This window comes from Crocodylus siamensis, chromosome 5, assembly GCF_052110815.1.
Source record: "Crocodylus siamensis isolate JL-2025a chromosome 5, ASM5211081v1, whole genome shotgun sequence".
In the NCBI taxonomy this organism is placed as follows: domain Eukaryota; kingdom Metazoa; phylum Chordata; order Crocodylia; family Crocodylidae; genus Crocodylus; species Crocodylus siamensis.
The window spans coordinates 153,786,583-153,842,480 of record NC_143399.1 but is presented as its reverse complement, the minus strand read 5'-3'; the positions used below and the strand labels follow the sequence as shown (position 1 = coordinate 153,842,480).

General features: G+C 43.0%; 2 protein-coding genes across 3 annotated transcripts; both read left to right on the top strand.

Annotated features, from left to right (window-relative positions):
- Positions 1 to 296: 296 nt before the first annotated feature.
- KLHL7 (kelch like family member 7) lies at positions 297 to 37,755 on the top strand. Of its 2 annotated transcripts, XM_090046774.1 has the most exons (12): positions 297 to 582; positions 747 to 932; positions 10,751 to 10,853; positions 12,359 to 12,452; positions 13,147 to 13,271; positions 15,346 to 15,521; positions 17,571 to 17,745; positions 19,397 to 19,539; positions 22,792 to 23,032; positions 27,963 to 28,164; positions 28,494 to 28,591; positions 35,120 to 37,755. In XM_090046774.1, exons 2-12 carry the CDS (start codon positions 813 to 815, stop codon positions 35,401 to 35,403), a joined length of 1,761 nt encoding a protein of 586 aa, XP_089902900.1. In that variant the 5' UTR covers positions 297 to 582; positions 747 to 812; the 3' UTR covers positions 35,404 to 37,755. The 2 variants fall into 2 exon arrangements, with proteins under 2 accessions (XP_089902900.1, XP_089902901.1); XM_090046775.1 differs by lacking the exons at positions 297 to 582; positions 747 to 932 and adding an exon at positions 6,569 to 6,702.
- A 1,498-nt stretch (positions 37,756 to 39,253) lies between these two features.
- Positions 39,254 to 54,741, top strand: NUP42 (nucleoporin 42). The gene is made up of 7 exons (XM_090046776.1): positions 39,254 to 39,425; positions 39,571 to 39,787; positions 43,157 to 43,251; positions 45,787 to 45,863; positions 47,615 to 47,701; positions 50,016 to 50,100; positions 50,230 to 54,741. The coding sequence occupies exons 1-7, from the start codon at positions 39,314 to 39,316 to the stop codon at positions 50,796 to 50,798; spliced, it is 1,242 nt and encodes a 413-aa protein (XP_089902902.1). The 5' UTR covers positions 39,254 to 39,313; the 3' UTR covers positions 50,799 to 54,741.
- Positions 54,742 to 55,898: the final 1,157 nt, after the last annotated feature.

The following is a 55,898-nucleotide window of genomic DNA, read 5'->3' as shown; positions in this document are numbered from 1 at the left end:
TGCAGCCCAGGCCACTGAATGGAAGCACGAGTGGGGGGAACTGTGACAAGTCTCCAGGCTCTGTTCTGCCAGCTCTTGGGGGTCAGGGGTGCTGCCGGTGTATCCTTGACCTCCAAGAGCTCGCAGATTTACCAGAGGGCTGCAGCTGCAAGAGGAAAGCACTGTCCCGCCTGGCGGCTCAACCCGCAGCCAGCCCGCCCCCGCCCCCAGGTCTGCGCTTGCACGCTCGAAACACCTCCCCCAGTCGCTGCAGACCGCGGTCACGTGACCCACGGCAGGCCCTCCCCGTTCTTTGTTTGTCTCGCGCTGGGCCGGTGGGAGGGGGAGCGTGGATGGAGCGCGCCGGGCAGTGACGTCAGTGTGCGCCCAGCGGCTCCCCGGTCCGCCTCGGGGCCTCGGAACGCTGCGGAGGAGCCACGTTCTATTGGCAGACCGTTGGCGATTGATACGTCCCGAGTGTCCCGCGCCAGGGCGCTGCGGCCGCGGCCCCCTCTCCCCCGCCGGGACAGGCTGCGTTCCCCGGCCTCTGCCGTAGGTGCCTGCAAGGCCCAGCTCTTCCTGGATCCCGGGCTTTCGCAGCAGGTGATTGCTCAGCCTCTTCCCCTTCCAGGAGACAGCTGGTTCTGCCCTGGCGGATTGCTCAGCCCCGCAGCTGCCCGGGGTGGGGGTGGGGCGAGGATTGTCCAGCTTTTCCGGCTGCCTTCCTGTTTGCAGCAGTTCGGTGTGTTGTAACTGGTGTTTTCCAGCCGCAGTGCATGTGCCTGTGCGGGTCTGGCCAGCCCTTGTTTTCCTGGTGGTGAGACGAGAGGAGCATGGCAGCCTCTGGGTCAGAAAAAAGCAACAAGAAGAAAACAGAGAAGAAACTCGCTGCCCGAGAAGAAGCTAAGCTTTTGGCAAGCTTTATGGGAGTCATGAATACCATGCGCAAACAGGTAAGGTAGGGAATTCAAAAAGACTGGAACTCCCTATTTCCCCTTCTTAATTGTAGTAAAATAAATTCCCTGTTCTGAGGTTCTGCATCCAGTAGCTTGTAGCCAGTTGTACCACCTCCTGGCTCAGAGTAACTCGATTTATGTTATCCTCCATTTCCTAACCATTCTATCTTGACTAAAGATGGCCCATGCCGTTTGGGGTGCGTGTGTGAACTTCTGCTGACTTTGCTTTTAGCTTTGTATATGCACTTCAGATCATGATTGATATGAAGATAATGATTGACTAAGCCACCCGAGGCTTGCATCCTTGGTCCCATTTTACAGAAACACCAGGAGTTTAAATAACTTCCTTGAGACCACACAGCTCGTCATTGGCAGAGGTGTGGGTAGAATCCCAAGAATCCTGATTTCTGCTGTCTTGCCTATAGTTGTTGGACCTTTCTTTGACCTTTTAAAGACACCACCATTTACAAATGATATTTTACTCCCTCCTTTAGAGGAGTTGGTTGTTCAGCTTTTGGTGTCACTGTTCCTAACCAGTGATGCTATTAAATATTTAATGGGAACAGTTCATCAATTAAATTCTAGCCCTGGCAGAGCTAGTTTCTCCACTAAACTTCAGTGTCTTTCTTTTATAAACATAATAACTTAGAACCTGTGTAGAGTTTCTCAAAATCTAGGGATTGATCAAAAAAAAAAAAGTCAACTCGATACTTTGCACTTGTTGGGCCTGGGGAGGAAGGTGTCACAAAACAGCTTGTTTGAAATGGTAAGCACCCAGCGTGGTTTGAGTGGTGAAAGGAAGCAACAGATAACTGGTGAAATATTTGTATGCTGTGGTATACAAACATCTTTTTGTGTTGGAAGCTTGATTATTGTTTTGCAATAGATGGTTGAAACCTCTTCCTCATTTGAGGTTGTCTGCACTAGTCAAAAAAGGAAGTTTAAAATGAGTGTCAAGTAACTGCCGATTTGAAATGGTACATGCCATACAAGTCTCCCTCAAACACTGCTGCAAGTGAGATGGACATTTCCTATCTAGTCTTAATGCTCAGCATAAAATTTTTCCTTATAACAAGTTCACTGGTATGTTGAAGGCAGAGCAGGCATGGAGTGCAAGAGACAAAGCACTATCTCAGTGTTTAACCAGAAAGTCAATACTTGTCCAGCTGTAAATACAAGTGGGATTATCCAGTTCTTTTAGACTGTTGGAACGCTGATGTGAGTGTGGCTTTTGGGTTAAGCAGCCTCTTAGACCAATAGCCCAGTTATTCTCCAGGATGACTGTCACATGGTGCTGAAAACTGCTCCACTATCCAGTCTTGATTCCACGAGAGGATTTTGGATAAAGTGACTGAATTGCAAGTGGCATCAGTTGCTGCTTGAAGAAGATGAAGTTGTTGCAGATTTGGCATGAGTGTTGGGATAATCACTGTGACTCCAGGCTGTGGCTGAAGATCTCTTCCTGTGAAGAAAATAGACTCAACTGTAGCATCAAAGTGATCTCAAAGTTCCCTTGAGATCAGGAATATGGAGCCAGAGGCAGAGTTAGTTCCACAAAAAAGGATGTTGACTGGGACAATTAGTGGGTGAGCAGTTCTTTGTATGTGGTGTAATGAATTATTATGTTTATATCATGTTATTTATATTAATACATTTTGTGTCCATATTGACCCACATAAGGGTTCTGCCCAACCCTAACTAATTTATACAGATGCTGGTAAATTGGGCATGATAAAGGACATCAGCTTAGTTTACCTAGTCTTCTCTTATTACTCTCATATTTCTCACTGGCTTACTATTATCCATACAGTACTGTACCATGTCACTTAAGGGTTCATCCTGTACACTTCTTTCTTTCTTGTTCAAATTACTTATGATCAGGCATCCTGGCTTGCTTTCTTTAAAAATTGCAACTTCTCTGATTTAAAAATTTTGCAAATTCTCTAATTTTAAAAACACCAAAATCTGCACTTTTCCAGGATTAAAATGAAACACCACTATTATATATGTACCAGTTGAACCTGATATTGATATATTTACAATTTTAAGCAATCTGGAAGGCTACCGGTGTCTTGATTTCTTGATAAAATAAATTATAAATACCCATAAATTTTAGCATTTGATTTTTGGGTTTTTTATCATGGAAAATCAGAGTTCCCCCTGCCTTCTTCACTCACCAGGATGCAGGTCCAGGTGCAGCTGTCCCTCTCCCATTGCTTTGTGGTGCTGAGCAGCCCTGATTATGCTGGTACCCTGCCCGTGCCATCACCCCTCCCTCACGATGCACAGCCCAGCTGGGTGCCCCATAGTTCCCAACCACAGCAAGACCTGGCTGCTGCATGTAGGAGGTGGCAGCTGCTGCGGTGGAGCACAGAGCCCATTCCCCCTCTCCCTTAGGTGGCACAGCCGGAGCGGAAGCAGGGGCCGGGGCAGGGGAAATAGACGCGAGCTGCCTGCTGCAGGCTTGGGCTCCCCACCCTGCTGCCCTTCCCCAGGGCCTCTGCAGCCCAGCAGGCAGCATGGCTGGGTGGGGAAGTTCATTGCCACTGGGAGCTCCACGCTGCCATGGTAAGGAGACCCCTACCTGGCTGACAGCAGAGGTGGATACTACTCCACACGGCCATCTCTGCTGCTGCTCGGTGAACAGGGGGCACCTCACCATGGTGGTGCAGGGCTCACAACAGTGGCACTAGGCTTCTCTACCCTGCTGTGCCAAGTCTCACCTGCTGGGCTGCGGAGGCCCTGGGGGAGGGCAGCAGGGTGGGGAGCCTGAGCTGGCAGTGGACAGCCTGCCCCTGTCCTGTGCACAAATCTGGGGGCATGTTCACCCCCATGCTCCCACACAGGAGTGCATGCAATGGTCAGGAGCCAGCCCTGCTTCCTGGAACTCTGCCACCCTGCAAGAGCAAACCTACCTTTTCCCTCATTTTTCTCTGTTAAAGGAGAAAATCCAGGTTTTACCACATTTTTCTGTGGCAAACGGAAAACCCAGATTGCTGCTTATGATAAATATGTGTTACCTGGAAGAAAAGCTTGCTTAGGTATAGCCCAGGCAATATATTTGAGCCATTGTACAGGCTCGCCATGGCTGAACACGGAATACTTACAGGAGGGGAGGAGTCCACTCCTTGACTTCTCTCACCGTGTCTTTGCAGGCCCACAGCTAAAGGTTTAATACTGTCACAGCCAAAAGCTGCTGTTAATTCATCTTATGCAGAGCTTAAAAAGAGTTTTTTGAGGGGGGGGTCTTCCTGCCTTACAGTCCCTGCCCCTTAATCAAATGGAGGATCCCCTGTGAGTACAGATTTGAAAACCAACATGTTGCAAATATATACCTACCTTGTGATATAGTGAAAAGTAAAGGGCACATTTAGTATGTAGCAGTGGACATGTCTAGTACACAACAGTGATTCTTATTTGAAGGGATAAAAGGATAGAAAGTTTTTGGCTGTAGAACAAGAGGAGCAGTGGAACAAATATTCAGTCTGCATATGCTATTTGATAGAATGATGGAGCTTGATGAGTTGGTGAATGACTTTGTGGATTATAATGAAGCATTCCCGCATTGATGAATACCACCTTGGGAAATCATGAAGCAGGCTGGAAATAGTGAACATGTTTTAATGCTTGGATTATCTTTTAAATGTAATAAAGCTAATACAGTTTTTACAGAAGTACAACTGTTGAGCACTTGTTAGAACATGAAAGTCATTGGTTTGACTTGTATAGGTGTCGAACAACACTGCATACTATCATTGATCCTCAACAAGTATAATCATGAAGGAATTTTAAGGCACACACAGAAACCTTCAGGAGGGGGAAAATAGTGGTGGACAGAAAAATAATATTTTGCTGACTTGTTGCTAGAAGTTGAAATGTTCTTAAATAAAGTTACGTAGAAGTAAGGAGGCTAAGTCTACACAAAAAGCTGTGGTAATTATGAGTCTTTTGAAACATCAGAGATATTCCTGTACAAATTCAGAGAGATGTCAGAGTGCATTGAACCCTGCATGTACTTGGCATTATGCTAACATCACCTGAAAATCCAAAATGGAGTTGGCATCATGACTTTTGATCAGGCAAACCTCAGACGCTCTGAAGTGTGTAATGCTCTCTCTTGTTCAACGTCTTGCTGTATTGCAATATACGCCTTATACAGCTGAGAGCAGTAATCACCCAGGCTTTCAGCAGAGTTGGAGTAGTACTCTGTCATCCAGGTCATCAAGAAAGCTCAGGCTTTTGGGATGTATGGGGTGGATGAAGGCAGGTCTTGCATGGAGTGGTGCCAAGAATAGGGGACACCTGTGGTGAGTGTGGCTTGATGGTGTAAATAAATGGCTAGGATGTGGTGTGGTATGTTTCCAAGGATGTGTGGTGACTGAACTAGAGAAGAAAGTTGCTAGCTTATACGTCTTATTTTAAGTGTGACAGAAGTCACAGTGTTAACTGCTCAATGTGATGCACTTCTGTTGCCCTTTGAATGGTAAGAATAGATTGGCTCACAAGTATTAATGCTGGAGGAGGGGGTTGAAGACATCTGCTGAGATGAGCTGTTTGCCTACCTTAGACTGAATGTGCCATGCTGCACTCATTTTAATGGGATGGTGTTGTTCAGCTGAGAACCATCTCAGTTGAGATGAATGGGTGGCTTTGAGGCTGTATGCTACAGATGACTGTATAGAGCTCTTTCCTCATTCACTAGTCCCAGACTTACTATGGGAACTCTGTATCTCCTTTTCTGTCCCTTCTGCCAGTACACAAACTTCCCACAGACCTTCCCTCCAATTTTCCTACTTCCCCATAGCTTCCACCTGCCTCTTTCAAACTGGCAAAGTAAGGAGGCTACAGATTGTGCATAGGAAGTGGCACAGCATAACAGGAGGGATTAAAGCAGTGGTACAATGGTGGGAATATTGAAGTCATATAAAGGGGGGGAGTACATCTGAACAGCTGAATGGCCTTGGAATTGTGCAGAGAAAGGTGGAGTGGACCAAAAGGCATCGGAGAGCATACAATGGAAGTGAAAAAAACCTTTCTCATCCACTGGTGAATGACAGGAATTGATCTGCCTTGAATTACTACAGAGTTCAGGACTTTCACAGTCTTCAGTGTATTTATCCACAGCATGTAAGGGGGCACAACTTGATCTTTATTGAAGGTTACATGCAAGGTGTACTGTTGGAGAGGCAACTCCTAGAGGCATCTACTCTGATTGGGTGTAAGCCTTTAGCATGTTTAAAAGTGAGAAATTGGATGGCCTATGTGCAGATTAACAAATCGCCCTGCAATGAAAGTACAGAACTCACTTATGTTTTTCAAATAGTTTTTAATAGAATAAGGTGATTTTAATAATTATGGTCCGTCATTATGTGTCCCTGAGAAATAGGAAAATCTGGTTATTTCTACTTTTTCGGGTGAGAAACTCGTCCATGGAGGTGCTAAGGCTTGTCGGTGGTAATGCTTGAAGTCTAAGGTAGAATGAGGAATTGACCCAGTGTCTTCTAAGTCTCTGGTGCTAATCTCCTTTGCCTTGCTAGCCAATGTTTCTCTCCCCCTTAAAAAAAAAAAATAACAACGATGTTCTTGAGACTGGTGCCTATGCCATTTCTGTATCCTCCCCCAGGTGCCATGCTGACACCTACCTCTGTGCAGAGGTGAACTGAGGAGAGAGGGGAAGACAATGTAGAAAAGACCAGTGTGCACCCAGTATGTTCTGTGGCAAGGAGCCAGAAATAGTGAAGAAAAAGAACTGGTCTGTGGTACATGGGTAAGTGGGAGTGCTAGGGATTTTTCTAACCTAGGAAATCAAGTGCATAAAAACTCAGTTAAGGCAGAGATCAGCTAGCCTAGATATGACTCGTGCCCTTCCAAAACGGGAAGAGTAATTTAAAACCCTTAAAAATCAGAAAATGCAAAGTGTAGGTGTGTGCCACTTCTGTAGTGCAACCCCAACTTTTGTGCTCAGGAATATCTCAGCACACTAATAATGTATATTAGCATTCTGCCTCACAGGTGCTACTGAGCACTGGGAACTGATCATGTGAGCACTTCATAATAAGGTCTAATGCATTCTGCTTGCTAAAGCAAAACTTTGGTTTAATTCTAGCATTGCAGGCAGATTCTACACACAAAAACAGCATATCTCATACAAAGCCATGTGACATATGCTAAATGCTATAAGACCTTCCTGTGTTCTGAGGTTGTTTTGCTATACCATAGAGACTGCTGCTGCTGCACTGTTGGTGTGATCCCTTGTACATCTTTATTGATATAACCTACAATTTTCAGTACTAAAATGAAGTATACTTGATCTTTCCGATGTGCCAAATCTGCTAACCTGCTCCAAATAATACCCCTTGCTCATACAATATAGCTGTACCTAATGTAACAAATAGCTGGATTGTATGCAGATAAATAGCACATTCTTTTAGTCTTTCTTAATCTCTCTTTTAATAGATGCATCCATTAGATCATCCCATTTGACCTTTTGTATAACAGAGACCACTGAGTATCATTCAGTGACTATTGTATTCATGCTGATACCATGCATTTGGCTAAAGAGTCTTCTGAAAAAGAATCCAGTCTCAACTTCAAGGAACCAAGAAAACACCACTTCCCTTAGTAGTTTGTTAATCTTTGTTACCTCCTTCAGAGTCTGATTTCCAGTGGCTATTACTAGCAGCAGTGGTGGAGGTCAGAGTTACGGTTGGATCATGTTTCCTGGCATTTGGAGTCACTCTTCACATTCTGGAATAGTTCCAATGGGTAACTTTAATCTTGCTACAGTAGGTTTTGGACATGTCCCATTCAAGTAAAGTGAAACACCACTGTTCTATTTGGAATGGAGCAATAGTACTAAATCTAGTGTCAGCATGGTTGTGCTGTGAAGAGGTCCACTAGTTAATTTTCTAGAGGTATATCTATTTTTTGTTCTTTTGTTATTGTGAGAATGGTTTCATCAACAGAGCACAATGCTACTGTGTAGGTCTGGAGATTTTCTGTTAGGGGATTCTAAATTCAGCTTTACAGAGATGTTATCCTGTGCATGCAAAACATGTGGAGTCCTAGGGATTAACTCAGTGCTGCTGTGTAAGAAAAATTTAACATGCCCTGAGGGATCATTAAAATTATTGCAAATGGTTTTTGTTACTAAGAGAGAGTGTTGGCATTGAAACTCAAGACCTTGGAAAACTTCGTTCCCAGTTTATGTTGTGAATTAGAAGAAGACAAAGCATCTTTTACAGTAAAAACAAAATCTGGAAGTTTCTGTAAGTTCCTTTTTCTGAAGGAACTTGCAGGATAAATGCAGGTGATGCTGTTAATTTCTATGCAGAACCTAGCACAACACAGCCACAATCTTTATTTGGGATTGTAGGCATTGGTGTCATAACTGTGTGTTTGTTTATACTTACGTCATGCATATAATATTTTAATTTACTATTATGAATATAGTTAAATTGTTAGACTGTTAAAAAGAAAAGAACAAATTCAACCATTCTGAACTCTTATGGTTTAATTTATGGTCTTGAAAATAAACATTTGGTCAAGTGAATGGCTCCAGTGAATCAGTGGAACTCACATGAGTGAAGTTACCTGCTTAATTTACAAAGCGGTGTGACTGGGTCTGTCTACACATGCGCTTTAATATGCATTAGGTTATTTTAACGCACATTAAAATGTCACTAAAAAACTGTGCTGTTTAGTTAATATGCATTAAGTCAGGCTAATGTGCATGTTCCTAGTACCTCGCAATGGAGGTACTAGATTTAATGCGCATTAATGCATGCATAGATATGCCCACTGTCATCTAACACTCTCTAGATTTTGAAGTAGAAATTCATTAGAGGGATTCCCCCTTACACCTCCCTACAAAATTACTGCTTTTAATTAAAAAAGGACCACATGGATTGGGAGACTTCCTACTTAGACCATGTTAAAAACCCTTTGACAATGGGGGGCGGTGCATGTACGTGTGCTTTAGGGCATGGATGTCAAATTCACCTGGGACCCTGGGCTGGATCTGGACTGCTGGACTCGGCACAAGGTGGTAAGGGGTCTAACTGTAGCAGCAGCAAGTTTGGGGGAGCAATTCCGTGGGTGGTGGCTGAGAGGGCCATGTCCCACAGGCCAAAGAGCCCCCAAGTTCTGCAGCAGTCTATGTCTTCCAACTTCTGGTGCCCACTCGTAGCTTGGCTGGATGGATTGAAAGGCTCCACTGGTTGGATCCAGCCTATGGGCCATATGTTTTGATACTTCTGTGATACAGGGGAAGAAAAGCTGTGAATGCAAACTTGATTTCAGCTTCAAGCTCGTAGGAGTTTATTTGTTTTTTCTGTCACAAACCAAACAGTGAAGAGAAACCGTTTAAAAAAGATACTGGTCAGTTGTTTTCTGTTGGAGCAGAAAAATCCTAAGAAACAGAATCCTTGTTTCTATAGCATCCCTGTCCTCTCTAGGTGGTGTATGTGTTTGTTAAATGTCAGTGTGCTCGCCCTTCTTAGGAAGGTAGAGCTCAAGTCCAGCTTCTAGAGTGTTGATAGTATTTATATCTTCATTCCAGATGTTGGCCTTGGTCCTTATGCCGTTCTGCCCTACAAGCTAAATATAGAATATTAAAAACACACTTGTGATGATGAACAGTATTTTTTGAGCCAGATGTATTCAAGAATTTATTATCCTATAAAATAACAAGTTTGTCTACAGGTCTCAAGTTTTCAACACTTAAGAAAACAATTGGTCTTAAGTGATTTTTAAGTTACTGATGTGTAAAAAAAAAAAAAAAAATTACAAAAATTGAAAAATAAAAAAGGGGGGAGGGATTTTTTTCCCTGGTGTTTGCCAGTTATTTCCAGTGTCATTTTCTGAGTGAACAAAAACTATTTTAAGGAAAGAGCATTAAGCGTGAAACTCGGATCTTGGCCTATTTAAACTACTATTCTATCTTTCCCTTCAGTAGTGTTAAACAGCTAATTTCATACAGAGCGTATGTTCGCACATGGGTCTCATCACATGCATTTCTTTCTGATAACAGTAATGTTCTCTTTTGTGGGTTTTGTATAGGTTGGGATGTGTTAGGGTTTTTTGCAAATAGAATGAATATGCTAATGATAAATGAGAATCTAATGCTGTATGTCTTTAGTGCTCATTAAAGTCTGTCATAAGCCATTATGCACATTCTCAAGAAGTCAGTCTTAAAGACAATGCAAGCCTGACACCTGTTCAGTTAAAATATTCCCATCCTCAGACACTGCCTTTGCCCCAATGTCTTCCTGACAACCTTTATTTTAGTCGCTTACTTTCTGTTGTTGGTATGTGAAAGAACTGTCAGGAAAAGCCACCTGGCTTTACACACGCAGGGTTGTCAAAATCCTCAAGGAAAACGAACCAAGTTAACAGAAATATTTTTATGATAAGTTAGTCATCTTGCCTATTAATTTTGCAGTGACAAGTCATATGTTTCCAGCTGGAAATGATTTCTAAGCTCACTGCACATTTAAAACATTTACATACTAACATGGCATTTCAAAGTCTTACTTGCCTCAACTGTGTGAGGTGCATTACATCTTGCTAAACAGAGTAAGTTGAGCTTGCTGGATCAGCCATAACCTTTGTTCTCCTGGGTTTGTGTAGCCTAGCTCAACTACTGATAATTTTCATATTTAAGGTAGTTTTGTGTGTTTGGTTTGGTTTGGTTTTTAATAATTATAAGGTGTATTGGTAACCTGGGAGCAGAAAACATAACCATTTTTTGCATACTTCTTGGAAAGAAAACATTATACATATTTTTAATAATGTCAATCTTTACTTTTTATTAGAAAACTCTCTGTGATGTCGTTCTCATGGTTCAGGAAAGAAAGATCCCAGCCCACCGAGTTGTGCTTGCTTCAGCCAGTCACTTTTTTAACTTGATGTTTACTAGTAAGTCTTTTCAAAATTGGTTTATTTTAACTTTTTCAATCTATGAAAATCAGCCTCTCTTAATTTCTCCCAAGGCTTATGTCTGGAGGTGGCTTGGCTTTTTTTGTTTAATCATAACAAAAATGAATTTTACACCCCTGACTTGGATGGTGTGTAAAAAGCACCCGGTTCAAATTCACAGACACAACACTAAGATGTGGGGACAAGTGGGCATGCTAGAAGAGGGGAATAGGTTGCAATGAGACCTAGACAGGTTACAGGGGTGGGCAGATGAGAACAGGATAGGTTTCAACACTGACAAGTGCAAGGTACTGCACCTGAGGAGGAAGAACCAGCAGCATATCTACAGGCTGGGGAACTCCCTTCTCATCAGTGCAGAGGCAGAAAAGGATCTTGGTATCATTATTGATGCCAAAATGAACATGGGCCAACAGTGTAGGGAAGTGGTCAGGAAGGCCAACCGTACCTTGTCAGGCATCCACAGCTGCATCTCAAGCAGGTCCAAGGAGGTGATCCTCCCCCTCTATGCAGCACTGGTCAGGCTGCAGTTGGAGTACTGCGTCCAGTTCTGGGGGCCGCACTTCAGGAGGGATGTGGACAACATGGAGAGGGTCCAGAGGAGGGCCACTCGCATGATCAGGGGGCAGCAGGGCAGGCCCTATGAGGAGAGGCTACGGGACCTAAACCTGTTCAGCCTCCACAAGAGAAGGCTGAGGGGGAATCTAGTGGCCTGTTACAAACTAGTCAGGGGGGACCAGCGGGCATTGGGAGAGTCCCTGTTTCCCCGAGCACTACCAGGAGTGACAAGAAATAATGGTCACAAGCTGGCAGAGGGTAGATTCAGACTAGACATCAGGAGGCACTACTTCACTGTCAGGACGGCTAGGATCTGGAACCAACTTCCAAGAGAAGTGGTGCTGGCTCCTACCCTGGGGGTCTTTAAGAGGAAGCTGGATGAACGCCTCACCGGGGTCGTTTGACCCCAGTACTCTTTCCTGCCATGGCAGGGGGTCAGACTTGATGATATGTTCAGGTCCCTTCACACCCTAGAAACTATGAATGCATCCTATCCCTCGCTGATTTATCTTCTTCCTTCATTCAGCTCTGCTTTTTAATGGGGTCTCATCCATGTTCTTAAATGCCTGTTAGTAATGAGGAGCTCAGATGATTTTTTTTGTCTTACTAATCACATCACAAAATATATTAATTTTTCCTACCACTGGGCACATACAGGCAGCTTTCCAGAAATGATAGTCTTTTTTATTTGCATTATTTTTACAAGTTTAGTAATATAATATCCACATCCCAAGTCTGGACAAGACATAGTAAAAGTATAACTACCAGTGTTTTGAAAAGTTCCTCTATGAGTTTGTTTGGGCTGTTCAGCTTTATAAAAGTCTTTCCCTTTCTTGTAATTGTCTTACCAGAGATGTTCCATGAGTTGCAAAATGACAGCTATGCTGACGGGGATATGCTGATTTAGTTCTCTTTTTCTTGACTTGCAGCAAATATGCTTGAATCGAAGTCCTTTGAAGTGGAGCTAAAGGATGCAGAGCCTGACATTATTGAACAGCTTGTGGAATTTGCTTATACTGCAAGGTAGCTTGTTTAAAACGGTCTTTTTTTTCTGGGAAGCTGAACACCTTCATTTCCCACAGTACCTATATTACATTCTAAAATCTCAGCAACTTGCTACAGTTACAGAATTCTACTTCAGTCCATGTGCACAGAGGTTGGTGTAGGCCTTTGTTGAAGTCAGTAGAATTCTGTGTGGGCCCATGCAGAGATTTTTAGGCCAGCTAAACAGGTAATGGTGCTATAAACTTCATAGTACTATTCCTCTTGTATTTTTAAACACTCCTTTTCTTTTCCGTAAAGTGTATAATAAAACTATTTTGGCTACTAGGGGTATCAGGATGACTTTAGAAAGAGAAATGCTGTCCCATCAATCCATTTCTCTTTGTGACAGTAATGGATTGACGGGACACAAGTCAGAATTGCAAAATCAGGCATGGACTGACTACAGTTGTCCAAAGTTTAAGGTTCATCTTTCAGAATTAAGGGCCAGGTAGTTCCAACTTACTTTCATGTTTTGCTGTATTTACTTATATGCAGTTGTGTAGAATGGGGGGAGGGCAGAAGAGAACCTGGCAAGAAGAACATGCTTTGTAGGTAAGATGTTCTTGTCGGTATAGTAGAGGGGGAATCCTTTTGCTCTTTGTGTAACTTTCTTTTAATGTTTCAGTCATGGAGTGGTTTTAGTTGTGCTAATTTTGCATAATATGTTTTGCAGGATTTCTGTTAACAGCAATAATGTCCAGTCTTTACTAGATGCTGCAAACCAGTATCAAATTGAACCTGTGAAAAAAATGTGTGTGGATTTTTTGAAAGAGCAAGTTGATGCTTCAAATTGTCTTGGTAAGAAAGATGTGTTATGTTAAAGACACTGTTTAAAAGTGTGGTTGTGCTTTAAAAGTGTCAAATAATATTTATGGTTGTAGTCTTCCCCTGCCCCCCTCTTTAAAAGACAGAACATTTGCACAGATTCAGGTATGTGTCATTGCATGTGCCACTGAACTTTTGAGACTTTATTTGAAAGCTTATAAACCAAAAATATTGCTAAAAATTATCTAGCATGAGTGATCATGTGAAAGTTTCAGAGTGACTTCTACTAGTAATTGTTCTATAAATGTTTACAAGAGCTTGGTGAATTTGAAGTATAGGATCCTCTTCTTCAGAAATAGATCGAAGTCTCATATCCGTGATGCTTTTTAAGGAACTGTTGTCATTTTCATTACAAACAGGAGGCCCAGTCCTGCAACTAGCTCTGCCTGTGTGGAGGCCCACTAACTCCACTGGGGCTCTGTGGAGGCATGGATCCACCAGTACGGAGCCCGCTGCTGGATTGAAGGCCTCAGTTTTTCAGTAACTTGGAACGTTCAGTCTTGTTGGCTGGACTTTGAGGTACAAGTTGGCTCAGATGTAATTTTATTTTTCCAAAATGAGCTTAAATAAGCTTTAGCTTTTTATTACTTTAAAAAAGTATCAAATTATTTTTGTTCTTGGCTGTTGCTCATTCCAACTGAGAGAGTAGTGTCTCAAAAATAAACTCAACAGGCATTTGATATGTAACATGGACTGTTTGCTTTTCTCCATTTAAAAAAAAAACACAACCAAATTCCCACAAGCAAAACTAAGTGCTTGTTCATAAATCTTATGGACAGTACCAGTATTTCAAATGTTTGTTCTAATTTAAACTTTTTAGCCAAACCTGTTGCATTATAGAACCCTGTTGACATTTGACTGACCAATTCTGTGTTTAAAATAACAAAAAAAATGACATTACCTGCTTCAAAGAAAGTGTAACCCTATCTGATGTCAACAGAAATGTCATGACTTGTCTGAATTCTAATGATTCAGTTGACCTTTCTTTCATTTGAGCACAGCTGTAGAATTAATACATTGTTAATGAAAGATGATAGCTTTTGATGAATATGTCTTGCTTTAAAGACGCATGAAAACCTCTTGTACTGTTTTTTCTTTAGTAGAAAATCATGCCTGGTAAAAACCAGGCTCTAAGGCTAATTTATCCCACAAAGAGGAAAGCAAGGCCAAATCAATATTTTGGTTTTTTTGCGAACTGAAGTACTTGATATTTCCACTGACAGAAGAATATAAACAACCCTGTGCTCCATAAACCCAGCGTTGCACTCTGACTTAGAGAGAGGAAGAAAAGAATGGTTGCCCTTACTTTAGATTTCCTTGTGTCAGTAGGCATAGATCATTGTGTTACTTGCACTAGATCTGAGCATTGTAGTTTTACTTTGTTTTTAAATGGAAGATACACCTGTGAAAATTACTAGATTGATACTTCATACCTCTATGCATGCTATAAAATACTTAAATCAACAGAAAAATCATAAGATGCATTAAAAGAAGGAATGGGAACTCCATTTTAGTGTCGTGTTACTTAAAATCTGACTTCAAATGCCATTTTATATTTGTTTCCTCTCTGGAGTTGGGGAATAAATGTGTTTGGTTCTTCGTGTAGTTTGAATTTCATTGTATTATGTCCATGCTCTTCACCCTGCCCCATAACAGCATGGCTCAGGCAGAATTAAAGTACTGTTGTTGCTTCCATTGCTATTTAGAGAGCACATATGTTGAGGATATGGTGCCAGAGAGAATGATAACCTGTTGAGCAATGTAAAGCCTGACTCTAATTACAAGCTACAGGGCTGAGAGCTAAAGGAATAATGGCATGACATGGAGATAGTATTACATCCTTGCCATTCTGCCAGTTTAATCAAAACCAGAAGTTTGTGCTTTGCAAAGGAGTGCATTTAGCTTTTTATTTAAAGTTACAGATGAATTATGAAAACCTTTAAAAAAAATTTTGGGTGCTCTGTAAGTTTAATTTATTTGTGTATATGATAAATTCCTTAACCTACAAACTTTGGAAATGTCTATATTTTTCCCATTCTCTATGCAGGTATAAGTGTGTTAGCAGAATGCCTAGACTGTCCAGAACTGAAAGCCACAGCAGATGACTTCATCCATCAGCACTTCACTGAAGTTTACAAAACAGATGAGTTCCTACAGCTTGATGTTAAGCGTGTTACACATCTTCTGAACCAGGACACCCTGACTGTGCGGGCAGAAGATCAGGTGAGATCCCATTTTCTTAGTCAAATATGCCTTCTACCAGATAAATGCAGCAATTGAAATGGTGTGGTGAAGTTTAAGAGCAGGTGTAAATTGTGTGATTCTTGCTATTTTGAGAGTGCCGTACATGTACATGACATGTGGCTGATAAGATATAAATTAGTGTAGTACATGCAAGTAAGTGCTTGCATATGCAGCAGCATAAATTTGGAAGACTTTGGCAAGGACTAACAATGCAGCTTTGTTTTGTATTAGTCTGGGAGTTTTTTCAGCATCGTTTGGCAAAGGCACAAGAATTGACTAGCTGCAAATTATGGAAAAGAGTGTCAGTTCGTGTTTCAGTTCAGAGATATAGCTGTATACATACAGGAAAGCATTGAGGCCCCAAAGCAACACCTTAGAAAGTAGTTAATTCCAAGTAAAGTAAATTGCAAGCTTTACTAAGCAATACAGCTGGCCTCAGACTGAAAGGGTGTGTTCTAATTCAGTTGAAATTGCAAAAGGATTTTGTATAGGTAGAATTTGGTATCCTAAAAAGCCTTTAGGAAAATGGGTGTGTAGACTCTTATGCTGCATAAATCCTCCTGTGATGCTGGAGGGAGTTTACATGTAAGCAGGATGTCATGCAAATGAAGTAAGGGTGGAAGCGTGATTACTACATTCAGATAATCTTTGTACACTCTGTAATGTAAGTAAATCACTGCCTTAGCACACTGCCATTAAACCACTGCCTTAGCCCGTGGTGTTGAGCTAGGTTTATTTCTAATGGTTAACTCCTTCCTGTGTGACTTCTTATTCATAGAGATTTGGCAAGTAATGTAGTTTAATCAGGAAGACCACCCTTCGCTTTGAGTAACTCAGGCGCTTCTACGCGTGCACTTTAATGTTTAATAGCCTATTCTACTGTACAGTAAAGTGTCAGGAAAAACTGTGCTAATATGCTAATGTGAAGTAGAATTAGTCTACTGCCCATTAAGCATCGCTAAAAAGGCATTTGCTTTTGCTACTGCACATTAGGGCAGCTCAGTGCGCCTTTATGTAGTACCTCATATTAGAGGTACTAACTTAATATGCAGTAACAATAGCATATTAATGAATGTGTAGATGCGCCCACTGTGTAGCAAATGATTTGATGGCAAAATAGCTACTATTTCAAACAAACTCCAATCATTCACTTGTTCTGATCAGTTTCAGTTAAAAGAAATGGATTTTTGTGACATCATAATCAGCTGTAATTATACTATAGTGACTCCGAAGTGAGTCCTGTAGATGAAGATTTTTCCCTATATACATTTGGCAGTTGTGCAATCCAGTATTTTAGCCTGTAAACCAAGGCTGTGCTCCCCCTACTACTTTCCTACCACACCCCACTCCCCCAAAAAGAAGCAAAGGGGGAACAGAAGAAATGCTTATGTAGTACATCTCAACATACTTGGATTCTCTGCCTGTAGTAAGTAAATAAGATTCAAGGAAAATATAGCAGCTAATTTATCCTTAATGTTACATTTTCAATAATCTGCTGTCATTTTATTAAAACCTCATTTAATGTGAACTTCCTCCAAGTAAGTGTGATGTTTGGATTTTTTATTTCACTTTACCATACATGTTCTAAGACGCATAATAACGCATAATACTAGTGTGATTGAAAAACTTCCCATGCAGCAGGTTATAAACATCAGATCAAATGCATCAGATACAGGGAATGGTGTAATTATTGTGTTGTAATACAACATCTTCATTGTTGGCTATAATTTCACCAGTACTTCTGTACATGAAAAGCCTTGTCATTTAGGACTATACAATACTTGCAACAATTTACCTTTGGAAATGTATGTGATCTCTATAAAAGTGTCATTATACAAGGAGTTTATAAGTTGCTTTTTTCCCAGAAGCATGTATTAATTTTGTTTAACATAATGACTGACTTTGTGGAATCACCTTATTCTTGGATCATAAATTTATATAGATCTCCAACTACTCAATTGCTTTGCCACTTTGGAGACTTTATCAAGTGTTTTATTGCTTGTGTGTATGTCTCCCTCTCTTTCTCAGGTTTATGATGCAGCAGTCAGGTGGCTGAAATATGATGAACCTAATCGCCAGCCATACATGGTTGACATTCTTGCTAAAGTCAGATTTCCTCTCATATCGAAAAATTTCTTAAGTAAAACTGTTCAGGCGGAACCACTTATTCAGGATAACCCTGAGTGCCTTAAAATGGTGATCAGTAAGTTGCTTCCTAGTTGAATATTTTAGTAGTCTTTATGATTAGATTATTTGTTGTTGTTGTTTGACAATTGCTCACTAAAGTGAAAATATTTTTATTGCATTTTTAGTTTTAATTTGGCATTAGCTTTATTCATTCTAGGACATGTCATTTAGTTGAAGCTGATAAGCAGCTTGTTATATAAATAGCACCTGTTAGAGTTTAGCAGTTTTAATGAGAAAAGAAATGAAAGTCCCTGGTAAGTGATTCCAACTTAATGCTGAGTAACAGAATGTGGCTTCCTTGTTAGGATTTATTAGGGGTAATTGGAAGGGTTAACGCACCTTTGAGAGTAGCTGATAACTTTAATATTACTCCAGTTTATATTACAGTCCATCAAAAATGTTTATGTCAAAATGTCTGAGACTCAAAAGTCTCCCAAGGCAACTTAAGGACCTTTAACTTATCGTCTACCATTTCCACCTTTAATGCAGACTGACAGTTAGGGCTACAGATGTTATACTCTAAAAATGTTGAATTAAATGTCTCATCATTATGTGCATTTATTTTAAAGGAAAATGGAGACAAAATTGTCCTCTCTTCAGACATGGGCAACTAATGTGATTCTTAATTTCATCAGATGCCCAAGAACAGTCTATATATTAATAAACTTTATTCGTGGTTTTGGAAATAAAATTGAACTGTATTCCTGTGCTAGTTGAATGGCAGGAAATAATTTAGTTCAGCCTTGCCTTAAAAGCAACGTTAATTTAATTTTTTTTCCTTCTCACCTTTCCTTTTATATTGAAAGCTTTATCCCGCATGAGTGTTAAACTCTCAGTTAAACTAACTGGAATTTAGAACTTTCAGCACAGTGCAGAATTGGGCACAAGGGGGCACTTTTATATGTACTCCAGGGGTGAATGGACAGAGCTTTAATTTAGAGTGGCTCCAAGAGCAATTTAAATTAAAGGGCTGAAGCATCTCGTGTATCAGCATACCTACACTTCAAAATGGCAGCAGGGGCACTTGAACAAAAGCTCATTCAAGCTTTCATTCAAGTACTTCTGCCGCCATTTTGAAGCATGGGGACACTGATACGGGAGAGGCTACTGGAGTGCAGTAATTGCCATGTTCCAGCAGACTCAATCAAGTCTCTTCCAACATGCTGTAAGTACAGCATGCCGGAGCAGCCTCCGCGTTCGTGTACAGGAACCCAGGGTTTAGGAGACATATTAGAGCACTTCTAAGTTTTCTGCTTAGTTTGTTTTCCTAGGATTTTCCTTTTTTTTTTTTGTCTTTTTCTGTGCATCTTTCCTTCTACTTGGTTTAACCTGGCAACTTCTGGTTAAGTAGGCTAAATCAAACTAAACAGGTAGATCTTTAAATTGACATTTAGCACAAGGTCAACTTTAACTTTATTCTGACATTGTTGGACCTGTCTGAGATGATCTAAAGCTGAGTACCACTATTGTGTCCTATGATGTCCATTTCGTAAATGGAGAAAAACTCAGATTTTATTTTCATAAGTAAAAGTAGATTTAAGAAAGATGCCAGTTATTTAGAATGTGTCACTTTGTTTTTTCTGAAAATTACAAGTCCCTGCTCTAGTAAATAAGTCCCTCTTTGTGTTCAAGCCACATGGAATTGATAGTTGTTGCTTTTCTTTTAGGTGGAATGAGATATCACCTTCTTTCTCCAGAGGACAGAGAAGAGCTAGTAGAGGGTACAAGACCACGAAGGAAAAAACATGATTATCGCATTGCTTTGTTTGGAGGCTCACAGCCACAGTCCTGCAGATACTTTAATCCAAAGGTAACCTCAGAATACATTTAAGATTTTTCATTTGCATTTGGTGATGGCATAAAGTTAGCACTGATGGTACACTTGGCAGTGTTCAGAAAGGTAGAAGAGAAAAGTGTGTCCCATGCTGTAAGGCAGGGGTGGGCAAAATCTGGCCTATGGGCCGAATCCAGCTTGCCAGGCCATTCTATTCAGCTGTGGGGCCCCTAAAACATTTAGAAAATGTTTATCTGCTCCTGGCTGCCTGTCAAAGATGACAAGAGCCAGGGGCAGTAGGACCCAGGAGGAGCTGCCAGCAGAATGCAGCAACCCAGCCCCGCCATACCCTCAGCCATTTACCTGCCTTCCTGCCCCTGCACTGCTCCAGCACCATGTGGCTCCTGGCTACATCACCGGACCATGGGAGCATGGGTCCCATGACCCCAGGGCTGGGGGGGAGGGGGTGTAGGGAGGGACTGTGTGTGTGTGTGTTCGTAGGGTAAGTCCCAAATATACACCCCACCATGCACATATACCCACATACCCCCCCACCACACAGCCATGCACGTAGACTCCCACACCCACACCCCCTCACACACCCCAGCCACCCTCCCCCCCCACACACACACAGAGGCCCCCCCAAACCCTGTACCCACACATGCCCACATGCTCCCTCACTCTACACCCCCTGCACCTATCCACCCCCACAGACACACCTACACCCTCCCCCACACCCCACATACACACAGCCCTTCACAAACCTATACCCCCCACACAATACATAAGAGTAAGACTTCATTTTAAGCTATTATATACAATCACTTCTATGTATACTACACAAGCATATGTAAACCAGGACAAAAATATTTTTTTGAAATCAAATTAATGAATGTTTTAGATGTTTGCTTTTTAGAATATAATTTGGTAGTTTTCTGGTTCTGAGATGGCAAACCCCCTTGCTGAAAGGAGTACTTCCGGCGGCAAGGGAAGGGACATTGGTGGCAAAGGTCAGGGGTTAGGGGGCAGGACTTTGACACAAGGTGGCAACCAGGGGGCAGGGCACCTGTGAAAGGGGCATGGCTACCCATGCATCCCTTGACAGGTTGCCAAAACTCAGTAAGTGGCCTTCAGCCTGAAAGAATTGCTTGCTCCTGCTGTAAGGGCTTACAGTTTAAAAAGTATAGTTAACTGATATTCTCAAAACTACCTATGTATATACAGTACTTAATCTTGGTAGTACTAATGAAATGACTTATCTTTATTACTTGCAATAAAATTGATTTTAGTATACCTTTTTGTTCAAGAGGTGGTGAAAACTTGCATCCATTGGCTGAAAAGAGCTGTCAGGCAATATTAGCATCAAACAATTCAGTAGAAATACATGACAATCAATATACTTGCATGCAGGAACGTGCTTTTCAGAAGAAGGCTACCAAGGGGCATTGTCAAGCTCAAAATGCATCTTAGTTCCTTTTTTTTTTTAATTGATTACGCTTCAAGTTTGTGCTTCCCAGCCAGTACTGAACTCGGATTAGTTGTACCTAGTCAAATTTGCTGCACCACCTCTAATACAAAAACATTGAGAAACAACTCAAGAGGAAGAAAGTTGTTCGTAGTGTAAATTTTCATACAAGAAAACCTCTTAATCCAGAATGATGCACAAGAATGCAGCTTTTTGGTACATCATCCTAATTTTGGAGGCTTTCACTCTGCAAAAAGACAATTATAGTTGATGTGTGCATGTTGCCTGTTTTGACCAGGGTTATAAGTATGGGTCTAAAGGAGAAAAGAAGTTGGTTCTGTAGTGAAAACCCTAGAAATAACCAAGTTTGGAGAGAATACTTGGGTTGAAATTTCTGTCTTGGTTTGTATTTCTGTTACTGATCAAGCCAAACCACAGGAAGGAAGGAAGTTTGGACTGCGTGCAAGGTATCCGCACTGTGGAAACTTCAGCTGCTTACAGAAGTATTACCTCTATTTGCCAGACTTACACCAAACATGAGACTGGTGGAACATGTTGCTATTTGCTACTTATGTTTTAAATATTAATTAGGGCTATATGGTATTTGCTATAAAAATATGGCACAGGGGTATTGTTAAGACTTTTTTCCCTACATGGTTGTATCAGATATATGTTATACTTTTTCAGATGATATTATGGTGTTTGTATTGGGTATACTTTGAGGATTAAGGCCCTACAACTTTTAAGGTAGAGTGAAGGAATCCATGAGTAAAATATTGGGTCCATTTGAAATGAATACTAAATTCTTACTGATTTAAGCAGGATTAGGATTTTACTACAGGTATCTTATTTCAGGAATACAAATAATCTGTCTCTGTCTAGGTCCAGAAAATAACCAGCTTAGCTTTCTATTGCCTTGAGATATTATTCAAGTCTCCAGAGACTTGGTTTTCTTTTCATTGTTGAGTGCAATTCATGCTATTGGTGTAAATTATATAAAACTCAGAAAGACCACAGATGTAGTTAGTCATGGTAAAGCTGCACCATCAAATATGGAGTTAGCTTCTTGGTTGGTCATTTCCAGAATTTGGCCAGTGATAGTCTCTTCTTCCTGTTACCCTTGTACCTTGGTACTTGCTATACTTTTGTCAGCCAGTCAAAGCGTAGTTCCCTGCTATCATTTCTGGCAGCAGTGTTCTTCATTTTTATTAGTGCTATTCACTGTCAGTAGGGAAATATAATTTGTGGTGATAAATTCTATTTAAAAAATTCTCCTAGTTGTCATGGCAATAAAAGCTGTATAATACATATTTTCAATTTTATTATCAGTTTGATAACACTTAACTTTTTTCCCCTCCTTTGTTTTCATTTTTTACTTAGAATACTTTTCTGTAAAATAAAAATGTTTCTCAGTATTAAATGTCTTTCTCCACTTCCATGAAAGAACATGGTATGTTCTTGTATTGGTGGCTTGCATAGTTTTCAACATGTTGGGAGTAGTTCAGGTTTCTTTTTTTGTTGTTGTTGAAAGAACAGTTTTCAGGGAAACTATTCTGAACATGCAAAGGGAATGGAAACTAGAAATTGATAATGTCATGGCTCATTGCAACTAGAGGGGTGTGCGTGCGTGCATGCGTGTGTGTGTTCTAAGAAATTTTCAGGATGTGTGCCTGAGGAGTATTCTTCAATATGCAGTACTGGTGTTTGTTTTGAAAAAAGAAACGGAGTATGGACTGTCTGAATGTCTATGAAAACCTTTGTTTGAAAATACTACAGGGAGGTTTATATAATCTGTTAGACTTTACCTGTTCTTTGTAATGCAGGATTATAGCTGGACAGACATCCGATGTCCCTTTGAAAAGCGCAGAGATGCAGCTTGTGTCTTCTGGGACAACGTAGTTTATATTCTGGGTGGTTCCCAGCTCTTCCCTATAAAGCGAATGGACTGCTACAATGTGGTGAAGGATAGCTGGTATTCCAAACTTGGACCTCCAACACCTCGAGATAGCCTTGCAGCCTGTGCTGCTGAGGGCAAAATTTATACATCTGGTGGTTCAGAAGTGGGTAAGACACGATCTTTAAAAAAACAAACTGAGAATACATGTAAAGCTTCCTGATTTCTGTGACTTGTTGAAAAGAAACTACAAGTGTTTCTGTAATGCTTGTCTGTAATGGTCCTTTGCTTGTTCCAAAACAAGACACATTCTTTTTGAGACCCTGAGAATATTTTTTTTTCTTTTCTATTGCATGTCTGAATGCATTTTCAGTGGAACTGTTGTATTAACAATATCTGCACTTTATTCAGCTCACAAAGAAAATACCAGAGTAAATTAGCTACAAGCAAATAGATATGAGAGCTCCAATCCTGCTCTCAGTTTACTGGTGTAAATGCAGAGAACTCGTTGACCTTTTATTACTTATGAATGTGGACCAGCATCATCTTTATCAGCACTAATGCAACAGCAGGAAAGTTGTATGCACACCAGGAGTCAAGATATGAATTCCAGTAACGGTCTGGCTATAATGGCCCTAACCATTAGGAAAAGACTGGTTTATATCCGTTCTTGTTGGTAGTGAAACTTTCCTTAACTACTCTTGTAAGGAAGGATCCCTGTTAAGGGAGTAATTTTTGAAATAAGTTGCTTGCTGGTTCTACTTTCATTTTGTTTTCTTCATTTAATGAAGAGGCTTCCTTTTTCCTTCAGAAACAGTGCAAGAGCTAAAGGATTACTTTGCATTCTGTCAAAACATCTAATATCATGACAGTAGTATTGGTAGTAGGACACTTAAGTTTTGCCCTGCTGCAAACTTTGTAGCAAGGCAAAACTAAAAGTGAGCAGAAGATAAATAATATTCATCATCAGGGGCTAACACAGGCATAAAATACGGTAAAAGCAGTGTTATCTGGCACTTTATTAGCCGGCATGCTCTATTAACCAGCATGCCGATCAACACAACAAGAGCGAAACCGGAAGTCCCCATGTGGCACTTCCAGTTTCACCAAGTCCCACTTCGCTGACTTTGTACCACTCCCCAGGGCAAAGCAGCCTGCGCGAGGCCCCCTGTCCCCTGGCACACTAACGCCAGGGAGTTGAAGCCTAGTGCACTGGACGTGGTGGGAGGAGCAGCAGCCCAGACAGGCAAAGACACCTCTCAGGTAACCAGCATATTTGATTAATGGGCACTTCCCATTCCTCATGGATGCCAGATAACACAGCTTTTACTGTTCTTTAATTGGTCTTGACATGGCTGTTAACAGTACATACCTGCCATCTAGTGTTATAGATATGAAGTAACTGCTTTTCCCTCGTTCTAAGATATGAAAACTACTTTATTGAAATGCTTCTAAAAACTAGAGGTTACTTGGAAATAAAGGTCTGAGACCTATGCTCTCTAAATGACAGCCAATAAAGTAGTATGATTTTTGTTTTGTCTGTATAATTCTTTTATATAACATCTAGTGTAGTTATTACATCTGTAATGCATACTACTCTTAAGATTTGCCCTTTTCAATTATTTACATTGCATGGTACCCCCTTTCACCTTAAAATTTTCAAGATGGAATAGCAAATGAAGATTCAATTAAAATGTTTGTATTAATTTTATGGAAGTATTTTAAAATCTGACAAATGTCATCCAACTGTCCAACAGAACATTTCTATTCTAACTCTACCAAACTGCAAACATGAGGAAAAATAAATAACGTTTGCCTGATTAAACTGTATTTTAATATAAACAGTTTTCCAGTCTTCCCACAATTATCTAGCTGTAGAAGAGACTAAAATCTCAGATTTGCATGACTTAATTTATTATGTGTTGTTACAGTGGCTGTCACTGTTTGTTTAATAAAAATATGTATACTGATTTAATTGAGGGAAGGTACAGTTCTCGCAGATCTGTTATTTCAGTTTGGGTAATGTGATCTCTTTCTGCTCTCCCATGTTGTCTTGGGAGTACTATTTTAGCTTTACCTTGAAAATCTTAACTACTGCAAATAATAGAATTCTCTTTCCCTATTTAGAAATGGGAAGCATTGCACTGGTAACATTCACTCATTTTAGAAGCTCTTCTATTAAAAAAAACTGTAATACACAATTGCTATTGATAATTTGAACAACAACTAATACTAATGGTGTACTTGAACACCTGTAAGTTCTCTTCTTTGTGTGTAGTTCCTCTTTCTGATTGTTTAGTAGAGATGACAGGAAATTCTGAATAGAACCAAGCATGACCATTGTACAAAAACAAAAGGGTGCTTCGTAGAAGTCTACTCACTGGACTATCAGATTGAAAGCTTGGGCCTGAAGGAATCTTATGAGGTTCAACAAGGACAAGTGCCAAGTCCTGCACTGAGGATGGAACAATCCCATGCACCAGTACAGATTGGTGACTGACTGGCTGGGCAGCAGCTCTGCAGAAAAGGACCTGGGGGTTACAGTGGACAATAAGCTGAATATGAGCCAGCAGTGTGCCCTTGTTGCCAAGAAGGCTAAGAGCATACTGGGCTGCACTAGTAGGAGTGTTGCCAGCAAGTTTAAGGAAGTGGTTATTTCCCTCTATTCAGCACTGGTAAGGCCCCACATCTGGGGTGTTGTGTTCAGTTTTGAGTCCCTCACTACAGAAAGGATGTGGACAAATTGGAGAGTCCAGCAGAGGGCAACAAAAATAGTGACGGGGCTGGGGCACGTGACTTTTCAGGAAAAAAGAAGGGAAGTGGGCTTATTTAGTCTAGAGAAGAGGAGACTGAGAGGGGACTTAATAGTAGCCTTCAACTACCTGAATAGGGGTTCAAAAGAAGATAGACCTAGACTGTTACTGGTGGTAGATGACAGAACAAGGAGCACTGGTGTTAAGTTGCTACAAGGGAAATTTATGTTAGATATTAGGAAAAATTTTCTCACTAGGACAGTAGTAAAACACTGGAACAGGTTACCCAGGGAGATGGTGGAAGCTCCATCCTTGGAGGTTTTCAAGACCTGGCTAGACAACACTTTGGCTGGAATGATCTAGTTGGGGATGGCCCTGCCTTTAGCTGGGGGTTGGACTAGAAGGGACCTCCTGAGATTCCTTCCAGCCCTAACTTTCTATGATGCTATCAGACCTGAACATTCAGTCTTCACCATGTAGGTTTTGAGGACTATTTGTGTAGCATTCTAGGTTCTAAAGACAGAGTGTGTGAGGAGAGATACCTTACATCAAAGCAGATGATGACACCTTAGGCAATGTGGGGGAAAATGACCCTGACGCACTCTAGAAAAAGGGTGGGCAACTATTTGGACCAGAGAGCCACTTAAGGAGTTTTGGTAAGCTGTCACAGGCTGGGTCAGCACACCCTCCCCACTACAACAGCTCTCAAAAACTCCCTAAGTGGCTCTGCCCTGTACTTGGCCAGGTGGATGGGATGGAGCCGTGGGTGGGGAGCAGTATCCAGGAGTGGGATGGGCAGCCAAGGCCAGGATCACAAGGCAGTAACAGCAGAGGGCCAGGGCCCAGGGCAGAGTCATGATCCACTACCCATACATCCACATGATGTGTGCTGGTTCTGTGGTTAGGGACATGTGGAGAGTAGATGGTGGCTCTGCCCTAGACCTCAGCCTCACGCTGTCAACAGTGATCCCAGGGTCTACGTGGAAACCAGCTGGGACCCATGTGTGTAGGGCATGTGACTGGGTGGATAGGATGGGGTTGCGGGTTGGCAGGGAGTGGTATCCGAAAGTAGGACAGGCGGGTCTGAGGCCAGGGCTGAGATTGGGATCAGGGCAGAGCCATTATCTATTCCTTGCACACTCCTGCCCACAGAACCAGCCCCTGTTGAAGGGATGTTTGGGCAGTGGATCGTAGCTCTGCCCTGGGCCCTGGCCCCATCTCAGTCTGCCCACCCCAGTCCTGGATGCTGCTCCCAGCCCACCTTCCCATCTGCCCAGCTGCATGCCCTGCCCCCATAGGTCCCAAGCTGGTCTCTGTGGATACCCTGCCTACCCACTACATCCAATGCCTCTGGCCGTGGGTGCAGGCAGACGGGCTGGAGTGCGCAAGCAGTGGGGCTAGGTCCAGTGGCAGCAGTGGTAGCTGGAAGGAGCTGCCATTGCAGGTAGCTGCCACTCGAGGCTGTTGGGAAGCGCGTCTCACTGCTGCACTGCCCCCATGCCTGGGCTGGGCAGGCCCAAGGGACCTGCCACAGGCTGGACAAAATCCTGTGTTGGGCTATATTTCGCCCACCCCTGCTGTAGAAAAAGCCTTTTGTCCAGTGTTCTTCGGTTCAGGCGTACACCTAAGTATGTCTTATTAAACTTCCTTTTACCTTCAGTAGAAAGATCCCCATTGATATCAGCAGGAACTGGATTGGTTTCTGTTAGGAAAAGAAGAAAAAATGTGGAAATATCTTTTCCAACGCATGGGAAAAATTAGAACATCAAGTAGTACTTTGCAGTTAAATGGTCAGTAATAAAACAGTAATATGTTCCAACTTAATGTAGCCATGTTATTTAAGAAAGAATGCATTGTAATAAATGTGATGGAATATCATATGGATTAATCAAGCCATATGTAATAAGCCCATTTCTGTTTGTATGAATCTGTGCAAAAACAACTTACAAGTAGTCATCTGTTTAATTAATATCTGTTTGGGATCGTTTAATAAGAGACAGAGACTATCATTTTATTGTTAACTTCTGAGCTTAATATTCCATGTCCCAGTTAAGTTCTTCCATGAGTCCTTCTCAATGAAGTATCCAGATGATTCTCACCAATTTAAAAACACAAATATCAAACACTAAATATATGTTGTACTTTGAAAGGTAGAAATTAAGAGTCAGGAAATCAGTCAGAAGTAGAATATTTCAAAATTTTCCATAGTTACAAATTGTGCTGTTGGGAGATAAAAAGCATCTTTGCTTTTAAGTGAGGATTGAAACATCCTTCAATACTACTGTTTGTTTGCTGATTTTCTTTTAAAATAGAGCATTAAAATAATCATTTTTTTTTTTTTTTAAAGGAAATTCTGCTCTATATTTATTTGAATGTTATGATACAAGAACAGAAAGCTGGCACACAAAGCCTAGCATGCTGACTCAACGTTGCAGTCATGGCATGGTGGAAGCAAATGGTCTCATTTATGTATGTGGAGGAAGTTTGGGAAACAATGTTTCTGGAAGGGTCCTTAATTCCTGTGAAGTTTATGATCCAGCCACTGAAACGTAAGTACCAACTGTTGATACCTTTGGTTGCCAGCTGTTCTACTGGTTTAGTTAACTTTTCAGATAGTTAAGAATCTGAAACATATGTGAATATGTAGGAAGATGAGATGAATTGCATGTGGTAATGAACTGGCTTGAGGAAAGGGCAGGAATACTAAATAAAAATGTAGGATGCTTAAGATTTGATTGAAAAGTTGGAAACCTACTCCTTTAAATTTCACATTTTTTCCAGTCCCAAGAAATGAAAAAGAAATATAATCTAATAAATGAGTAAGAATGAATAAATAACTTTCTCTTTCTATATCTCTTTATCTATTTCTCTCTTTCAGATGGACTGAACTATGCCCAATGATTGAAGCGAGGAAGAATCATGGGTTGGTGTTTGTGAAAGACAAAATATTTGCTGTGGGAGGACAAAATGGTTTAGGTATTTTGATTTTGTTTCATAGTTTTATAGTTTCTAGGGTCGGAAGGGACCTGAGCAGATCATCTAGTCCGACCCCCTGCCATGGCAGGAAAGAATACTGGGGTCAAACGACCCCAGCAAGATGTGCATCTAACCTCTTAAACACCCCCAGGGTAGAAGCCTGCACCACTTCTCTTGGAAGTTGGTTCCAGACCCTAGCCGTCCTGACCGTGAAGTAGCGCCTCCTGATATCTAACCTAAACCTACCCTCTGCCAGCTTGTGACCGTTATTCCTGGTCACTCCTGGCAGTGCTCGGGGGAACAGTGACTCCCCCAATGCCTGCTGATCCCCCCTGACTAGTTTATAACAGGCCACAAGATCCCCCCTCAGCCTTCTCTTTTGGAGGCTGAACAGGTTCAGGTCCCGTAGCCTGTCCTCATAGGGCCTGCCCTGTTGTCCCCTGATCATACGAGTGACCCTCCTCTGGACCCTCTCCATACTGTTGACATCCCTCTTGAAGTGTGGCGCCCAGAACTGGATGCAGTACTCCAGCTGCGGCCTGACCAGTGCTGCATAGAGGGGGAGGATCACCTCCTTGGTCCTGCTTGAGATGCATCTGTGGATGCATGACAAGGTGCGGTTGGCCTTCCTAACTGCCTCCCCACATTGCTGGCCCATGTTCATCTTGGAGTCAATGATGACCCCCAGATCCTTTTCTGCCTCCGTGCTGACAAGAGGGGAGTTCCCTAATCTGTAGGTATGGTGCCGGTTGTTCCTCCCCAGGTGCATCACCTTGCACTTGTCTGTGTTGAAACCCATCCTATTCTCGTACGCCCACACTTGTAACCTGTCTAAGTCTGATTGTAGGCTGTTGCATCCTTCCAGTGTGCCCACGTCCCCCCACATCTTAGTGTCATCAGCAAATGTGAGCAGGGTGCTTTTTACCCCCTCGTCGAAATCACTGATGAAGATGTTGAACAGTGTGGGCCCGAGGACCGAGCCCTGCGGAACCCCACTGCCCACGTCCTTCCAGGTTGAGAAGGACCCATCCACCACCACCCTCTGGGTGCGGCCCTCCAGCCAGTTGGCGACCCATTTGACTGTGTGGGTGTCTACACCACAGCCCCCCAGTTTCTTAATGAGAACAGGGTGAGAAACAGTGTCAAAAGCCTTCCGGAAGTCCAGGAAGACTATATCCACTGCTATCCCTGCATCTAATGATCTGGTGATCTGATCGTAAAAGGCCACCAGGTTGATATGACAGGACCTTGCCCCTAAGCATGCAGTCCCCTGCTGGCCCCTCCTGGATGTGTGCCAGCATAATTTTCTCAAACAGCTTGCCTAGGATCGAGGTAAGACTAACCGGCCTATAGTTTCCCGGGTCCTCCTTCCTGCCTTTTTTGAAGATGGGGACCACGTTGGCCCTCTTCCAGTCCTCCAGCACCTCACCAGAGCACCACGAGTGCTCGTAAAGCCATGCCAGGGGACTTGCAATGACCTCGGCCAGTTCCTTTAGAACTCTAGGGTGAAGATCATCCGGACCGGCTGACTTGAGTACGTCCAACCCCTCCAGAAGCTCCCTAACTAAATCCTCGCTGACCCATGGCCCAGGTGTGTCTCCCCCGGGGCCTGAGGGGGGCCCAGCAGGGAGGTGGCTGTTCTGGTCCCTACTTAAGAAAATGGAGGCAAAGAAATCGTTAAACATGTTAGCTTTGCTGTCTGCAGTGACGACCAAGTTTCCCATCGCATCCTGCAAGGGCCCCACATTACCCGGGACCTTCTTTTTACCCCCTATGTATTTAAAAAAGGACTTGTTATTGTCCTTAATCTGGGAAGCTAGTCCCAGTTCCATCTCTGCCTTGGCCTTCCTAACTACCCCCCTACATCCCCGAGCAACTACAGAATAGTCCTCCCTGGTGATGACCCCTTCTTTCCATTGGGTGTAAGCCTCCTTTTTAGCAAGGAGACATTCCCGGATGCTTTTGGTGAGCCACAGAGGCTTGTGTGCTCTCCTGCTCCCTTTGATCCTCGTTGGGATTACCTTCCTTTGGGCTTGGAGGATCGCCTCCTTAAGGAGCGACCACTCTCCTTGGACACCTGGCTCCCCTCCCCTCCGGGACCTCAGGGCTTCTCCAACTATCCTCCTTAGCTCGTTGAAGTTTGCCCTCCTAAAATCTAGGGCCGCTGCCTTACTGCGTGCCTTTGCCACCTTGCGCTGGATGGTGAATTCCAGCAGGCGATGATCGCTGTTGCCCAGGTGGTCAAGCACCCGCAGCCCCCTCACCAGATCATCACCCATGGCCAGCACTAGGTCCAACAAGGCGTCTCCCCTGGTGGGGCTGTGCACCTCCTGGGTTAAATGGAGGTCCTGCACTCTGGCCAAGAACCTACGTGAGCGTTCAGACCTGGCTCACTGTTCTTCCCAGCAGATGCCCGGGAAGTGCAGGTCCCCCATGACTACCACATCCTTAGCCTTCACTGCCTCCGTGAGCTGACCCAAGAATTCCTGGTCAAGCTCTTCTCCCTGGTTGGGAGGTCTGTAATAGACTCCCACCATTAAGTCCCTTTCCCCTCGACTGCCTTGTACTCTAACCCAAAGCACTTCAGAGTGCCCCTCCCCTGACTCCTTGCTAATTGACGAGGATGTGAATTCCTCCTTAATATAGAGTGCCACGCCCCCACCTCTTTTTCCTATCCTGTCCCTCCTGTATAGCCTATAGCCCTTGACATTCACCGCCCAATCATGCGTTGCGTCCCACCACGTTTCAGTAATCCCCACTATGTCCAGGCTGGTGTCAGCCAGCAGGAGGGTGAGTTCCTCCTGCTTGTTGCCCATACTACGAGCGTTCGTGTAGAGGCATTTGAGGCCAGCTTATCTACAAAGTAGTATTTCTGCTGACATTCTATACAATTGAACAGTTCTGAACAAAAGAATGGAAGGTAGCAATATGCAGCCTGTCAACCAAAGTAGGGAATTGTTCTATTTAATAGCATGAATGTGTTTAAAAAAAAAAAAAAATTAAAAAAACAACCCCTCCCCTCCACCTGACTAATTAGGCTGTTTCTTAACTTGAAAACCTGTGTTTGTGTGTATACTCGCATGTGTATATTTATGTATTTTAAATGCTTGCATCAAATTCCTAAAATGATAATTAAATATTGTTTTGAATGTATTATTGTTCAGCAGCACTGTAATAATATTTTGAACAGAGGCCATGTCATTCTTTTTTTTTCATTCTCTGTAAAATTTGGTCTGAGGCAAAACTTAGGATATAGGCAACTCATAGTTAGTACTTTTTGCTTGATGTTTGGTAGAAATATGGCACCATTAATTCACATGTGTTTTCTAAAATCCATGAAGTCTTTATGAGGACACAAGGAAAAGCATTCCCCTCATGTCAAAAAAAAACCTGGGGTTTTGAATGACCCTGAGTTATCGCAGGTCCTCAATATTGTATCAGACAATAATTGCCAGCTTTTATTGACAAAGTCTTGCTACTCTGTCTTCACTGCTTTTCCTTCATTTCCATTCTCTGCCCTGTCCCTCTCTCCCAAAACTGTTTTACTGGATTTTGATTCACAGGAGCAATGGTTCTTATCTGTTTGCCAGACATGTTTTTGTGCAGCTCCCCAATTTCCTATCACCATTTTTTTGGAGTCTCTTCAAGTCCAAGTGTTCACAAGTTATGTTCTTGCTTAACTTGAGAGTTGGCAGAGATCACGTCAAAGAGAGCCCTTGGTTGATAAAAGGTTATGAGAATTGTTAGCATGCTCTTGTAGTTAACTTCTCTAAAGCAATGGTTGGCATGATAGCCAAATTAGCACAGCTTACTTTGAAAGTGAGCTGCCATCAAAGACATAACTAGTAAGGTTTGCGCTGTCAGCTAACGACGCCCTCTTGTGTCCCGCTTTGCTCAGGCTAACTGCTGCTGTCCTGTTCTTCTCTGATCTGTACAGAGGGCTGCTCTCTCACCCCCTATTGCAGTTGCCCCTTACCTTTGCTGCCAGTTGCCATCAAGGGGTGCAGTGGCAGCTGCAATGTGGGGGTGAGAGCAGGGAGGACCGCCCCCACTCCCCTGCCTCAATCCACCAACATCCCAGTTCACGTGCACCCAGGGACTGAATGGTCTTGCTTTGCAGGTCAGGTATGGCTCATGGGCTGTAGATTGCTGACCTCTGCTTCATAGACTTCCAGAGTCAGAAATTTTGCAGGTGTCCTTCCTGCCCCCCACCCCACCCCCACTTTTGGGGTACCAGGTTACCTGCAATCCTAACTACTTAACAAAACCTTTTACCACTGGAAGCCCTATGAGAGAGAGCTGGTTTCAAGTCAGCAATCTTCTCACCCTTAAACTGTTTTAACAGAGATAACACAGTTGAACACTTCATCCAGTAAAAGGGTAACTTTGTTACTCTTCATGTTTGTTTTTTTGAAAGGTGCTGATTGTGTGCTTTGCTCTCTGAGAGGAGAGACAGATGCACTCACAGAATTAAGTCTAAAGGAGTATACGAATCAGTAACTAAAATGAAAAGAATGACTGGAGACCAATTTTAATTGTCCTGTGTTTGAAATGCATGACTTATTGTATATATAGCCTTTGTTGAGCCACTTACCCTTTGTTTCCCTGTCTGGAATAATGCTTGTTCTCTTTACAGGACCTTGAATGTGAGTGTTAATTTTTTTGTGTTTCTAAAATGCTTGGAAACTAAAACTGTTTATCATATTTACTCAAATATAAGAGGTTCCCCCCCCTGCTTTTAACACGACCGGAGGGGTGGGGAGGCTCTTTGCCTTATAATTGAGCATGAGGCAGTGAGGGGCAGATGGCTGGAACCAGAGCCGCAGATGCAGCTACCACCTGCCCTCTTCCCCCCACCCTTCTCCCCCCTGCTCCCTCTGTATGCCCTGCCACTCCTCCCCTACAACCCCCAGTGTCCTCACTGTGCAGCTTCTCCCTCTGCCACATTCCTCCTTACCTTTCCTCCATGTCAGCAGGCTGTGTCCTCACTGCAGCCTAGAGCTCAGAGCATGTGCTCCAGCTAAGTCCCATAACAGCAATGCCAGCTCCACACCACTGCTACAAGGAAGGCTGGACCATGATCCGTGCCCCAGGCTACAGCAGGGATGGAGCTTGCTGACGTGGTGCAAAGGGGCAGTTGGAGGAGGGAGATTTTTGGGGTATGGGGGAGATGAGAGGAATCAGGGCTGGGGACCTGAGGTTTCAGGGAGCAGAAATGGTGTGGAGGGGGGAGAAGGAGGCATCACAGCAGCCTCAGGTACAATGTGGGGGGAGGGCAGGAAGCAGGGAGTAAGCTGCCTGCCTCTTTCACTACCTGTCCCCTATCACCTGACCCCCCCATTGCCTGCCCCATTACTGTCCCCCTTATCATCTTTCCCCACAACCACCGGCAGTAGCAGGGGGGATGGGACAAATTTAAGATGATCTTCCAATAATTAAATTCCATACATCAAAAATTATAATAAATTTATAAATTATATAATGTGTGTAGAATCTAATCATCAGGGGGGCGCATCTTGTATTCAGGCAAATATGGCAGTTTAATGGCAAATGTGTTGTTATTCATGCTGAAAACTTGAATATTTGTTTTCTGACCTGATCCTAATTCAATTGCAAACTATTTTCTAAAATAGTTACTAAAGATATGCCAACTTAAAAGATGTTGATAAAATATGTAGATCTATTATATTGAATTAGTCAAAATTGTTGCATAAGCTCTACTGGCTGGGGGTGTCATCATTTATTGGTTCAGCACCCATTTTCAAAACGTGTGCCATTTAGTAAGCAAAAGCACTATTTTGCAGTACATTCCTCTAGTTCAAGGATAATTGGCTTGATTTGGCTACTGTTTTTTCACTGCAGTCATTGCTGTGTAACTGGTTTAAAGAGAGAGATAAGCAGTCCCTACATCATATGTCTTTAGGTTATAAAGCATTTTTAAACTCTTAGGTGTCTAGTGATTTTAGAATTTAGAACTATAATTTAGAATTATTGACAAAATAATGATAGTAAGATGCTGGAGACTTAATTGCTTTTTAGACCTTTGGCTAAGAGGTATTATAAAGTCAAATTATTTGTGATAGAAGAGTTGAAATGGATGAGAGAATGTAACTGGTTTTTATTTTTCAAAAGAAAAAGCAACTATTCCCAGTTCAGAAACTTGTGGCCTTCTTTTAAGAAAGTGTTTTTTGTGTTTATACTACATATTATAGTCTTTGCTTATTCATACTTTTAAATATGACTTGGTTTTCCTTTTTAAAAAGACTTTACATACCTAGTTTCAGTATAGAGCATATCTTTAATGCAGAATTAAATAGCAGTTCATTATAATAAACAGTTACATAGCTGAAAACTCCAGCAACAGAAACATGATTTACATGTGCCCTCTTGGTGCACCTCTATAGAAAGACGATAACTGATAGTAGAAAGCTCTTTAATCTCTCAAAGGCATTTGCTGTGAGATTTTTATGCAAGTGATACTGTTCCTGGTGCTGTCTCTTAATTGTTGTTTGTTTGATTTGTTTAAAGGTGGCCTGGACAATGTGGAATATTATGATATTAAGATGAATGAATGGAAGATGGTGTCACCAATGCCATGGAAGGGTGTAACAGTGAAATGTGCTGCTGTGGGTTCTATAGTGTACGTCTTGGCTGGCTTCCAGGGCGTGGGTCGATTGGGGCACATCCTTGAGTATAACACCGAAACAGACAAATGGGTAGCCAACTCCAAAGTCCGTGCTTTCCCAGTGACAAGTTGTTTAATCTGTGTTGTTGACACTTGTGGAGCAAATGAAGAGACTTTAGAGACCTGAAGACCTTCATGAGATTTTGGGATATTCTTCATTTGGAAAAGATGGCCATCGGTGCTTTGCTTCTGCATTTTATTACACCTTGTTAAACTGAATAATCTGAAAAAAAAAAAAAAAGATACAGTCCTTGAATTTGTATATACCATATGTATCAAATGTGGATTTACTCATGCCAGTTTTACAGTTTGTTTGAAAACATGGGATGTATTTCAAGAATCCACTAAACTAGCTGAGAGCAAATAATATGCTCTCTTGAAGAGACGTGTGTGGCCTTGTCAGAAATAAATCCAATTCACTTTTTAAAAAATTAGAGTATTGGAGGAAGATGAAACTTTAGCTAAACTATACATCTCAGCTTGGATACAGAGGTCCTTCAGGTCACAAAGGTGAGTGACTATAGCTTGGATTCTGAGTGTATATGAGTCTGTTCCTACAGTTTCATTTCTTATGCATATTGCACAACAGCCATGCTAGAGTATGATAAAGTCTATTCAGAAAAAAGAGAAAAATAAAGAGAGACATGGAAGAGGATAAGGTATTATGGATTAGGATTGACATACCCAGTGGGACTAGCATTCGGAACACCTGTGTACAATGGCTGGCTCTTTCCAATGAGATTTTATTTATATATATATATAGATATATAGATATAGATATATATCTATATCTATCTCTATTATCTTTTACTTTCAATGTGTATTAACTTAAAAGTCAGATAGGCCAACATGTCGGTTTAAAAAACACTTGCTAATGACCAAATGCTTGGTTTAGCATTTTGGGGGTTTATACAGAAAGATTCCTGGCATATCACAGAACTAAGAATCTTTATTTTTATTGATTTAATTATACTCACTACATTAGTAATATTGCACTGTACTAACAGGTTGGAAATAAGGGATTGGTTCCCAATCTGTCTTCCCAGGCAAGTGAATTATATGCATTATGGAGGTCAGACTTAGTAAGAACTCAAGTGGGGGAAGGTAAATTTGCTGTATTGACTTTCTTCCAGTTCAGATTGCATTTTTTAAATGGTGTAAACATGAATTCCTCTAATTTTGTTGAAGAGGTGTAGAAGGTATAATTCAGGTTTGTCGGTTAACTTTTTTTTTGGTATTGATCTCAGTCAACACTGAGAGACCTCAGTCACCAAAAATACCTTTTCCCACTTGCTGTAAACAGCAGTGTGTTTTTTCTTATTACTTTAAATTTATGAAAGGTCTCTGTACCCTTCATTTTATCACTTTCTCTATAAAATGACAATTATTTAGGCCTCTTCTATTTGGGCTTTCAAGAAAACATTTTTAAAATGTATATATTTTGGTGTATGCTTGCTTGTACCTCTTCTGTGGATTCTGGATTTTTCTTTCTGGTAGGGAATGTCCAGAAGCTGCTCTTAAGTTCTAGCTGAAACTAGTAAAATTTGAGTTTCCAAATCTTGCTGTCATTTTCTAGACATTCTCCTTTTTTTTTTTTTATCATAACAGCTTCATTCATGGAAAATTTGTGAGGCTGTTGGAATTTCCTTTCCTGCAGATGCTTATACAATAGAAATTGGAAGCAGTGCAATACTTTAGTAACTGATCTGCCCTTTTAATTACTAAGTGAACCAGGAAAAAATCCTTGTCATCTGTGTGTTGAACCTGTGTGTGCACTAAAGTATTGCACAGATTTGGATTATAGTCTACATTTCTAGGTTGTATAGACTGTTGATATATTTTTTTTAATACAGTTGGTGCTTTGTTTTTAAATAGCAAGGCAGTTTTTCTAACTTTATTTTCAAGGAATTAAAGACAATTTTCTGAAAACTACTGAGAAATTTAAAAAGATAAAGAGTGAAAGGAGTTGAGATAATTTGACTGTCATGGAGCATGCATAGACTTAATTCATCCTCATTGGATGTATAGTTGGACCTGTTGCCCATGACTTAGTTTTTCCAGAAGATTCATTCATGCTTATCTGTGGGGGTGGTTGTGGGAGGAAACCTCAATATTTTATATACCTTTAAAACAGTGATGCTCTTGCTCAAATGCATCTATTGTTGCATTTGCTAATCTAATGTTGCTATTGCTGATTTTCCTTACTTGGGATTTTCACACCCTGTATTCTAGGTTGTAGTCTAGAATGTGCTGCATCTGGTTCATTGTCTTAATTATTGGTATCCAGTATTTGGGCATTATTCGCAGTGCAAAACAATTCTTAGCTCATCCAGCATCCCCAAGACTTGTGTGAAGATAAATCCTGCTACTGACGACCTTGTTCCGTCTCAGCAACGCTCTTTGGTAGTTTGACAGAAGTGATGCAAATACCTCAGTGAGGCTTGTGGCTCAGTAAACTTTAATAAAAAAATTTCCTGCAGATGTACCATTGTGTCAGCCAGTGCTCATCCTAAGCACCTGTGTGGTCTTGCAAGGGCCCCACACAGGTGTCCCACTGCAGTGCTGCAGCACTGGAAAACATGGTGAGAAAGGGGGTTGGGGATGCACATGCATGCCTGTTTCAGTCCTGGGGCTGGTCAGCTACAAATGGGTGCTTTCCAGGTGGGGGTAGGTGATCTGCCTGCAGTGAGAACAAGGGTCCCCTTCCCCTGAAGGCAGCAAAGATAACTTGAGAGATGTCCCAAGGCTCCCTTGTGTCCTGGGCAGTAGTAGTGCTGTGCCAGGACTACTAAATGCATACATTTCCACCCCCCTTAAACTTAGCTGGGTGCACTGGTTACCTCTGCTCCCCACCCACCCCCACTGGGAGAAGTGGTCTCCTCATCCCTGCCCCTGTGGGAATGCTGCAGCCCAGGCCTCAAGCTCTGCAGCAGTGGCAGGAATTCCCTCGTCCCTGCCCCTTTCCAGTGGCCAAGCGCCCTAGCCTCATGCCAAAAAGCAGGGGTAGGGTTTCCCCTGCTACTTGGACAGTTGTAGGGACTCCCAGGCAGGATCCTACCAGGGTGTTAAGGTTCTCTTCCTGTTGGACTGGGAAGAGAGAGCAGGGCACTATGGGATACTGGAGGTCTAAGGAACACCACCCCAGTGCCCCCTAGCCCTCAAACTGATGGCTTGTGTAGCAATCTCTGGGTTTGAGCTGGGACTGGGAGAAGGGCCAGAGTTGGCAGGTCTTCGGTGTGAAATTATTGTATCGGAAGTTCAAAATCATTGTACCTGCCGAAAAACTATGTACCCTGGGAAAATGCAAATAAGGATGCAAACAAGTTTTTTTTACTTTATTGCTCACTAACTCCCCAGTGAGCGAGTGAAACTGGCTCAGCCAAGTTGAAGCACTTATTTATTTTGAGGCAAGTGGCCGTAAGAAAGTGCTGCTGGCAAGCCCTTCATTCAATTAAAATTCCCCAAGAACTATTTGAGTTTTGCATATGTGGCATCAAGGAGCTGCCTCAACAGTTATTGGGGGATAGGTTGAGTTGGTTTGAGGCTCTTCGGGTAATCTGGTATCTTTCATTAGACCAACTCAAACAATAGTTTGCTAAGAAGGATTTTTTTTCCAACTATTTGAGTTGGTCTAAGATACCAGATTTCCCCAAAGAACCTCGTCTGTCAAAAATTATTGTACATTTTGAGCACTTGTACTGTTCTCGGTGGTACAGGGGTGATATTGTGCAAATACAATAACTGTCGTACAGCACGCAGCCCTGAGAAGAGCCGCCCCCGGCGGCCGTTGTGGCGGCTGCTACAGGCGCACGAGGTCCAACCGTTGCGCGGGGGCGGGGGCGGCGAGCGGGGGTGTTTGTGATTGGCTGCGGCTGCGGCTGCTGACCACGCACGGAGCATGGCGCTGGGGGCGGGGCCTCGTTGCACACTGGTCAGTTGAACCGCCACTTTCGGCGGGGGGGGGTGGTGGCGTGTTTGGGTAGTCTCAGTGCACCTGCGCGGCGGGTGAGCGCTGGTGCCGCGGCTGAGGCGCCGCCATGACGGTGTGCCAGTACTTTCTGCAGGGCCGCTGCCGCTTCGGCGAGCACTGCTGGAACGAGCACCCCCGCGGCGGGGGGCGGTCCAGCTCTGCCGCCTCGTCGTCCCCTGGTAGCTGCCTGCCCGCTTCCTTCTGTGCCCAGCGGGGGACCGGGGCCGCTTCGGCCGCGCCATGAGGCGGCCCGGGGCCGGGGCTGGGCTGCGAGCGTTGGGAGGCCGCTGCTGCCGGGGCTGACCGAACTGCTTCCTCTTGCAGTGCGCTGGGGCACGCGGACGGCGGCCGTGGTGCAGCCCTCCGGCTTCTTCGGGGCCTTGGCCTGGGGCGGCAGGGAGCCGGCCAGACCACCCTTCGCGCCGTCCTACGGCTTCGGGGCCTCCGGCAGCGGCGGCGGCAGGAGCTCGCAGCTCCATCAGAACCGCTTCTCGGCGCTCAGCGCTGGCGACGCAGGCAGAGAGGATGAGGAGAAGCTGCTGTGAGTCCGGGGCTGCGCGACGGGGGGGACTATTGCCAGACTGAATCTAGAAGCGACTGTAGCCTTAAAGAATGACGGTAACAATAATAACAATGATGACTAAGTTTGCCTCGCGATTTACCACCCCCCCCAGGGTAATCATGAGGCAACATTATTATTCAAGGCAAAATCGCTTCCAGAGTCATTTGGGCAATAGTCCAGTTCCAAAATTTAGCTGAGACAAGCTCAGTGGATCAGTCTAGGGCTTCGGATACTCTCCAAACCCAGGCAGGTCGGGGCCGGAGGCTGAGGAGTTCAGGTGCCTCCAGTCTTGCAACAAAACTAACTTGAAAGCAGTGGCAGAGCTAAGTGCTTTTCTGTGGTGCATGCATCACTGTCTTTCCCACTTGACTTCTCAGTGATTTTTGACTTCTACTTACAGTACCTTTTCATTTATTTGTGTTTCTGCAAAAAACATTTATATGCTTCCACAGTATCTAGGTTTCTATGTGTTTCTTTTTCTCTCTCTCTCTCTCTCTTTTCTGAAGCTTATTTGAGACATTTTCCGTAGAAGAATAGAGAAAACAGTCGTCGTTTTATTGGCTGTGTTTGTATGTATTAGCTTGTTTTGCTGTCATGTTTTCATTTTCAAGTTCTCAGTGTTAGCGTTACAGTTTGCAGTCCTCCAAAGAGGAGTGCTAGAATAGCAGGTGTGTTTGGGTCTGCTGGTATTGCTTGGTTCAGCAGGGATAGGCAACGTTTTTTGGCCAGAGTGCCGAAACCCCCACAATGCCTACCTTGGAAGGTGCCAGAGTACTAGCATGCCAGGAAAACAAAATGAGAGCAGGGAGTACATGGCAGGATACCCCTGTGCCCCGTGCCCCCCAGCTCTGCTGCCCTCAAGCCTGGGCTCTGTAGCTGTCAGCAGCAACCAAGAACCTGGGCCAGCTGCAAACGTTTGCTGCCTCTCCACCCCAGACCCAGCTCCAGGGAGGCGGCACATGCTGGCAGTGCTCCCTGCTGTGCTGCCCTTGTTGGAACTCAGCGTGGTTGGGTACAGCAGGGTGTGCAGAAAGCTGCCTGCTCCCCACTGCCATGCCATACTTCCCCTGTGTACACGGGAGCAGCATGGGGTTGTGCCCCTTGCTGCTGCCCCTGGCAGTGGCAGGCAGCTTTCTGTACCCCGTCGCTGTGACCTGCCACACTAGGTTCCAATGCTGCTTTGCAGAAGCGGGGAGAGCAGCACAGTGGGGAGCAATGCTGGTATTTGCTGCCTCCCCCGGGGCTGGGGCTGGGGCTGGGAGGTGGTGAGTCAGCAGATGTTTGCAGCTGGCCCAGGTTCTGGGTAGCTCCTGATGGCCATGGAGTCCAGGCTGCTTGAAGCAGGGCTTCCATGGGAGCAGCTAGGACTCTGTGGCTATCAGCAGCTACCCAGCCCTGGGCATCAGGAAGGCAGCAGGTGCTGGCACTTTGCCCATTGGGGCTGGGGAGGCAGCAGTTATTTGTAGCCTGGCTGCAGCTAGCTGACCCCAGCTCTGGGTAGCTGCTGATAGCCACGGAGCCCAGGCTGCTCCCAGCAGGACTTGCAACGTCCCAGCTGCCTGCTGGGAGCAACCTGGGCTCCTGGCTGGCAGCAGCTACCCCAGAAGCAAGCAGTTACTTCGGGCGGAGGGCTGCTTACCCAATTTTAGCAAGCTAAGGGCCGCATGGGTAGCCCCATTCCCTGGTCACCATCTTGGGACTAATGTCCCAATGTCTTGGGGCCAATGTCTCAGGGCCAGTTCCAGCTTGGGGTGCACCAGCAGGGAGAGTGGGGAGCTGCCCTAGCTCTATAGGGCACCTGCCAGTTGGGACCCCTGTACTCCTGCTGCCCTGCTGTGGGCCCTGCCGGCACTGGCCCCAGGACACCGGTGTGGGCCCTGTGTACCCACTCATTTCCGCTGCCCCCCCCAGCCCTGTGATACAGGCGGGGGGGCAGTGTGCAGCCCCAACCACCTGCTCCGTGGCAGGAAAGGAGCTGGTGCTGAGCATGGGGAAAAGCAGCCCCTCCCCCAGCCCATGGCTGGTGCTCACTGATGCAGCTGCTCACAGCCCACACAGGCAGCCCCACATGGGCTGTGAGCAGCTGCAGCATGGGGTGGCGGGCAAGGGGCCACTTTTCCTGCACTCAGCATTAGCTTAACCTGCTGCCAGCCTAGGCCCCATGCCGGCTCCAGGCTCGCCTGTCAGGGCTGCGCACGGCAGCTGCAGCCCCCCACCACTTGCCACACCAGGCAGTGTTTGCCACCACCACCTCTGAGCTGCCTAGTCTGCGAGCTCCGGGCAGGCAGCAGCAGCAAACACTGCCTGGCGCAGCAAGTGGGTGGGTTGCAGGTGCCGCCACTGCGGCACAGCCCCAATGGGTGACCCCAGAGCTGGCACGGGGCCCATGCTGGCAGCGGAGGCATGTTACAAGCTGGTGCTGAGTGTGGGAAAAGTGGCCCTGCCCCATGCCCTGCACTACAGCCGCTTGCAGCCCATGTGGGGCTGCCTGTGCCTGCTCAGGACAGCCCTGTGCGGACTGTGAGTGGCTGCAGCAGGGAGCTCTGGCCATGGGGTTAGAGTGGGGCTGCTTTTCCCTGGGCTCCTTCCCTGCCCTCCACCCCCTTACCTGAGTTTCTGGCATGTGCAGCCACATGGTCCCAGACCAGAAAGCCATGCTGTTGCGGGAGCCTGCTGGGCTTCCCCTAGGTCCTACTGCCTGTGGCTCCTGTCATTTTTGACAGGAACCAAAGACAAGTATTAATTTTTCTAAATTTTTTTAGGGGCCCTGCAGGCCTGATAGAGTGGCCTTGCATGCCATATTTTGCCCACCCCTGAGCTGCCCAGAGCTGGGACTGGCTGCAGCCAGGAGGCTGCAAATAGCTGCTGCCTCCCCAGCCCCAATGCGTGGTGAGAAAAATGGCCTCAAGTGCCAGGGGTTGCCGACCCCTGTAGTACAGCATTTCTTATAGCAGTCAACCTTTTTTGGCAGGCATGGTACAAATTAGCCCTGTGCTCTTTCCCAGGTGCCACTTTGCTCTGCCTGGTATGCTGCTCTGCTTTTTGTTCTCTATTCTGTGCTCCCTGTCCAAGCTTGTACTCTACTTTCTGCTTCCTGCCCTATCTGCTGTGGTGCTGCCTGATCTGTTGCATGTCACACACAGAAGGTTGCCCATACCACTTGTGGTAGTCATGCTGCAGGTTGGCCACCTGTGCCCTATAGTTTAGTAAGCTATTACAGTTGTTCACAAAGGCTCAAGTTCTAGCACTGTTAAACTCACCTCAACACGTGTGGCCTGGATTTCTCTTGTGTTTAACAAAATAATTTATTTGGTTTTATTAATTTGTTTTTGGTCTCTTCTGTCTTAGAGAAGGCATAATCAAAGACATGGAAATTTGGGAATCATCAGGACAATGGATGTTCTCCTGTTATGCACCTATGAAAGAAAAGCCTAATATCTCAGGTAGTAATGTCCTAGTGCTAGCATGCAGTGTTATTACCAAGAAAGGCAGTGCTCTTTTAAGCCCAAAAGAGAGTCAATTACATTATAGAAATGCATAAAACAAGGCCCTTCCACTAAAGAGCTCTTGCTTCAAGCCTGCATCTGGTTGCATAACTCAGACCCTTGTACTTCAGTGGTGTTCCCCAAAGTCAGTAACATCTAAGACTTTTCAGCATCAAAGCACAGCTTATTACCGCACTCTCTTATTACTACGTAGTTGGTAGGGTCAGAAGGGACCTGAGCATATCATCAAGTCTGACCCCCTGCCATGGCAGGAAAGAGTACTGGGGTTAAACAACCCTGGCAAGGCGTTCATCCAGCCTCCTCTTAAAGACCCCCAGTTAGGAGCCAGTACTACTTTTCTTGGAAATTGGTTCCAGATCCTAGCCACCCTGACAGTGAAGTAGCTCCTCCTGATATCTAGTCTGAATCTACCCTCTGCCAGCTTGTGACCATTATTTCTTGTCACTCCTAGTAGTGCTTGGGGGACAGGGACTCTCCCAGTGCCTGCTGGTGCCCCCTGACTAGTTTGTAAACAGCCACTAGATCCCCCCTCAGCCTTTTCTTGTGGAGGCTGAACAAGTTCAGGTCCCTTAGCCTCTCCTCGTAGGGCCTGCCCTGCTGCCCCCTGACCATGCGGGTGGTCCTCCTCTGGACCCTCTCCATGTTGTCCACATCCCTCCTGAAGTGTGGCACCCGGAACTGGACGCAGTACTCCAACTGCGGCCTGACCAGTGCCGCATAGAGGGGGAGAATCGCTTCCTTGGACCTGCTTGAGATGCATCTGTGGATACATGACAAGGTATGGTTGGCCTTCCTGACCACTTCCCCACACTGTCGGCCCATGTTCATTTTGGCATCAATAATGACTCCAAGGTTTTTTTCTGCCTCTGCACCGATGAGAAGGGAGTTCCCCAGCCTGTAGGTATGCTGCTGGTTCTTCCCCTCCCAAGTGCAGTACCTTGCACTTGTCAATGTTGAAACCCACCCTGTTCTCATCTGCCCACCCCTGTAACCTGTCCAGGTCCAATTGCAGCCTATTCCTCCCTTCTAGCATTCCCGCTTCTCCCCACATCTTAGTGTCGTCTGTGAATTTGAACAGGGTGCTTTTTACACCCTCGTCCAAGTTGCTGATGAAGAAGTTGAACGGTGCGGGCCCAAGGACCGAGCCCTGTGGAACCCCATTGCCCACATCCCTCCAGGTCAAATAAGACCTGTCCACCACCACCCTCTGGATGTGGCCCTCCAGCCATCTAGTGACCCATTTGACTGTAGATGTCAACGGCACAGTCCCCTAGTTTTTTTTAATAAGAATGGGGTGAGAGACCATGTCGAAGACCTTCCTAAAGGACTATTCTCCTTCCTAATCTCCCCTGCTGGCCCCTCTCGGACATGCACCAGGATACCTCTCAATCAGCTTCCCCAGGACTGAGGTAAGACTGACTGGCCTGTAGTTTCCTGGGTCCTCCTTCCTCCCTCTTTTGAAAATGGGAACCACGTTGGCCCTTTTCCTGTCCTCTGGCACCACACCAGCCGTGCCACGGGTCCCGCTATCACCCCTGCTAATTCCCTCAGCACTGTGAGGTGGAGATCGTCAGGACCTGCTGATTTTTAAATACATCGAGTCCCTCCAGAAGTTCCCTGACTATGTCCTCACTGACTCTAGGCCTGAGTGCACCTCCCCTGGGACCTACAGGGGTCCCGGGGAGGGGGGTGATCCAGTCCCTGCTCAGAAAAATGGAGGCAAAGAAATTTGTTAAATAGGTTGGCTTTGGTGTCTGGTGTGACATTACTGTTTCTTCCTAACCTATTTTTTGTTTATGCCATTTTGAGTTTTGCATGAATTTTGTACCTTTTTACTAATACAATTATATTTTTATAAATATTTAAAAATTGCCAGTGTAGATGATGCACTAAAGCAGGGCAACTCCTAGCACACTTGCCAGTGTGGCGCACAAAGACATCTTGCTTGGCACATGCACCTCAGGGCAGACAGCAGGGGAGTCCAGTGCCTTCTACCCCTCATCACCCTTAAGACACACTTGTACCTGCCACCGGCAATGAGCTGAGCCAAGGCTCTACAGACTCCTGTGCAGCTTTTTGCAGCCTCCCTGCCGCCTGCTGCGAGTAGCCCGAGCTCAGTGGCAGGGGCCTGTCCAGAGCCTGAGCTGACTGGCAGGCAGCTGGGAGCTGCAATGGGGTCTATGAAGCCCTGGCCCAGCTCACTGCTGGCAGCATGTGCCTGCACACGTCAAGGCAGACAGCTGGGAAGGGGCCAGGGCTTCATTGCCACAACAAGGATTGGGCCCCTCGTGGCTCACCCTCTGTCCGCCCCGGCATTTCAGCATCTTACAAATCGAGATTGCAGGTATTTTAGACATTCTGCCCAAAAACATTGTTGACCCCTGCAGTAAGGCCTCTTGCCTATGGCATCATAGATTCACTGGAAGCAGCAGTATATATTTTTGTTTGAAGATTTTGTTTCTCTTCCTGCAGGTTTTCCAGACTTCTCACCAGAAGAATTGCATCTTGAGTACTATAACTGTAGAGCAAACAATAATGTTCAGAATTACGTAAGCCTTTTAAAAAATATGGCAGGTTTCTGAAGTAACACAGATACTCCAGAGAAATGGTCCCTTAATTTTTTTTGAGTGATGGTCATTTGACTGGTATACCAAATTCCAAGGACCTTCCTGATCCACAGCTCTTATGACCTGGGGAGTTCCCCAATCCCCAGCTCCCCTCTGCCCGATAGATTCCCCACATGTGGGAACATTTAAAGTCATGCTGTGCGAACTGATGCCAGGCTGCATGCCACATGTTCAAATTAAAGTGCAATCCAAACCAGCTGTAAAGATGTTCCACATCTAAATGAAACACCTTTGTGTATATGGGACATTTTGGTGGCTGATTTGCCATTTTTTAATGCAATAAATTGCCTGAATGTGTGGCATGTTACAGTTTATTGTATGAGGACTGAAAACTATGCCTAAAACACCAGAAATTTAAAAAAAAATGTGAATTCAGGATTGAAAACAAAGTTCTGAATTCTTGAACTCCCTTGTCTGTCTTATAAGAACTGATATCAGATAATATATTTTTCCAATGTGTGGCCAGAGACAACGGAATTATTGCTGTGTTTGAAATATTTGTGATATTGAAGTCTTTTGAATGCGTATAAAATCTGTTTACCCAAAGATTAAGCATTCAGTCTCACAGGCTTCCTGCGTATCATATAATTTTTCTTCTGTTAGTTAATAAAGGGAGCTCTTTTCAATATATAGATACTTGAATAAGATTAGGTATGTTCGTATTTGTTACTTCTTGCTGCATACCCATATCCTCAGTAGTTGTGCATAAAGTGTCCGAAAAGAAATCAGAAAATCACTATGCATTTTTTTTTTTTGTTAAGACATGATTTTTCTATACTGACATGTAGTAGTTATTTCAGTGCGTTGAGGGAATTGATTTTATTAGTGAAATCAAGTCTTTTCAAAAGAGATTTATGGAGTGATGCAACTAAATTTTCCTGTGTAGGGAATGGATATTTTTACAAGAACAGGAGAAATTAGCTGAATTCATGGTGCTTTAAGCTAGTTGTTCAGCACATATACATAAAGCCCAAGTTTCATTTCTAGATTTGAAGCTTGGCATTAATCTCTGATGACTTCTTTATGCCTAATCCAGATAGTGGTAAGAAGTTGTGTTTTGAAAAAATTAGTATTTTCTTTTATTGTATACAGGCATACCTCGGAGATATTGCGGGTTCGGTTCCAGACCACCGCAATAAAGCGAATATTGCAATAAAGCGAGTCACATGAATTTTTTGGTTTCCCAGTGCATATAAAAGTTATGTTTACACTATACTGTAGTCTGTAGTCTATTAAGTGTGCAATAGCATTATGTCTAAAAAAACAATGTACATACCTTAGTTAAAAAATACTTTATTGCTAAAAAAAATGCTGTTGGAAAAATGGCGCCGATACACTTGCTCGACGCAGGGTTGCCACAAACCTTCAATTTGTAAAAAAATGCAATATCTGCAAAGCGCAATAAAGCGAGGTGCAATAAAATGAGGTATGCCTGTATTATATACATTTGGTTTGAGAATACTGAGTTTCTTAGCTGTATATTGCATCCTCACTTGTGTAACATGAGGGGTTTTGGAAGGGGAGTTGTTTTCTCTCTCCGGGTCTGTCTAATGGCTTTATTCTTTCATGTAATTTGAGAAATTCATTGTGAGTTTAATTTTAAGGTTGTTTGATATTGTTTGCATCATTAGCACAGACCTGGCACTTTTGTTTCTGCTCTTTTTTTTTTTTAGATAAATTCAGTCCAGCAGTTAGTAAACCAATGGAGAAATAGAGTGCTTGAGCTGAAGACACTAAATGCATCAACCAAATCAGCATTGGTAAGTGCTATTGAAAAGTGAAATATTTGTGTAGGATGCTTCTTTTTCTTAATCTTAATGGAACATTTCACTTGGATTCAAGTTTCTTTAGACACATCACATCAAAATGTGCCATACATTCCAAAATTAGTTGCTTCCACAATGATTGTTAATGGGCCAATTCAGAGAGATGATGTGCTATGAAAAAACTTCTGTGCTTCTGATCTTAGAGATCTGGCCAAAGTTCCATCTTCAGGAAATGCACATGATCTCATCAGGGTATTATCCATATATTTTTTTATTAACTTTAAATTTTAAATTCCCCATCATTGCTTTTGAAGGTTTCATCAAATATTACTTAACTAAATATTTTAAACATCTTTGGAAGTCTCTTGCTTAGGGCTGAGATTTGAAAATATTTACTTCTAGTTGCTGTGGCAGTTTTAATGGAAGACATGGTTAAAGCCTCTGCACTATTATAATAATGTATACCAAACTATATCATTCTTTTTCTTGTCAGTGTTATTTTTGTGCAGAGGCTTTAGTGCCAGAAAGCCTAGTTGAGTGGCCATAGAGAGAGGCGGGTAGTAGTTTTAAGGCAAGTCTTGAATAATCCTTTGGGTATATTGAGCAGAAGGTAAATAATTGGGGTGAAAGGGCATGCAAAAAGAAAAAGAACTAGGTATGAAAGCAGCATTATCTCCACTACATGCACTCAATATTTAGAGGGAAAATAACCACAAGACTTCTCATTCTTTTCCCACCTTTCTCTGGAATCAGGCTTTCATTCATACTGGTTACTTACTAAAATATAATGGTAGATATTAGATAATTATAGGAAATTAAAGAGAAGGTCAGTTATAGAATTTTCATAATGCAGTTTGAGGAATTGATGTGCAGTCAAGAGAAACTGCTCAGATAAGTGAAAAGATGGCTTGGACAATGTCAGAACAGCTTACATCTCTTTTTGAACACAAGTTTCATAGAATAATCAAATCAGTAATGCCAGAACTGAAGTAGAAACCAGAGCTCAGTGAACAAGTAGAGGCTGTGAGGTTAAGCAAGGAATTTCATTTCGAATGGTAATCCACTTGAGGTGTTCGAAAATGTAAACATTATGATTATGTCCTTTCTATATTTGCTGATGCTTGTCTGTTCTGTCTGTGCTGGAGACTGGAGTGGTGACAGTATACTTAAAACCCAACAAAATTACGTTTTTTCAAGGTGGGATATCAGAGAAAGCATTAAAGTAGTAATAATATTGCGAAGACTAAATTAGATAAGAAAGATGTAAACATACTTATAGGTCAGTAAGGTTCCAGAACTTGTGCTTTTGCTGTATTTTTATGGTGCAGATGTTTTAATTACAAAATGGTGTTTTCAATACATGTATCATAAAAAGATGCAGGTTTCCCTCAGTTTATATGGGTTCTGTATGTGTGAATTCACTCTTATGCAATGACCCTTTTTATACCAAAAATTTGTTATATGCGAGGTAAATTCACTCATGTGATCGGTGTGGTGGAAGCCTGTAGTCAGCTGTTTTGTGCAGTGCATTGTGGGAGTGATGCACATCAAAATAGTCTCCTGTGTGGATCTGTGCTGCTCACTCATTGTCTACGACACATGTTTCTGTAGTTGCCATCCCCATTATGATAGTGCCCTGTGCTTGTGGGTACTGCCTGCTGTTGGTGAGTTCCAAAATTATTTTGTAAAAGTGGTAGGAATGTGTCTGGGGGTCAATACAGTCAAAGTCTTGGAAGGTATCCCTATTTGTTACACTGTAAAATGGATTCCCTTTATGCAAATTCAGGTAATGCAGCATTTTCCAGGAATGCATGTACAGCATAAAGTGAGGGAAACCTGTATACCAGATACTTTCATCATTTTGAGGTAAAAGGGTGCCTGTAGATGTGCTAGCACACTGTCATTACACAATTAATTGCGTTTGTTGGAGTGTGATAATTGGCATGCTCCAGCCAGCCTCTGTATCTTGTGTGTCAGTGTCTCTGCACTTCAAAATGTTAGTGGGGGCACTTTAAAGTACCCCCACTGCCATTTTGAAGTGTAGGGTTGTTGATGCATGAGATGCTATGGGCACTTTATTTAGAGCAGCTTGTAATTCAAGTGCTTCATCCCCAGAGCATGTGTAAAAATGGCAGTGGTCCCAAACATTTAATTGAAAGGTGGGTTGTGAGCTGTGAACCAGTTTGGAAGGTATCAGCCTAGGTTTTTTTTAAGTTGGATTTCTGACTCTATCAAAAGTATTGATTACCCATTTTTATTGTGTCCCTTAATTTCATGCATTTCCTACTTTTCCCACATTTTCTTTAAGTTATCTGAATTGAAGAATGTGGTTAGTGCGCCAGTGCCTTCATTTGGATTTGGTGGACAGCAAACATCAAGCTTTGGGTCATCAAGTAAGTGTTTTGTATTCAGAATTGGTGCTGTTAAATCTTGGCTTCTGTTTTTTTCCAATATTTCAATAAAATAGTGCTCTAATGTCATGTCTGTTCTAAAATTTTACCCTTGTGTTTTTATAATTTCAGACTTTACCATACAAAGCAGCAGCATTAGCAGTCCTAACAATTTCTCCTTTAAGTCAAATTCTGTTAGTGCATCATCTGGAAGCACTCCAGCATTTGGGAGCCCTTCTACAGTTCAGGGTCCTTCAGCATTTGGTGTGACATCATCTTCTAGTACACCACATTCTGTTGCCTTTGGCAGCCAACCAACTATATCTGCAGCTGCTTTTTCATTTAGAGCCCCCCCTGAAACTACTGGTGGCTTTGGAACGTCTGGATTTTCGGGGTTTGGCAATTCCTCTACTGTGAACTCCTCTAGTACGACCTCAGTTCCATCCTTTGGAGCTGTTAATACAGCTGTAGCTGCTCGTACCTCAGACACAGGTAACACTTTATTTGGACAATCTTTCAGTGCCTTTGGACATAGTGTTACATCAGCACCTTCTGTCATCACAAACAGCGGCACCTCAGAAAAATTATTTACGTCAAAGACCGATCTATTAGCCGAAGAGTTAAAGCAGTTTGAAGCAAAGAAGTTTACACTGGGAAAGATTCCTCTTAAGCCACCACCAGCAGAGCTTTTAACTGTTTGACATCCACATATCCAGTTGGCAGATTTTGAAATAAAGGACCAACTTTACCGAATAATTATAATCGTAAAAAGCTGACATTTTTCTTAATGTTGATGTTTGGCACTGAACTGAAATACTTTCACGTGAATTTAAATGTACCGTGTAAGGTTGTTTTAGCATGTAGAATTGTAACTATGTCTCAGTGTTCCTTGTTTTGTTTTGGAAATGACTCGACTTGACTTAACTTTTAGTGGAATCTACATTCTTGGTTTAGGTATAACTGCTTAAAAAAAGGCACATTGTTCCCCTTAAAAAAAAAAAAATAAACATAACATCTATGGCTCATGTGTCCTAAGCTTTTTATTTTTCTTTATCCAGTGTTCTGTTCATAGACTTGGAACTTAATAGATACGAATAAACCCTAGGTATCAGAAAGCCATGGGAAAACTGAATTGTTTCACTGATAGTTTATTTTAAAGGATCTTTGGAGCTACTAAGGCACAAAGCAGACAACAATACTTAAACCTGTTTATCTGTTACGCTTTTGTAGTTCTAAAATATTCACCTTCGCAGACCTTGTTAAGCTTTGCTTTCGTCAAACATTATTTAAGTAACCATGAATCCCAAAAAAATGGCAACAGCGGCGTGCCAAAAGATTTCATAAATACCTGAATTCATACAACTATAGATTGTAACCAATAACGTTCATAGAATCTATAGAAAAAGAATAAGCTGTAGAAATTGATATTTCTCCATTCGGTGTTAAAGCACTACTCTTAGTATGATGGGAAACACTAATGAAGATGTCTCTATTTTGGGGTGAGGCCTAAAAATGAGATTCCGATTAGCTCTTCTCATTGAGATCCCAATGCTATGTTTAAAATTAATCTGGCTATTTATTCTATTCTAAATTCTGGTTGTAATTTTGAAGGTGTCTGTTATTTTAACAGAATGCCTTTTTCTTCACTTCATATCCTAATGCTTTGTCATTTTACCAACGATCGAATAATCCTTTAAATACAAATTAAAATAGGCTCCATCTGGTAAATGCATAAACCACCTTTATTGAGTTGAACTGCTTTACGTATAGGCCACTTCAAGAGATTTAAGCATCTCTAACCTCAATGTTGTTGCTTGTGCTACTTAAAGCTTGTAGCAGCTTAGCATTGAATTTAAGTGCAGAACTGCCTAAAACCGTTAGCCCCTTTTAGGGTGTCTCAGCAGGCTACTGCTAAGCTGTTTTTAAGAACGTTTTGTTTGTACCTCCTTTTTCTAAACAGTTTAGGACACCTGAGAACCTAAGTTGAAAGGTCTAATGTGCATGGCTAAAATGCCAACATGAGCATGACATATAGGGTTTTTTCTTATAATGGTGACCTTTGAAAAATCAAGTTTGGTGTGTTTAACTTTCTTGGGGGCTAATAAAAAAACTAAAAGGTTAAGAAAAATAATTCTAATCAGAGCACACAGTAAAAGGAACATTTCCCAGCAGCTACCTCAAATTGTTGACATGCCTTTGATTAGCTTTTATTTGCAGAAACAATATATTACCATTGAACTGATGCTACACATCATCCTAAATGGAATGTGTAAGCAACTGAAACAATATTGGGGTGGGGAACAAACTAAAAGTTGGCATTCCACCTTAACTAATAACAGGTGGAGGCCTGAATGAGGTTGCAGTGAAGGGGAGAGAGAAAGAAAACTAAAAATTGGTGGGCATTAGGGCAGTGGTCTCCAGCTTTTTTATGGTGAGAATCACTTTTTGTAAGTAAAGGGCATCCCAGGATCTATTACCAGATAAACCACCCAGGCTCTGATCCCACTTGCCCAGCCCAGCCACGTGCATCCTACTGCTCCCATTCATGGAGGCTCTGACAGACTGAGATCAACTGTCAGGGGCTCTGTGATGGACCACTGGATTAGGGCTACAGTGGGCTGGCTAAAAGATGGCTAATTATTTAAGTTGGAACACCGACACTGTTGAAAATGTTTCCCCACTGGAAATCTAGTCTTTGTTCTACCACAGTTAAGTAGGTGTATAGTAACAGCAGAAAAGGATTTCAAAATTAACTGTCAATCTGCACAGATGAGGGAAGCAAGAAACTCTAAGAACTAGAATTTTTCCCTTGGCCAATCAGGGCTCATGGTCTAATAAAAAAAATATCACCTCTACCCATTAGATTTTTGCAAAAGGTCTTTAATTGCAAGCTTTCAGGCACAAGCACCCTTCATCAGGCATCGGAGAAAAGATTGGAAAAGTTCTCTTGGGTAGAAATAAAAGTTCATATTTCACTGTATTTCACAGAGGAGTCAATAGATGGAATACTCAGGGCAGATGGTTCTTAGCTGGTAAGGAGTCTCTCGGCTCTCTTGTGAGGCTCTGGGATGATGTAAATTACCTTGAACCAAGGCAGGAGCAGTATCTCAGGTTTCAGTGGTTAAAGTTGCTTCCTCCTGTGAATCCTATAAAATATGAACTTCCATTTCTACCCAGGATAACTTCTAAAATCTTTTCTCGGATGCCTGATGAAGGGTGTTTGTGCCTGAAAGTTTGCAATTAAAGATTTTTTTTTTTTGCAAAAGTCTAGTTGGTCTAATAAAAGATCACCTCTACCTTGAGCCCTGATTGCTTTTTCCTCTGGACCAATACGGCTACAACCTGGATCCCTGGATGGTCAATTGCCTTTTTGGCTTTGTTTGCCATCCAGAAAGTCATAGTTTTGGTTTGGAATGTGAAAATAACTGTCACATTGTTACTTACACATCTCATTTGTCACGTTTACCTTTTACTAAAGCTAGATGTGAGAAATGAGATTTAAGTGTCATGATTGCCTGCAGAAGACTATGAAAGTAAAGAGTCTAAAGCAGGCAAGCAACCCTTGGCATGGGTGAAATGTTTTTAGAGGGACTAGGGGAAGTGCAGGGCACTGTGGAGTGCACTGCCTGACCCCCCCACCTCTCCCTCCTGCATGTTTTGTAGCGGGGCCATCACATGCTGCTGTATACAGGGAATAAGCACACAGTGGGGGAACTGGGTGTGGTGCTGTGATGGCAGGGCATGGTGGTGGTGTGACGAGCTGCATTTGGGGTGGCTAAGCCCCATTAGCCCTGGCCTTCCACCACCTATGTGGTACACAGGCATATTGCATGGCATGCATGCCTTGGGGTGGACAGCAGGGAAGGGGCTGGGGCTGCACTGCCACAAGAATCAGGTCCCTCGTGCCTCCCCCACCATCTCCTCCTACCACACCAACATTTTACATATTGAGGTTGTGGGTGTTTTTGGCACTCTGGCCAAAAATGTTGCCAACCCCTGGTTTAAAAGGACTCAAGCCATAGTTTGACTCTATGTGATGTTTTCGAGTATTTCCCTTTCTTTGAAATAACAGAATTTATGAGTCACCAAAATTCCTATGGTTTGGTACAAATAACTGATTTTAAGAATCATTTGAAGTTTGCTTTGTGAGAGATCATAGTTTAGTTCTCTGACATTGGCAGTTATGGGTTGGCTGTACCCCAGAAAGACTTGTCATTCAAAGGCAATCCATTACTGCACAAGCTAAGGAACAGATCTTAGCATGCAGCAAATGAAATTTTCGCTAACCTTATTGAACCAGATGTTACTAACAGTGATCTGAGGCTTCAACTATGAACAGCCAGTGAGGGAGAGGAAATAAGAGGTTTAGAAATAACACGAAAAATTTATTACTGGGAATGTAGCTTTGTCTCAAGCTGAAATGTTGCTGAAAAAAAAGAGGTGAAGAACAAGTAATAGCTTATGGAGTAAAGATGCGGGCACCAAATGCAATATCTGACAGTAGCCAAAAGCATAAGGGAAATAAAGGCTTTTACAAATATCTAGGGAAAGAAAATGCAAGACTTGTATTAATAAAGGACTGGTGAGATAAGATTGATGACTGAAATGGCTGAGATCAATTTAAAATAAATTGAACTGAATGAACAGTTGGAAAGTAATGAAGATGTCTTTTTGTCAATAAATGCCTATCGAGTAAGGGAATGTTTGTGAAATGTGAACATAGTATATGCAAACTAGTGAGTCCAGACAACTTGTCTCCTAAGGTAGTAAGAGAATTAGCTGATGTACGTATTGTACAACTGACAATTACATTGGTAAGTTATGGAGCACTCAGGACATGCAAAAGGGCAGGAGAAAATACATCTATGAGGCAGATTTATTTGCTTTTATTGACTATTACAAAATAATTTAAGGAAATTCCATGGACAAATAGGGTTTTTTTAACCAAAACATTCGATATAGTAACTCAAAAAGTGTTACACAATTATTTTAAAGGGAGTTAGACAGGAACTGTTAAGAATATTGACTACTAACTGAATGCTGTTTTTTATGGTCTGCTGTCTCCCTCATTTGGAGGAAACAGCTGAATATGGGTGTTTAATATATGTTCAATAAAACCAGAATTATGATCTGGAAGTAGACAAACTACAAGTTGACGAAATGTTATACTGGCAGTGCTAGAAAGCTATCTAAAGAATTATAATATATGTACAATTATGTTTAACTGTCAGATGCAATCTAAAGGCTGGGAAGAAATCTGCATTTAGGGCATTCAGCAATAATGAGAAGCCTGTAATGCTGGAAAGTGTTAGTGGACAGTAAACTAGGTATGATCTTGCAGTTGATTAAGTCAATAAAAAAGTATCAAGTGTAGCAGTAGGATTGTCTCACTCTAATTCTCGTTTGATTTTTTTTTCACTTTTGGTTCAGATTGTTGTTTACCAAAATTATATCTGGTAAGTGGAAGGAAATTAAGACAGCATGCCAGATCCAGCACCATCTGGCCTGGAGCTGTGCTGTATGCTTCAGACCAGGCAGAGCAGGTGCCGTGTGCATCTTGGACCAGTCTCTGCAGGTGCCACAGGTTCTGGATCCAGTATGTGGTACAGAGCCTGAACCAGTCTGGCCAGAGCGGGGCTAGTCTGGTACATACTGCAAGTGGATCAGTTTGAAACATAGGACCAGAAGACAAAGTGCTGCGTGCCAGATCTTTAACACCCCTGGTCTGTAAGATGCACCTCTACCCTGCCTTCTGCCTAGCAGCATAACCAAAACTAGCAACCTTTAATGGTTTACTCTTG

Excerpts from the sequence above, each read along its gene's own strand:
- KLHL7 (XM_090046774.1), top strand. The coding sequence starts at position 813 with ATGGCAGCCTCTGGGTCAGAAAAAAGCAACAAGAAGAAAACAGAGAAG. Across the intron at positions 23,033-27,962 it reads ATCTGGTGGTTCAGAAGTGG|GAAATTCTGCTCTATATTTA; the intron begins GTAAGACACGAT and ends TTTTTTTTAAAG. Across the intron at positions 28,592-35,119 it reads GGGAGGACAAAATGGTTTAG|GTGGCCTGGACAATGTGGAA; the intron begins GTATTTTGATTT and ends ATTTGTTTAAAG.
- NUP42 (XM_090046776.1), top strand. The coding sequence starts at position 39,314 with ATGACGGTGTGCCAGTACTTTCTGCAGGGCCGCTGCCGCTTCGGCGAG. Across the intron at positions 39,426-39,570 it reads TGCCGCCTCGTCGTCCCCTG|TGCGCTGGGGCACGCGGACG; the intron begins GTAGCTGCCTGC and ends TTCCTCTTGCAG. Across the intron at positions 50,101-50,229 it reads ATCAAGCTTTGGGTCATCAA|ACTTTACCATACAAAGCAGC; the intron begins GTAAGTGTTTTG and ends TTATAATTTCAG.